Genomic DNA, 72,089 nt, shown 5'->3' with positions numbered 1-72,089 from the left:
CTAGTTTACGCCATTATAGAATCTGGGGGTGTCCCGCTCACATCCTGAGGAAAAAGGAGGGAAAGCTAGAACCGTGAACTGAAGTTTGCATGTTTGTTGGCTATCCTAAAGGTACTCGGGGTGGACTTTTCTATAGTCATTCAGAAAATAAAGTGTTTACTTCTACAAATGCTACTTTTCTGGAAAATGACTATGTCCAGAACTTTAAACCTCGCAGCAAAGTAGTTTAAGAGGAGATGGTTAAAGAATTGACTCCAACCAATGTTCCATCGTCATCAACGCGGGTTGATGATGAAATTCCCACTCTTCACGTCCAACCGACGCAAGTCGATTTAAATGAAGAAATTACCACTGTTCCTGAGCAAACAATCACGGAGCCTCGTCGTAGTGGGAGGGTTTCATCCTATGGCTTTAAACAAAATATTGATCAGCCCTGTGTTTTCCAACTGAAGGCAAATCAAATAGTTGTATTCCTGGTTCTTTATGTAGATGATATCTTACTCATTCTAAACAATGTTAAGAAATTATCGTATGTGAAGAATTGGCTGAGCACTCAATTCCAAATGAAGGATTTGGGTGAAGTGAGTTATGTTCTAGGTATCTAGATCATCAGGGATAGAAAGAATAGACTCTTAGCTCTATCTCAAGCAGCTTACATAAATAAAGTGCTTGAACGTTTCTCAATGACAAATTCCAAGAAAGGGTGTCTCGCGTCCCGCCATGGAATTCATCTTTCAAAGAAGCAGTCTCCCCAAACTCCTGAAGAGGAAGATGCAATAAGAAAATTTCCGTACACATCTGCAGTTGGAAGTCTGATGTATGCCATGTTGTGTACTATACCAGATATTTTCTATGCAATGGGAGTAGTGAGCAGGTATCAGTCAAACCCAGGACCGGAACATTGGATAGCAGTTAAGCATATCCTGAAGTATTTGAGACGGACTAGGGATTATATGTTAGTCTACAAGGGTGGTGTTCTGAACCCTGTAGGCTACACCAATTCAGATTTTCAGACTGATGTCGATGACAGGAAGACTACTTCTGGAATGGTGTTTACTCTTGGGGGTGGAGCTGTGATTTGGAGAAGCGTAAAGCAGTCTGCAATCTCATATTCCACTATGGAGCTGAGTACATAGTCGCGTCAGAAGCAGCTAAGGAAATAGTCTGGCTAAAGAAGTTTTATTCAGATCATGGTGTTATTCCAGAAATGGATAAACCGCTTGTGTTGTTTTGTGACAATACAAGAGCGATTGCAAACTCGAAAGAACTCGAAAGAACCTCAAAGTCACAAGAGGAGTAAGCATATAGAAAGAAAGTATCACATTATTTGAGAATATGTGGCCAGGGAAAATGTGAAGGTTATGAAGATTGCAACTGAAGACAATCTTGCAGATCCGTTTACAAAGACACTACCAGAAGCTACATTTGATAATCATATCAAGGAAATGGGATTAGTAGAATTAAGGCATTAGTTTCAATTAGTGCAAGTGGGAGTTTGTTGGAGTTTTATGGCCTAATTAAAACCCAAATTCTTTGTAATCTCATTTTATTATCAATAAAATAATAGAAATCATTTTTTGACTAGGTCAATCACTTTGCTCACATGTTTTATTTTCATGATTATTTGTTTAATATAAAATTCTATTAAATCCTGAGCATATAGCTAATCTTATTTATAGTGACGTAATCACAGTGGAATATAAATATGATTATATGTTCAAAATAAGTTAGTCCTAAGATTAGTTAGTGCAATGAATTTACACTGACTTGCCAATCTACGATATGATCTACTTACACATTACAGTGTTATGTTCTTTCCAGGATATTAGCAAAGTAGATAAGATCGGATGTATTTGTTACATCGGACAGAACCGATATTGACAGTTGATAAGATAAGTAAACATACCATTATTATCTATTCTAGTCATATCATATAGTTGACCATAGGTCAATTCAATCTCAATTCTGAGTGGTTAGTATTCTGACTGATTGTATTATTTGAGTTCTTTGACTTGTTCGTTACCAGCTTACCCTACGGACTAGCCCATACTTACATCTTGGGAACTCGGTAGAATAATTGAGTGGGAGTGTTAATCATAGTTATGAACATCTATAGATTCTGATGAAGACGTGAAACGATTGTTTACTTTTAGTTTGGTTCAAGGTGTTAAATGATAGAGAGCTCATTTCAATAATTAAATTAGTTTACTGAAATATCATTTACAAGGAATTAAGTGTTTTAAGGATAAAATACAATGAGGAGTAAAACGATATTTTATTCCTATCTCATTGTAGACCGTCTATAGAGGATTGAGTGACAACTATGGTTGTAACAATGGATAATTAATAGCGTATCTATATTTGTTATAGAGCGTTCTATGAATTCAAGAGTGCAATTCCGAGTCTATAGTGGAGTCACAAGGAATTAATAAGTTAGTAAATTTATTTGTTAGATTTATGATAACTTATTGGAGCTTCATTTCATAGGCCCATGGTACCCCTTGTACCTTGGATAATGTAGTGTACCAAATTTTTTTTTTTTTTAGATTATTAAAATTTTGTGATTTATTTTATTTAAGTGTTAAGTGTGATGAATTATTTTATTTAAATGTTGTTTATTTTATTTAGTTGTTGTTTGTTTTACTTGATTGTTTGTCATTTTATTTAATTGTTAGAATTATTGTAGAATATTTTTATGAAAATTACTTGTTAAATAATTTGTATTTTTTTTATTTTAAAAATGTAATTATGTGAGATTTGGTTGAATGCACTAAGGTGCATGGTAGATAGTGATGCACCCTAGTGATTTATTGTGTGCAAGTACATGGTCATAAGATGCACATGTGTGGATTTTTCTACACATTTTATAATTTCCATTTATTTGATATAATTGAGTAATTTAAATTAAATAAAAGAAAAAAATAAAAAAGAAAGGGGAAATGAGAAGAGTGGACGGTTTGGTGTAGGAAAAGGAAGTGATTTATTTCCTTTATATTTTTCAATCAATTAGACATGATTTTTGGGGAATTTTAGCTAATATTGGGTAAGGGAAAATTTGACCATTTTAATTCAAATAAATCAACCTTTATTATAAAGGATTTTAGGCTTAATTGAAGAATGAATTAGGGAAATTACCATCAATTTTGGTAATGGCTTTATGGGGAAAATAGGAATTAAAAAGGGATTATGGAGAAAAAGGGGCCATTTGGCCGTGGCATAGAGAGAGAATAGAGAGAGAGGGAGTGGCATGCTAAGAGGAGTGGCTGCCATTTCTAGAGAGAAGGAGAAGAAGAAGAAAAGGGTTCAAGCTAGGGTAAGGTTTTTGGTTGTTTTTCATTTTGATTAATCTAGTATTTTGGGTTGTCTCTAACTTTGTTCATCTTCTTCTCCATCTTGATTATTCAAAATATACAACCCCTAGGGTTTGAGCAAGGAGGTTATTGGATTCTTGATTGGATTGGATTCTTGATTTTCTATCAAGAAGAGGTATTGAAATCCCTCCCTAAATTTTGTGATTATTGGTTTTGATGAATAGATTATTAGAGGGGTTATGGTTAAAGGGGATTTATGTTTTGGGTAGGAAAAATGGGTACTTTGTGTTCTTGATATCTTGTTGATAATGAGTTGTTTGATTTGCATGAAGGGTATTATGGTTTGATGTATAAAAGGGTTTTGATGTTGATTTTCTATGTATAATGATTAGTGGTAATTTATGAATGCAAATATGGGGATTTCGGCCTAGGCATACCTAAGGATCATCTTTATATTTTGTTTGATGTTTTATGATTTTCAATATATTAGATCCATGTTTTAGGACCTATGTAATTTGGGTAAAATGATAATTGGCAATCTTGATATTAGGATCCATGAAATTTTGATAGGATGCATATGATATTGTGGAAGAATAAATTATAAGATGCATGAAAATAATGATAGAAACATGTTAGGTTTAATATAAAGGCATATATGAATAATGGTGTTTATGTATTAATGTATGTTGTTGTTATTGTTTTGTTGGATTCATGTATCAATTCATTGGTATAGAAAAAGGTTTTATAAGATTTCATATGAATATGTGTTAGTGATATTCTTAGAATTATTTGTATAATAAGAGCATGATAGGATTTTGGACACACGTATGATTTTATGTGAAATTTTTGAGATAAATGATGAATTTCGTGAGTAATTATGCTTGCTAATTTTTGTGAATAATTGGGTAAAAAGTTTGATGAAAAAGTGATTTGCATGCATAAGTAATGTCCATAATGCTATGTTGACTTTATGAAATTAAAAATGGTATTTTAAGTCACAAGAAAATGGTATTTTACTCAAATAAATACCTACAGAATTTTTATTATATTTTTAGAAATATATGAGGTTTTAAATTCAATATGGTGATTTTAATGATAAAAATGGTTGCTGGAATTTTTGTAAAAAAATGTGAAGTGTGTTTCAATAAAATGAATTTGATGAGTATTTGAAATAAAAATTAATACCCTAAATTATGGTAATATTAAAAATGGTATTTTAATATGGTATGAATGTATATTTTGATAGTTATGATTTTTCTTTATTTTGATTGAGAAAAATATTGAATTCAATTTATTTGTGATTTTTTAAAGAAATTAAATAGTGGCTGAAAGTTTGGTTTAAAAAGTTTTAAATGATTATTTAATTGCCACTTATGAATTTATGTTGCATAAAAACTAAGTCTTAAATAATTCAAATAAAATATTTTTTTTCCACACTTAAAATATATTTTTCTCATATCATTTATGTAACACAATTAACCAATATTAAAATTGATCTTTCTAAGGAAACATAGTAATCATAGGTATTTTAAATAAATTCCAAGCTTTTGTTAATTCATTGTAATTTGAGAATAATAAATGAAATTATTACATATTTTTTTTAGCAAAATAAAATAATATTTTGAGAGATTTAATCAACCTATAAATTTTAAGAAAATAAAGCATGTTACAAGTCTATTAATTTTAAAACGATGGAAGTAAGACGTGTAGATTTATCGTTTTTAAACGTCACAATTACGCAATGTTCCCACGTATGCATGTTACATGCAAATCCAATTTTACGTCCAAAATTATGTCTATTATTCAACCATGTGGTTTTTATAGATAAATCATGCATGCAAAGTAGGTAAAATGAGCATTATTATTTTATGGCCTTATGTGTAATTAAGTATATTTGCATGTTGTGTGTAACTCTTATTATGTGTGCATGACCCATGAACACATGAGTTGTATGAAAGGGAAAAATAGTAATTTTATGAAACTAAGAAATGTCGTTTTGATTATGGTATAGGCTCGTTGAGAGGTTGTGAAATTACTTAGCTCGGACCTGAGGTAAGGAAGTTAGATAGAATTTATGTTTGTTTATGCTATGAATGGTAAGACTGTTATGTGAATGAAATGTTATGAATTATGAATGCCATAGTATGATGATATGTTGGCTTGTATGAATATGGTATTGTTATGAATGGATGTTAGCGTGATGAACGCGACACATCAAAATGGGTTGCTAAGGATAAAGAAGATGTAACCTGAGTTACTAAGGATATGAAGACGTAACTCCATGGGCGGACGCGCCGAGGTTATTCAAGGACTAGAGACTCTTGTTTACCTCAAAAGGGTGGCATGGACAAGTTAGCAGACCATGTTCACAAGGAATTTTGTATGAATGTGCTATGGTGTTTATGTTATGATGATGTTATGATGCTACGTTATGATGATAATATGATGTTTGTTACGACGATGCTATGATGTATAAAGATGAACGATAGTGTGTGAATTTGTTGTATCTTACTTGCTTATTGTTTGTACTTCCTTATTGGGCTTTTAGCTCACCCCCTTACTTTCCCTTCCAAGTAGCAAATAGGTTTCTCTGTGGCACGTGTGGTGACGTGAGGAGTTCTATCGTCGTGGGGTATATGGCGTGGGGCATCCTATGGACGGAAAAACGATCACTTTAAGACGCCATTTTAATTATGTTATGTTTTAAGAGACTTTCTAAATTATCAGTGGGACTTAATTATTGGATTGGTTTTCTTTTGAACTTTGCATAAAAACTCATATTTTCTTTTAAAACTATTGGGCCCAACTTGCATTGTTTTAAGCATGTCCCCACTGAGACTTTTATAATAAGTGGATTTTCTTTTATGAACCAATGAATATGTGAACGTTTTATTAAGCACTAGTCTAGGGCATTCTTTACAGATAAAATCATCTAGATAATCTCACTTAATTGATTTAATTATCAATTAGAATTATCAAAGTTGACCAAGTCAATTTTGGATAGTTTCACAGAGTTGTGTAATTTTAAGAAGAAAAGAGAAATTATGGAAGATTTAATAATTAAGATAAATTTGTATCTAAATTAATAAATAAGTTTAAATCAAGGTTCAAATTATAAATAATTAATTTTGTAAAGGATTTAAATAATTATTTAATTAATTAAATCAATAGAAAATAATACAGGCCTTGTTTTTAAGTCCAATGGGCTTATAATCAAAATGAGAAATTTCACTGGCCTAAAGCCCACGATAATTTCGACCTAGGGCTTTAAAATGGCTATTATTTTAATACGTTACGACAGAGAGGATACAATAGTTAGAGAAACTGAAGGAATGACTCTTTAATTCTGCTGCATATACTGTAAGTATTCTATTCATTATTTCTCTTTGATTCAATTTTAGAAACATGTTTTAGGCTATCTCGTATTAATTTGTTTAATATTAGATATACATGAAAATAAATAAAGATCCTATATAAGTTTTCCTAATAGGCTGGCGCCTCTGGTTAGGGGGTGCGCCGCGACCCTCAGGACCAGGTCGTGGCCCGCCTAGGCAGCCTTAGGCAAATTAGGCTTTTGGGCTCGGGGATCTAAACCTAAGAGCTCAGGACTATTTATACTACCCAGTTTAGTAGAAATTGTTGTCTCGGAGGCTTGCATTTTATTCCAAAGCTTTTAATTGGTTTAGGATTTTAATGGTTACCCACTATCACTGTGTGTCTACATTTTATCGCAAGGGCTCAGGAATAAAGGGTTGTGCTCGAGGCCAATATACGTTTGCTGCTCAGTATCCTAGGTAAGAAAATTGCACCCATGTGGCTGATTTTGGGACTAAGGTTCCTTGTATCTGAATATATGTAATGTCTGACTATATTGATGATATGCTTTACATGAAAGTACAACCTAAGGGTGTCGAGGTTGTTGATAAGCGCACTGGACGCAGCTCGGCCAATGTGAGCTGGGGTCAGCTAAATAATTAGAGGACTCAGCCTAAGCGATTCGGAGTCCGCTAAATAGTCAGAGGACTCGACCAAAGTGAGCAGGGGTCAGCTGAATATACAGAGGGCTCGACCTAAGGGTGCCAACACCTAATCATTTGTATTACTTATTAAAATGTATGCTTGAGAATATATATATTTGTCGTAGCTTAGCTTAATGATTATACACTGTTTAATAAATGAATTGGTTGGGTTAAGGTAGATTAAATGCTATTGCTGCTCTTTTGTTGGGATTGTTGCCTATAATCTATTATCAGTTGAATCTGGTGTATGATATTTACTGTCTTATACTGTTGCCTAGTTTTGCATGTTGTTTTCAGTTTTCTTGCTGGGCCATGGCTCACGGGTGCTACGTGGTGTAGGTAAGGGAGTTGATAGTTGGACCAGCCATGAGTTGGAGAGCTTCAGGGGTGGTGTGTACATATGCAGCCTGCTCGATCGCCACGATCAGGGTAGCTTGGGAAGAACTAGGGTTAAACCTTGTTTTTGCCGCTTAGGATGGCTAAAGTGTATTTGTTTATCTTTTCAGTTTTCTTGCTGTAAACTGATTTTTGGGATCCTGTGTACGAACTTAATATTTTAATGAAAAATAATTATTTTGTTGACCAAATCTTTTATTACTTTACCTCGACTTAGTCTTTAGCTACACATTTAATTTTAAATGACTTGCTTAACAAGTTAAGCACTATTTTAAGCACAGAGTGTACTGGTCTTGGTTATCCAAGGCGTAACAACTTGGTATCAAAGCAGTCTAGGTTTAAGGGTTCCTGAAGACTTGCTGGGCGTTGTACACTCACCGCTAAAGATAAGCTCAACTCACGGTTAGGTACTTAATGACATGATTATGTGGTTAATTGTTTAAATTGAACATGTATTCCTTATCTGCGTGTTAGTATAGAGAAATCATGATGTGTATGAGTATATTTGGTAGGAATGGCATTTGATAATTAATGGATGAGTGATATAGATTGGTGTTTTGACATTTATATTATTCGTGAGAATGTTTGGACCTGTCCGTGGGATGATTCTGGATATGAATATCAGGGTTGAGGGGTTTAATCGGTGATTACGGACTGATTCAGAATGTATGTACTTGAGATAGTTATTGGACCTGGTATTGCTAGAATGGGGATTGTAGATGATAGTTAGGGTTGGAACCCTCCATCGTCCCTTGGAGTTCGCAGCAGATGTTTACTGTTATGTGAGTAAGGCTGCTAGATTAGGATAAGGAGATTAGATGGTTAAGATAGCAGATTCTGTTGGGGAAACGCAGCTTCGTATGTCTTGACAGTAAGGGCACTAGTGTTGGCTTAACCTGAGGATGGAAACAGATAAGAGTTATCGTATGAACGATGTTACAAGCATTATCCTCTAGTTTGCGAGGAAGGTTTGGGGTTTGTTTAGGAATTGATCAGTGGATGGGCGTGATTAACTCTGTCCTTGATGATATGAGAAAGGTAGGCCGTGATATAGTAGTTGTGCCATGCGCATGCGGTAGGAGGATGCCCGAATGTGGTGAGGAATAGTACCCCAGACCTGAAATGTTGTCATGATGGGTTGGGAGGAATTCAAATTGTGATTTGATAAAAGAGACTACTATGATGCAATTTGAACTACAAAGACTAATGAGTTTATGAACTCGGTTCAGAATGGTAAGATAACGACAGAGTATGTCAATGAATTTGGTGGGTTGGCTATATCTTCTTCTAGTTTGATGAGGATTGAACTCTAGGATGGCCCAGAGCATTAGGGTTGCTCGTGTGCATGGGACTTCTATCTATGCACAGGCAGTAGGGAGGGCCTTGTTATTAAATACATAAGAGATAAGATATGGAGTGTGAATGTCATAGGGAAAGAAGCGCAGGTAATGTTATTCCCATTAGCGGGATTAAGTAAGGGCAGATGCTCAGTAGCAAAAAAAGAAGGATCCCTGATAGTTCTACTACTCTTATGTTGAGAGGAAGGGTTATAATTTACAGGTTAGCCGCCAGGGCGGCAATGAGGCCTGGTAAAGCTATTTATTATGTGCCAGATGCGGGAGATGTCATCTGGGAGGTCGCTAAGTGAAGGCATGTTTTCTACATTGAATATTTAAGCACATTAGGACGGATTTCTCGAGATTAGAGAAAGGAGGACTGGTCTACCACGTTACAGTCAGAGCTTGAGGATAGTCTCTCGGAGGCGACCGATTGACTAGTTAGTCCTCGTTCTTTGTTATATAATGAGCTGGAAGAATTCGGTGTGGTGTATCTCCCAGAAAAGATTCATATATGAAGTACATGCCTCAAGGTTGTTATACAATGAGGCTTAAGATATTAGTGCCTGCTGGGGAAGAGTTGGTAACTTTCAATAGAAGAATTGGAATACAAGTGGTAAAAGGTTTATGGTAAAAGTGATTGAGCTTGTCATATGAGAGTTTTGATATGAGCCTGAGTAGGAGCTAATCGATTAAATAAGGGACAACCATGGAGTGTAGGAGATGGTAATGATGTCTAGGTTTGGAAGGGAAGGACCCGATTGCATTTACGGTATGCCTAGACATTGGGGTAGATATCACCTGGAATATATCAATTAGACAGAATGGAAATTGGATTTGCTAGTACGGTTTAAGATGGGTGTACAAAGAATTGTTGGGTACGCTACGAGCTTTGGGTATGGATAGACTCGGTATAAGGGACATCGTGAAGGATGATATTAGCCTAGCAGAAATAATTAATGGTTGATTTGAAGAGAGTATTTTATTTAAGGATGGATTAAATGGAGCATTGTATCGTGGGGCACATTGACATTGCCTGTTGAGAATGAAGGGTTCAATTAGCCAGTTGCAAGATAAGACAATGTTCTTAGGAATTGATCTTCGATCTGGTTATTACCAACTGAAGATTAAGGAAAGAGACATTCTAGGAATTACTTCTTGCACCAAGTAGGGTGTAATGGATTATCAGTGAAAGTTCTTAACTGACCAAAGCTTCAACGACACAGGTAAGTTTAACAAGTAGAGAATACAGGAACAACATGGATGAGTCATGTCCAGATTGGTTAGGAATGTGTTGGTCTACTATGTTGATAATACCAAGACTTATAACACAGGGTTTCAGGTAAGGCTCCAGAAAGTGTAAGCTTCGATTTCTCCAAACGTAATCAAGGTCACATTATAGGAAACGGGATTAAGTAGGAAGGAATTGAGTCAGAAGCCACAAAGAAATTGCTGATGAAAGCCTGAGGGGTGAGAAGTTCACTGAGATCAGTCGGACACGTCAGTCACTACTTGAAGCATCTTCGAGGACAGTTACACCCAAGATTAGGATGACACAAGAACCTAAAGTTGGACTGAATGGAAAGTTTTGTATCAGATTCTCATAATAGAGAATAAGGATTGGTTAGCACCCTATGGTATTAGAATCCTTATGCGATGGATGGATACGGAAGGGCAATATGAAGGATATTGTCTTTGTTTAAGACATGAAACTGTAAGGCGGTGTATCAAAGACTAAGATGCGCACAGGTATAAACGGAAGGGATGGTTGTTCGTGATTCACGGTAGATGAAAGAATAGGAATACGAATGATATACATGGATCATTAAGTTGACGGTAATGCTAGATAGCCACGGTTAAGATGCAGTGCTGACATCCACGGATTACAAGTAAATGCATTAGCGCAAAGGATTTGAGTGTTTGGCTATTTGTAAAGGAATATCCTTGAGACCAAGACCTAGTGAAAATTAATGGGTGATTCTCATTGGAAATCTTTGATTGCATAAAGGGAAAATTAATATGGAAGTTAACCTCCTATGTTGGTAAGAACTTTTCTAGTTGGATAGGATGCCACGAATTATAGTAAAGTCACACGAGGTGACGATTAAGATTAATATAGTACCTGTAGTTGGTAATGGATAAATATATCTCTATGGACAATGAAATTCAAAGAGAAGATCTTGTAGGAATGGTTCAGAATCCTACTATTTTAGCATGAATGAATTAAGATATAAAGATCGGATGAGTGCTTTGATGGAGCCTGGTGTTGAGGTGGAGATTCTAGATGAATATTGTAACTAAGATATTTAAATGGATGTTGGAATCTAAAAATTTGTATATTGGAAGGTAAAAAGGTATAATACAAGGAAGGCTGCGACTCAACAGGTTGAGCTAACACACCATGATTCGTGTAAACGAGTATCATAATAGTGGGTATGGGTGAAGAGAGACTGTATGTCTCCGTGGGACACTGAAGTTGATGGTGTTGGACTAAGATCCATTATTTTCCAAGTTCTAGAAAAGGGTGTAGAAAACAAAGAGTATAATAATGAAACCTAGAATTATTAGTTACCTTCAGATAGACTGGAAATCTGAAGAAGTGATTCAGATTTTGCAGAATTATGCATCAAATGTGCAAGTGTTTGGGGCATCAAGACAAGTATGGTCCCTTGATGGAATAGTCATAGTGGTGAATACCGGTCTACAGTTAGGGTGACTCGGCATAAGATGTAGTAAAGTAGAGAGCAAGAAGTACTTGTTCTATGTAATGAAATGAAAGATAGAGAATATTGTGATTCAGTACAGGTTCAGGGAAACCAATGAAGATATTAGAATTATTAGGGCAGAAGTATCTGCCTATCTGAAAGGACATAAGAATTCGCAAATTCCCAAATATGGGAACATGAAGTTCCAGGACGGGAGACTTTGTATTTCTCCGAATAATTTAGACAAGAAAGGATAAGATATTTTGGGAAAGAAAAAAGAGTTTTGACTCTCGATTTAATAAGGGTTCTGAGATCATACCAAGGACTAGGCCAGGGGCCTACAGATTAGCCTTACCCTAGTATGGATGGTGGCTTATCAATGTTACTTGTGCCAATGTCAAGGAAAGAAATGTATGATATCACCGCTGATGAGGCGAGGAGACCCAAGGATTTTAGCGGGAGTTGCGCAAGGAAAAGCTAATAGAATTATGATAAGAAGATAAGATCTTATGGAATGAGATTGTCACTCTGATGGGAGTGTTACTGAAGGATAAGAGGTAATGGATTGGACTCTGTAATTATAGCCAGATTCACGAGGTTTTGTATTCCAAAGTGTTTGAATAAATTTCGAGGATGAAATTTCAGTAAGGAGGGGATAGTTGTAACATCCCAACGCCTTATTTAGCGTCCCGGGAGGGCATAATTGGATATATGTGTGATTAACTGATTAAATGCATGACTATGTGGCATGCATGATATATATGATAATGTGAGTATGATTATATGCATGTGTTATGAGTATTAAATATGCATTTGGGGCCCATTATTTATAATTGGGCATATTTGTAATATTGGCCCGTTGTGGGTATAAATGTTAATATATGTGAGTAAATGATTGAGACCACATTATTATGTTGATATATTCGCAGTATACGGCTCGAGGCGATCCTAATGAGCAGTTTAACGAAATAGTCACAGCGGGTTTTAATACCTAGCTCAGGGGAGCCTAGGGGTATTTTGGGAATTTAAAGAATATATTTGGGATTTGTTTAATAATGAATAAGTATTTGGTAATTATTTGGACACGACGGGATTAATTGGTAAATGTTACGAACACTTGAGGAATTAGCGGGAATCAGGAAAATGACTGTTTTACCCTTAGAAGTAAGTAAAGGTCTGGGGTTGTAACAAGGTGCAGTTTGGTCTTTTGGGTAGAGGATAAGATCAATTACACTCTAGGCTTAACTAGACCTCACTAGAAAATCACTAGGAAGACTCTCAGCTCTCTCTCTCTCTCTCTCACTTACATTTTTTTCTCTCTCCCTCTTGTGGTTGGGGCTTTGAATTTCGTGAAGGAGAAGTCTTGGATTTAGAGCTTGGGGATTGAAGGGTTGAGGCTATAAGGCAACAAGGAACAACTAGGGGATTAAAACTTCAATTGAGGTAAAGATCATATTTCTGTTTTGCTAAAAATTGAGGTTATTAGGATGAATTTGTCTAGGTTTTGAGTAATGACTGATTGATGATTTAGGCTAATAAATTCAGTGGGATTTTGAGTTTTTTTATGCTTAAGATATGTAATTATGAGGCCTGGTCTAGTTACAAGACTTGGTTTGGGTTGGGAGTGTAATTGGGATATGAATTTGAGGTTATAGCTAGGAAAAAACACTAGAAAACCCAAGGAATTCTGGGTTCGCGGGGGCGCGTCGCGACCCAGTTCATGGGTGTCGCGGCCCACATGGCCTAGGAGCCTTGGGGGGGGGGGGGGGGGGGGCCTTCTGTTTCATAGGCTCGCCGCGACCCTCAGGGCCAGGTCGCGGCGCGCATGCTTGTAGAAGTTAGGGGCTGGCGCCTCTAGTCAGGGGGCACGTCGCGAACCTCAGGACTAGATCACGACCCGCCTAGCAGCCTTAGCCAAATTAGGCTTTTGGACTCGGGGATCTAAACCTAAGCACTCGGGACGACTTTTACTACTCGGTTTAGAAGAAATCGAGGTCCCGGAGGCTTGTATTTTATTCCAAAGCTTTTAATTGGTTTAGGATTTTAATGGTTATCCACTGTCGCTATGTGACTAGGTTTTACCACAAGGGCTTATGTATTAAGTATCATGCTTGAGGCCAATATACGCTTGCTGCTCGGGATCCAAGGTAAGAAAACTACAACCATGTGGTTGTGTTTGGGACTAAGGTCCCCTGTATCTAAATATATGTAATGTGTGACTGTATTGATTATATGCTTTATGTGAAATTACGACCTAAGGGTGCCGGGGCTGCTGATAAGTGCACTGGACGCAGTTCGACCATAGTGAGTCAGGGTCAGCTAAATAATCAGAGGACTTGGCCTAAGTGAGTCAGGATCAGCTAAATAGTCAGAGGACTCGGCCTAAGTGAGTCAGGGTCAGCTGAATAAACAGAGGGCTCGGCCTAAGGGCGCTGACACCTAATCGCTTGTACTGATTAAGATGTATGCTTGTAAATATATATTTGTCGTTGTTTAGCTTAATGCTTGTACCCTGTTGAATAAATGAATTGGTTGGGTCAAGGTTAATTAAATGCTATTGTTGCTCTTTTGTTGGGATTGTTGCCTATAATCTATTATCAGTTGAATCTGGTGTATGATATTTACTGTCTTATACTGTTGCCTAGTTTTGCATGTTGTTTTAAGTTTTCTTGCTGGGCCATGGCTCACGGGTGCTACGTGGTGTAGGTAAGGGAGTTGATAGTTGGACCAGCCATGAGTTGGAGAGCTTCAGGGGTGGTGTGTACATATGCAGCCTGCTCGATCGCCACGATCGGGGTAGCTTGGGAAGAACTAGGGTTAAACCTTGTTTTTGCCGCTTAGGATAGCTAAAGTGTATTTGTTTATCTTTTACCAATCTGTAAACTGATTTTTGGGATCCCATGTACAAACTTAATATTTTAATGAAAAATAATTATTTTGTTGACTGAATCTTTTTTTACTTGACCTTGACTTAGTCTTTAGCTACACATTTAAGTTCAAACGACTTGCTTAGCAGGTTAAGCACTATTTTAAACACACAATGTAACAGTCTTGGTTATCCAGGGCGTTACAAACTCGGTTCCTAGAAACCATCCAACTATGACGAGGCTCCGTGACTGTTTGCTCAGGAACAATGGTACTTTCTTCATTTAAATCGACTTGCGTTGGTTGGACATGAAGAGTGGGAATTTAATCATCAACTTGCATTAATGACGATGAAACATTGGTTGAAGTCAATTCTTCAACCATCTCCTCTAAAAATACTTTGATGTGTGGTTTGAAGTTTTTGACAGAGTCATTTTCCAAAAAAGTAGCATTCGTAGAAGTAAACACTTTCTTTTCTGAATGGCTATACAAAAGTCCACCCCGAGTACCTTTAGGATAGTCAACAAACATGCAAACTTCAGTTCGTGGTTCTAGCTTTCCCTCCTTTTTCCTTAGGACGTGGGTGGGACACCCTCAGATTCTATAATGGTGTTAACTAGGTTCACGACCATTCTTATGTTCTAAAGGTGTTTTGGGGAATTATTTGGACAACACGACATTGAGAATGTCATTCGCGATTTCAATTACATGCCCCCAGCTTGTACATTCAAAGGTCCACAAACATCTGAATGAACAAGTCCAAGTGGTTCCTTGGCCCTATCACCCTTTGCAGAGAATGGACACTTGGTCAGTTTGCCTTCTAGACAAGATTCATAGACAGGTAATTCTCCTAAGGTGAGTTCTCTAAAAGGCCCGTCCTTTGTAAGTCTTTGAATTCTATCATAGCCAATGTGACGTAGTCTCAAATGCCATAAATACATCAAGTTATCATTTTCGGTCTTTTGACGTTTATTGATCGTAGGTTTAGCTACTTTGAATAAATAATTATTGAGACCGACAAGTTCGTTCGGTTGTTGAATATAAAGCCTGTTTTCCAAACATGCAATACACAATTGTGATCCATTGAAAGAAATAGATATATTAGAACTTGTGAAAGCCATAACAAATTGTTCTAATTGCAACATGGAAACAGAAATTAAATTTCTACTAAAATCCATAATAAAAAAATACATCATTTAAAATTAAAAATTTATTTCCGAACTTCAGACGAGTTCTTTCTCTAGCTTGGACCGCAACGAACACTCTGTTCCCAACACTAAACTTTAAGCCGCCTTCGTCCACTTCCTCCCACGATTCAAGAAGCTGTAAAGAGTTACAAACATGGTTAGTAGATCTAGAATCAACAATCCATACAGATTTATCATTCTCTAAAACACATGTTTTTAAGATATATGAACTATAATCACTACATTTGCTTTTAGCTGCTAGAAACTTGGGGCAATCTCGTTTCCAATGCCCCTTCTCTTTGTAGTGAAAGCATTTATCTTTACCTTTCTTGTTCTTTTTCTTCCCCTTAGGCGTCTGTGCACTCGTCTTTACAGTCTTTGCAGGCTTGGGGTTGTCTTTTTGTCCACCTTTCCTCTTGTTTCCAACTTTCGAAGACAAAGCTTGGTTAGCTTCAGCCTTAGCTGGATCAGCAGCAACAACAGTAGTCTTCATGTTTCCTCCCTTACTAGGTCGACCCATGATAGACTCGAAAGTTTGAAGCTCGTTCTTGAATTACTTCAGACCATAGTTGAGTTGATCACGAACGTGTGGAGATGGTGCCATCCGAGCATTGGCATATTTCTTGGTGGCCTCAAAACGAGTCTGCACTAATTTGGTACCAAACATGTCTTGGAGCTAATCCATGATTTTGTAGGTCGTCTCGACATTCTCCACCTTAGTCTTGAGAGTGTCGACCATACTAGTTAACATGTAGTACCGCGCCTTATTGTTAGCCGCCTGCCAATGCTCATATATATCTCTTACAAACTTGGTAGCTCCTTCATCTGGAACTTCTGGGATTCCTCAGTCATGACGAACTCAGCGCTGTCACCAATCAACACTATGTTGATATTCTACTCCCACTTAAGGAAGTTTCTCCATCGAAAATTGAGAAAGGATGGTAGTAGACACAGTCATACTTAAAACTACTAATTATCAATAAAATATAAATCAATCATATTTGCTCAATAAAACTTCTATTCACACAAATTTTCAAGAAATAGCACAACATATACCAAAAAATGTAAGATATGAGAAAAAAAATACAAAAAACTATCATATCTCTATTTCTTTAGATTTTTAACTAATCTATGATATCCTTGTCCCGGTTGGCGAGATTAAAAAATACCACTAGTTAAATAAAGTTGTAAACTTATTTAATAATGGACAACATTATTAACAACCTATTATTCAATCAAAATAAGAAAACAAAAAATCTCTGATTTAGTCCTAGTAGTCACCGTAGGGGTGAGTCTAGTAGAATTTGACCTATAATTATCTATCTTTCGAAATCTAACCTTGTCAAAATAACTAATGAACATCTTCTGTAGGGGGACGAATCAAAGCGTCTCGATGCCCCATTAAGCTAGGAGATTGAATATAATTCTTAAAATAAGCTCATTCTAAAATTAAAATAGTATTTTATTATTTATTTTTTTAAAATTAATGACTATGGTTCTCTAAAAAAATTGAAAAGTTAATTTTTTAAAACCAAAGTTCTATAATTTTCTATTAATTATAAAGTGTCACATTGATACAAATTCAATTAAATTTGAATTTATTTATTGCTAAACAATATTTAGGTTTAGCTATTATAATTAACCTATATAAAATTGGGTTTGTATGGAGGAGGGCTGGGTTCGGTATGTCATTCCCACTACAAAAAGGCCCCCATACTTCCATTCAAGGTCAAAAAGATAGGAATTTAAACATTTGTTTTAGTAATTGTTATTAATTTATTAGGTCCACTATAGTCATGCAAAGCAAATGACCATTAACAAGTGGAACCACCCACAAGAGAGGAATTTAAACTTTACATTTTATAATGGGCTCAAATAAAACCTATCATTTTATGAATATTTTATTTGGCAAAAACCATATATCTAGCAAACATATGGGCCACTATATGCATCTAAGCCCAATTGCAAAAATACCACATATAGTGCAAAAAGACATGTTATAATTGGATGGGCCTAATCATATTACTATATGAGCAAGTCTATGAATTTATACAAAAATACCACAATTTATTTCATTTACAAAAATACCACAATTAATGTTCTAGAATTTATCAAAAAATTGAATTAATAAATTTTTTACAAAAAATAAGTCAATTTAAATGAAATTTATCAACAATTAACAATAGTTAATTTAAATTTTATTTATCAACAATCAACTTGATTTAGGTTAATTTGAAAAAAAAAATATTAATTTAATTTAAATAGGATTTATCAAAAATTAACCATAATTAAATAAATCTCATTTTAAAAAATACTATATTAATTGGTTGAAAAAATGATATTTTTCAAAATGTAACCAATTTTTAAATCAATATATTAACTATTTTTCAAAAAATATATTGTGTTATTACGACTATAAGCAAATATTTTAACCATTTAAAAAATAAAATATTAATAGTTGTAACGACCCTAAAATATCTCAAAACAATTAAACAAATTCAAATATCCATAAAAATATCTAACTAACAAACTTTAAATTTCAAATCATTTAAATATTAAAAACTATAGAATAAACAAATAATAATATTTTCAAATAAATATTTAATTAAAATAAAAATAATTTAAAAGAAAATATCTTTAATATCTGATATCTTAATTCTAATATTTTAATATATTAAAAGATTTAAAATTAAATTTTTAGCCTATTTTTAAATTTGAATTTGAATCTTTGTAGAAATTATCTAATTATTTAAATCTTAAACAACAAAAATATATTATATTAAAAAATATTTTTAAATGATAAAATAAATCTGATATTTTTGGCTTTGTTATAAATAATCAATTTCATATTTTATTTTCTTTAATTTAAAAAAATTTGATGAAACAGGTACTGTTCACCTAGCTGCAAGGTGGTGACCTGGGGCATCTGCCGAAGAATGCACGCAGGGGTGCTGTTGCACCAAAGCAACGCGCACGCGGGAGGGTGCGACGCCGAGGAATGATTGCACGGGCTACCAGGTGATGCACGCATGCGCGCGCGCGACTTGTAGCCAGAGAAAAAAAAATTTGAAAATTTTTTTTGTTCAATTTTTCAAACCAAAACCATTTATAATTAATTTTTATCATGTTTTACACAAAATAAAGCATATATAAAAATTAATGGCATAGAAAACGCAACAAAATAATCTAATAATCACATAAAATTCAATATGCTTCATAAAAACATGAAATTTATCCAATTACTCAACACATCAAATAATTCAATTTTTAACATATTCATTCATGAAAATAAAGATTACCGAAAGCTCTGAAGCTAGTTGTTGGGAAAACTTATACATGATCTTGTTTATTTTCATGTAGATCTTATATTAAACAAATTAATATAAGAAAACCTAAAACATGTTTCTAAAATAGAGTTCAAATAGAAATAATGATAAGAACACTTACATTATAAGCAGCGGAATAATAGAGTCATTTCTTCAGTTTCTCTAACATTTGTATCATTTCTGTCGCAGGGTATCACAAAGGAACTGAACCGTTCTTCTATTTTCTACAAAGCCTTCCAAAGTATCCTTAGAATCACCTAGACTAGGGTGGGTAATTCTCAAAACATGAGATAGATACAGAGAAAAGAGACTTAGAAAAGGACTTATGCTGTAAAGAGAATCTAAAACCTACTATATCTTCAGATTTTCAGTCAGATAGTCTTTTTGTAACCTATGTTCAACTCTCACTTAGCATTCCTTTTATAGACTCAATTAGGTCATTTTTTAATTAAAAAATCAATAAAATAATAGCCAATAATCAACTCTAGGTTGAAATTATCATGGGCCATAGGCCCGTGAAATTTCCCTTTTAATTATAAGCCTATTGGACTTAAAATCAAGGCATCTATTATTTTCTATTGATTTAATTATTTAAATCATTTGTCAAATTAATTATTTATAATTTGAACATTGATTTAAACTTATTTATTAATTTAGATACCAATTTATCTTAATTAATAAATCTGCTATAATTTCTCTTTTCTTCTCTAAATTACATAACTCTGCGAAACTATCCAAAATTGACCTAATCAACTTTGATAATTAAATAAATTAATTGAGACTATCTAGATTATTTTATCCAAGGTAGAGTGGGGACCATGGGCCCATGAAATCAAGCTCCAATAAGTTATCATAAATTTGACAAATAAATTTACTAACTTACTAATTCCTCGTGACTCCACTAAAGACTCAGAATTGCACTCTTGAATTCATAGAACGCTATATAAGAAATATAGATACGCTATTAATGATCCATTGTTACAACCATAATTGTCACTCAATCCTCTATAGACGGTCTATAATGAGATGGGACTAAAATACTCTTTTACCCATCATTGTACTTTATCCTCAAAACACTTAGTTCCTTGTAAATGATATTTCAGTAAACTAATATTAATTACTAAAATAAGATCACTATAATTTAGCACCTTGAACGAAACTAAAAGGAAATCATCGTTTCACTTCTTCATCAGAAGCTATACATGTTCATATCTATGATTAACAGTCCTAATCAATTATGCTACAGAGTTCCCAAGATGTATGTATGGGCTAGTCCGTATGGTAAGCTGGTAACGAACAAGTCAAAGAACTCAAATAATACAATCAGTTAGAATACTAACCACTCAAAAATGAGATTGAATTGACCTATGGTCAACTATATGATATGACTAGAATAGATAATAACGGTATGTTTACTTATCCTATCAACTATCAATATCGGTCCAGTCCGATGTAACAAATACATCCGATCTTATCTACTTTGCTAATGTTCTTGAAATAACATAACACTGCGATGTGTAAGTTGATCATATCGTAGATTGGAAAGTCAGTGTAAATACTGTGCACTGACTAATTTTAAGGCCAACTTATTTTTGAACATATAATCATATCTATATTCCTCTGTGATTACATCACTATAAATACGATTAGCTATATGCTCAGGATTTAATAGAAGTTTATATTAAACAAATAATCATGAAAATAAAATATGTGAGCAAAGTGATTGACTAAGTCAAAAAATGATTTCTATTCATTTATTGATAAAAATTAAGATTACAAAGAAATTGAGTTTTAATTAGGACATAAAACCCCAACAGAAAAGACGTCTACTGTCCCACCATGGAATTCATTTTTCAAAGAAGTAGTCTCCCTAGACTCCTGAAGAGGAAGGATGCAATGAGAAAAGCTCATTACGCATCTGTAGTTGGAAGTATGATGTATCCTATGTTGTGTACTAGACTAGATATCTGCTATGCAGTAGGAGTAGTGAGTAGGTATCAATCAAACCTAGGACCGGAACATTAGATAGCAGTTAAGCATATTCTGAAGTATTTAAGGGGGACTAGGGATTTTATGTTAGTCTACGAAGGTGGTGTTCTCAACCCTGTAGGTTACACGATCCAAATTTTCAAACTGATGTCGATGACAGGAAGTTTACTTCTGGAATGGCGTTTACTCTTGGGGGTGGAGTTGTGATATGGAGAAGCGTAAAGCAGTCTGCGATCTCAGATTCCACCACGAAGACTGAGTACATAGTTGTATCTAAAGCAGCTAAGGAAATAGTCTGGCTAAAGAAGTTTTATTCGGATATTGGTGTTATTCCATATATGGATAAATCACATCTGTTGTTTTGTAACAATACATGAGCGATAGCCAACTCGAAAGAACCTCGATGTCATAAGAGGAGTAAGCATATAGAAAGGAAGTATTACATAATCAAGAATATGTGGCCATGTGAGATGTGAAGGTTATGAAGATTGCATCATCAGACAATCTTGCAGATTCATTTACAAAGACACTACCAGAAGCTACATTTGATAAGCATATCAAGGAAATGGGACTAGTACTACAAGAAAAAATGCTTTTAATAACATCGAAAATGTGTTATCAAAACATACGATAACACTTTCTGATGTGCTAAGACCGACTATGTTATCGTAGGTCAGGGTACTTTACATAACACTTTATCAGTGTTATACAGATGTGTTATTGTACTGTCAACGATAACACAATTTCTGTGTTATTTTAATATATAGATAAGTGTTTAATTATGTCGATTATATAACACATTTTTTGTGTTATACTACACTTTAGTATAGCACATGTGTTATATTAGCTTAGAGAAACATAATCTTTTTTTACTTACACAAAACTTGGAATACAAATATGAAAGTTGAAGCCAAATAAGGTAACATAAATAGATTTTTATTAATTACTCAAATGTAATTACAATATTTAGTCTACTAGTCTAGGCTTTAAGAAATCATATTACAACATAATTTATGCCTAATTCAGCTCCTTTATCACTAAATACAAAACAAGAAATGTATACAAAAATTAGTGAAATACATTCTTCCATTCTAAAGGCCTCAACTACAAATGTTGTCAAGAATTGCTCCAAAGAAATCATCTCAATATACCTGCACATTGTAAAAAAAAAAGTCCTTTTATTATTAAGAACATAAGACTTAAGCTAGTTTCCACCTGTAAGCATATAAAGTTTAAATTAAATTTGTAATAACTCCAAAACTTGACGAAACAGCAGGGTATAGCAAGATGTACTACCATGCAAAACAACGACTGAAGCAACAAAACATGCAACTTAAAACAAGGCTTGTGAAATGTATCAAGATAACAAATATATCATTCTCAATGATCAAAAAGTATGTGAGAAAGAATTGATTCCAGAACTCTAAATTCTGTCAATATATCCCCAAAAAAATTAAAGAATAAAAACAGAATCACACTTTGACTTCTTATACAACAAAATCATAAAGAAAAACAATAAAATAAAAAATCAAACATGACAAGAATCGATGTTTTGAGGAGACAGTTTCTGGTATGTCTTAAATTTCTGTTTCCTGTTTGTGTTCTAAACTCTTGGCTTTAGTGTCAAGTTTATGATTTTTGAAAAAAGAAGGTCTATATATGAAATAGAAGAACTTAATCATACTTTATGCTTAATCATTCAACTTTAGTTGCAAACCAGAAGCAAAAGAAAATCTATTTCATTTTCTGCCATCTGTTTCTTGTATGCATAGCGTTATGTCCTATACTAATTTAGGCATATAAGGTCTAGTACTAAGCTCAAAATTACTCTCAATAACTTAATTAAACTAACTGATTTAACTAAATTATATATATATATAAGGTCTAGTGCTAAGATTAAAGTATGTGCTATACTTACTAATGGTGACTTTGTATTGTACAGGCATTATAGTCTCAGACCCCAAATGAAACTCTAAAAGCTCCAAGCCAGAGTATAAATAGTCAACTAGAAAAAATTGAAGAAAGACATTTTCCCAAGTTAACAGTTAGAAAAAGAATATTAATTACATACCAGCCAGTTATCCATTAAGCAAATGGTGACCATTTTGGGCCAGCAAGCTTGGTACTCCAATAGTAGAGACCCCCAGAAGTAGAAGCAGAATAGAAGCTAGATACTAAAAATCAAACACAAAATTTTGAGTTTACTAAACATTGTTTATAATTAGTCATCCAACATAAAAGTTGAAAATTGCAGCAGTGAAAGAAGCTATAAAAACAGAGGAAACAAAAGCACATGCATATCTAGAATTATCAAAGGAAGTACAACATCAGAAGCAAACCTAAATGTACCATCAGAAGCAAGAGAAATGGTAGATATAACAACATCAATAAAACTAGAAGCAGAATAGAACAAGTCTGGCTTTCCTTTTCTAGCTAATTACTGCAACAAGCTATGAATTCAATTGTTCACATGCTTAATAGCCACTCTATCAGTACTCTTGCAGTACCCTCAAAACCAAAGTGTAGGAAGTCATAAGACTAATAAAAAATCTAAAAAACAAAATCCACAAATTGAAAAATTGTACAGAAACCAAAAATAAAAAATCTTACTCAAGAAGTGATAATGAGAGGTTGGACTGTCCAAAAGAAGGTTGAATTATCTAAGTTTTATGATATTACTATGAAATGATTCTTAAAATATACATGGTTAAATTAACTAAAACTTATCATGGTTCTTATCATGCATTACTTTTATAGATAAAAAATATTTTTATTATATAAAATGCAGAGCACAATATACTGATTGGAATAAAAACCATGATAATATAAATGATTAGTGTCATTGCAGGCCTGTAGTGTAGTGCCAAAGAGATCCTCTAATATAAATAATATATGGTTCTTCTAGTATTATATATCTGTAGTGTAGTGCCAAAGAGATCCTTGGGAGTATATGACACACATCAAGACTAGGTCCACATCAAGTTAATATAATACATATTTGGTAAAAAAAAATATACACAAAGTACCCAATCTGCCTTGAATTTCTCATGATTGTTTAAAATACCTTTTTTAATCAAACATTCTCAAGTTAAAAATTGATATTGCTACTATAACCCACCAGATAATTGTTGCTAAAAAAAATTAGCATCTAATTCATTACATACCGAAAGAAATATCAAGTATGCAGCCAGAAAAAATGGGTGCATACAGGGTGGCATGCTTTACTAGACTATATGATCACAATTATCTTCTTCTGCATATCCATGGAATTTGAGATGGCCCAAATCAGCAATGCATATATACATACATGTAGCATTCATCTAATGAGGAAAAAAGATATAATTTCTAATATAAACAAGAAAAAAAAATCACAAAGAAAAGCAAAACAGAAAATTGAACGAAATGATACAAAACCCTAGTACCTTAACAGAGGAAACCTGATCAATATTCGCAAGTACATCAATGGAGCATTCAAAAAGTCTGTGCATCGAGTCCTGCTCAAGTTCTTCCGTCTACAACAACAATTATCTAGTTTTAGTTTTGTAGTGATAACTGGATGTATAAATTTATAGCCTGCTAGTACTAGGATAGATCACCAAATACCTTATAACCAACAAAAAGAGCATAAACAGCTCCAGGCAACAGCACAACCATGTGCTCATTTAAAATGGAAGACTCCTGCATGTAAACAAACCAGTTAATATAACAATGAAGTTAATATAAACCAGTCAATCTTAAGGTTTGTAACAACAAAATCTATCAGGATAAAAATCCAAATGTGTACCTTATTTAAAGAGGAAGAACGCTAGGAACTTCTGCCAATTCACTATCATAAAGAGACGAGAACCATTGATGAGTCAAGAAAATGTGTATAAAATGCAGCAGACTTGAAAATTTCATAAAAACAAAAACATATAATACATCAAGTAGTAGTCTTACGAAGCACCATTGCCTCCACCGTCACAAAGATTGACTCTTTTCCAATTGGATCAAAATTGTCTAATCTTACCAAACACACCATAAGTTATACTTACCTTGCTGGCCGTTAAAGCTTATTAAAAAGTACAAAAATTTAATGAGCTCGAAGAGAGGACCAAAATGAAAACTCAACTCAACTAACCCAAAAAATTTCTTGCAAGTATATTCTTCTTCATATAAATGCATAAAATTATGAATAATTTATTTTTTCCAGACTAAGAAAAGAAATTATTTAATTATGTAGAGTTCCTTTAATAAGAACTCCACTAATCCTATGTGTTGTTGTTACATACAAATACAATGCTAATCTACACTAGAAGCAAAATGGTGGTAAGGTTCAATTTTTGCACCTAATATCTGTTATTTTGTAGCTCAGTTGTCCTTGCAATTTCTTGCGTAGTTGGAAGAGGACAATCAGGACTGTGACTGAAAAAAACAAGAAAATGCATACCAAAACAGTGATAACGATTCCAAGAAAATGCATACGAAAACAGTGATAACGGTACCAAAAGAAGAAAAAAACAAGAACAACCAGTCTTTAAAATATTGACCTCTGATGTGTAGAACTATATTAAACTTGGCAAATCAAACTAAAGGCCTTACCTCAAGTAACCATTAGAGCTAGTATCAAGAATATTTGTATTTAAAGCCACATCAAATAAATTTGCCTTAACAGCTACTGCAGAAACATATCAAGGGCAACTGACCAAAAAAAAAAACAATGTAAAAGTCATCATAATCAGAAGCAAGGCTTCGGGCTAGAAAACAATTTAAAATGGTCTGGTGTGTTCCAGCAAACTGTCTAGGTGCTTTTTGTTTCAGGTGAGTGGCTCAAAGGCGAAGAAGACTCTTTGGCAGATTGTAGTAACAACTATCTGTTGAGTTATTTGACTAGAGAAGAATAAGAATATCTTTGAGGAAATGGAAAACAGGGTGGAGAAATTTGGCTTGATTTTTCATAGTGTTAATCCTGTTACTTTTTATTTCATTTCTATTTTTGAATGCATTCTTTTACTAGTTTGATTTGGAGCAAATGTGAATTCAAATTTTTGTTAGCTGAAATTAACAAAGTAGTGCAGTATTATAAATAACTAGCTTTAAAATAAAACAAAACAACATCCCAATCAAGATAACTAGCTTTCAATACTTATAAATATTAAGATTTTGAAGTTTTCGTTAGTCTCTAGCCAAATCAAAACTCATTCTAATAGCAAAACTTTCAATTAAAAGTGTACTTTCAATTATGAATTAACAATCATTTTTACTTATTTGTCTATATCATAGTTTTTATGTAATAACTATTTGGAATGGATTGGTTTCAAATTTTCATTTCTTATCATCATTTTCATTCTTTTTATTGTAGACTAACATGACTAACTGCAAGAATAATTTAATCAACAATTTACTCTAAAAATTACATATATTCCTAATTTTAAATATATAGTATATACCCAAGTAAAATACTTCATTGCAGATCATTAGCATGGTATACATATTCTTCAGTGATTAGGAATCTAGTCTTTTCATCACTATATATATATGGTATAAGTATAAATTAGGAGTTAATAAATATCAACACATAGTTTAATCAACAAAAAAATTACTTGCACTCTTTTTTCTTCTATTTTATTTCAATAGATAAACAATAATCTACTAGCAGAAATGATCAGCACAACATGAGTATTTATCATAAACCCAATAAAAAATAATAGCAAGTGACAAACTCACAATGAAAAGAAATCACTCCAAATCATGCAAATAAGAATCAAAGATTAATGAATCGAGTAAAACATACATCTAAGTCAAATTATACTGCTTTTTCTCCAATTTATATTTAATGTCTCGTTCTCTTTTTTACACAGGAAGCAAAATTAGATACAAACATGTAGGAAGAGAAAAAAGATACCAAGTTTGGTTAGGAAAACCCCATGGAAAATTTAAAGCCAGGAGTGGTCCAACAAGAAAACCCAAAACCTATTATCCCATATATATTAGGAAATCAAATCCTATTTTTTCCCCACCAAAAAAAGTCCAGAAAAAAGAAGAGAAACCCAAAACAACAAAATTTACAATAGTGCAGAAATGAATCTCAAGTGAAGCTTAATAACATATATGTTGTGTTGTACATATGTTGTACAAATAAAATGTGAAAACAAAGCCATAGAATCACTATATATATATATATACATCTTACAATCAAGTGACTTATCACCCCAAAACAACTAAGTCAATTTTCTTTTCTATTTTCAAGTAAAAGAAATTTGTACACATGTTGTTCTAATAAAATGTGAAAATTAATCAAGCAAAATACTTAAGAATTTATTTAGGATCCATAGATTAATGGTAGATAATATATACTACGGAAAAAATTTATTTAGGGATTTAAAAAAAATTAAAAAAAGAGAGATAGTGATTTGGGGATTTCGAAATACTCATTAACTAAACCAAATCAAAATTAAGAGAAGTGTGTGTTTCTGTTTTGGATTTTGAAATCATGAAATATACATATATAAATTGTAGACTAAAGATCCTAAAAAGAAAAAGCATCATTTCGAAAGCCATCTAAATTAGTTATTTGCAGCAGCATCAGAACCACTCAATATAATACCACCAACACAAGACATAATGATTATAAAAGAAAAACAAATACAATACCACCAACACTAGTTAATAATTAATACCTTGGCCAAGCTTAAACTTGAGAGGAATCCTCTATAATGGCTGGAATTGAACTTAGTCCCATCAAGCACAGTTCCAGTGTAATGAGGCGCTACACCAGTAGAAACCTAATAAAATTAGAAAAAATTACAATGCTACTAAATGCAATGCTACAGAGCACACACCACCAAAAAAAAAATAAAGAAACAAAACAGCAATAACAAAATCAATCAGCAATAGCAACATCAAATGTCAAAATAAAGTTACATATTGTATTGTACTAAGATAAATACACTTGAATAATAAAAAAATAGAAAAAAAAAGTATTAAGCATGCTTATGTGTCCAAGAATAAATCTGCTAAAGCACTGCGCTTGATATGTTCACCCTTCATGGCAACATCTGTGAAAATAATCTGATCTAGTTGTACACCTCTTTGAACAACATCTGGAACACCAATAGTTTATCAGTTACTAATTTATCTTTCCTTTGTAAGATAAATACCCATTACTACATTATGAAATATAAATAACAAAGAAGAATTCAAATATTATGCATGTAAATGATTTCTTTAAATGACATAACAGAAAGCTGATTCTCTAAATTTAGCAGAACCAAGACTCATTCTTCATTGTATAGAAACTTTGGTACTACATAAGAAAACAGACATCCCAGGTATGTTTTGGAATGATACTAAAAAACTATAACATAATTTGACATGTTTTTTTTTTCTTTTGGGGGAAAGTAGAGAACAGTGTGATAGCAAATTGCACACGGTATCTTGATTCTATATATTTATTTTGCATATAAATGGTTTATAGAGTCCAGTTACCACACCAAAAGGGGGACATAATATGATGTATAGTATATAAATGAATAAAGTAAGAATTATTACGTTCGTGCTCGCCCCATTTGCCATCAGAAGGAGCTTTGTACAGCATCCTCCCTAGTGGGGTAAATTGATCAACTGGCACATCTTCAGCAGAAATACCCAGTTCATCTAATAGCTTCCTCTGTGCGGCATTCCTTGCTCCTAGTGATTTAAAAAGATAATAATCAAATTTAGAAGACATAAGCTTTGAATGGATAGCCAAATATCTACTCTGCAGAAATATATTACCAAGGGCCTCCTCAGCGATAAGCTCAGATTCACGGTAGAGTGGATGGCTGCAACAGGTGTTTGTCCACACAAGGGGAAACGTTACCTTTGTTGCAGAACGTTGCTATACAGATAAACAGACAGAATATCATATCATGATACTTATGTTATCGAATAGATGTGCACAACAGATACGAATTGGCCTTCAATATAACTAGCCACACGCAAGACGTTTTGGGAAAAGGGAAAAAACATAGAAAATAAGAAAAGATATGTAGACATGGTCATGAGTGCATGAAATTTCAGTAATATAGAAAACTAAAATGGGAAATAGAATATGACACAATTATTCAATTTATGCCCTCCTAATAGATAGGTTAGATCTTGACTTGGTTCTTTACATGACACTTATTACTATAAATGTAAGCACCTAGGAGGGCAGTTCAAACAGTCAGGTCTGTTGTTTGCTCCCACAAGATCTAAGGTTCAGGTACCTAATTGGCAAATCATATAGCTTGATGTCCCTCAAATATTGTAAGCAATACCTAAAGAAGCAACTCGTATTTCGAGTTGAACAAAAACACACTGAAAGCCCTGTGTAGCAAATTTTCCTTTTCAATCTTTTCCATTAAGTGACCTACAGGGTACAAAAGCATTAGCAAACAACAGAGGTCCAGTTGATCCAACAGAATGAACATGATCTATATATAAAATATATGATTTGAACATGTAGTAGAATGCCCAGAACATGAATAAACAGTTCATTTCCATAACATGAAGGTATCCAAAATCAAAAGAGCATATAAGATTTAGGAAGGATAGAAAGCCTTGGAGTATGCAAAATGCAAAGTACCATAAAGACGTGACATAATACCCAAAAAGAATTGTGCAGATCAAATTTTACTTACAATTATATTTTGTATCATGACCAACAACCTGGTCATTCTCATCCACTAAAATGCATCTACAAAAAGTTCACATAAAGAAACATAATCAGCTCCAGTACAACACAAAGAAAGATATGTAGACCAATATACCAAACAGTAATGTTATTTTTGTAACAGTATACCAATATTTTAATCAAACTGATTTCTTGACTCTTCCTTTCGATAGAAAATTATACACAGGAACAATGTTAGAACAAACAAGTAAAAAGCCAAGGATTTCTGAGATGTGAGATTAGCTTATGGGACACAGTAACAATAAAAATGAGATAGTAATTATCATAATATTGTACAAATTAAAGGCACCAAAATCACATTTTTTGTGAGTCAAATTTTGTGATCAATATATGCAAGGATAGTGAAATAAAGAATTTGATCACTTGATTGTAGAGTGCAGAACAATAAAATAACAGATCTCATAAATTACTATAAAGTAAAAAACAGTTTAGAATCACAAAAGAATACAAGATTTTGATCCCTAGTAGAAACGTTTTTGGTCACAACAAACCAAGTATTAATGATACAATAAGAAATATTACTAACTATCCCTAATGAAAATAGAACATAGAAATTTCAAGGTAAAACCAAATCAATTAACAGCAAAACCCACATACAAATATCCAAAATAAAACAGAAGCTACAACAAAAGAGCTCCATACCGTTTCCTTCAAGGTCTCTAGGGGTTCACTCCGTTTGAAGCCAAAACATGGGGAAAAGTGGCATAAGAGGGAAGTCGAGTGGACTTCACTCCTTCAATTTGACTGCACAGAGCAAGATACGAGAACCATTTAAACAAAAAGAAATAAATAAATTGCTTTACAATAATAAAAAAAATACACAAACCAGGAATTGAACACCCATGGCACCCCATCGCACCACCATCTCCAGCCCATGCCACCCAGTCGACGTCGACTATAAAACAAAACGAGAGAGAGAGAGAGATCTTTACCTGCACCAACGAGTCTCCGGGTCCACATCGTCGAGCCTCCGGTAGTCCCGCTGAGCCTCTGTCAGCCCCGTCGACCTCCACCGTGGTTGAAGCCTCGTATATCCCCTCGCCGTCGTAGTTGAGGGAGTAGGAGAGAGAGAAAGAAGGAGAGGGATCGGGGAAGAGTGAGTGAGGAGACCGGCTTAGAGACAGGGTTTTGGGTTTAGGTCTAGAGAATAGAACGGGAAGAGGGAAAAGGAAAGTATAACACTACATTTCATTTTAGTTTGCCACTTAACAATTTCATAGCCCGCCTTTTTTTTAACTTTCATTTTATTTACCGCTTTTATTTTTACATTAGATATTATAATACTTTTTTAATAAACTTATATTTATGTGTTATGGAATGGGGTATTTGGTGTAGTGAGTAGAATAAAGGCACTAGTTTCAATTAGTGCAAGTGGGAGTTTGTTGGGGTTTTATGCCCTAATTATAACACAATTTCTTTGTAATCTCATTTTATTATCAATAAAAAAATAGAAATCATTTTTGACTTGGTCAATCACTTTGCTCACATGTGTTTATTTTCATGATTATTTGTTTAATATAAACTTCTATTAAATCCTGAATATATAGCTAATCATATTTACAGTGACATATTCACAGTGGAATATAAATATGATTACAGGTTCAAACATAAGTTAGTCCTAAGATTAGTCTGTGAACGAGATTTACACTGACTTGCCAATCTACGATATGATCTACTTACACATTGCAGTGTTATATTCTTTCCATAACTTCAGCAAAGTAGATAAGATCTGATGTATTTGTTACATCGGACTTGACTGATATTGACAGTATATAAGATAAGTAAACATACCATTATTATCTATTCTAGTCATATCATATAGTTGACCATAGGTCAATTCAATCTCAATTCTGGGTGGTTAGTAATTTAATTGATTGTATTATTTGAGTTCTTTGACTTGTTCGTTACCAGCTTACCCTACGGACTAGCCCATACTTACATCTTGGGAACTCAGTAGTATAATTGAGTGGGAGTGTTAATCATAGATATGAACATCTATAGCTTCTGATGAAGAAGTAAAATGATGGTTTCCTTTTAGTTTGGTTCAATGAGCTAAATGATAGAGATCTCATTTCAGTAATTAATATTAGTTTACTGAAATATCATTTACAAGGAACTAAGTGTTAGAAGGATAAAATACAATGATGGGTAAAACAGTATTTTAGTCTCATCTCATTATAGACCATCTATAGAGGATTGAGTGATAATTATGGTTGTAACAATGGTAACTAATAACGTATCTATATTGCTTATAGAGTGTTCTATGAAGTCAAGAGTGAAATTTTGAATATTTAGTGGAGTCACGAAGAATTAATAAGTTAGTAAATTTATTTGTAAATTTATGATAAGTTATTGGAGCTTGATTTCATAGGTCCATGGTTCCCACTGTACCTTGGATAAAATCATCTAGATTGTATCAATTAATTTATTTAATTATCAAAGTTGACTAGGTTAATTTTGGATAGTTTCAGAGAGTTATGCAATTTAGAGAGGAAAAGAGATTTTAGGGCTCATTTATTAATTAAGACAAATTAGTGTCTAAATTAATAAATAAGTTTAAATCAAGATTAAAATTATATATAATTAATTTGATAAAGGGTTTAATTAATTAATTAATTAATTAATCAATAGAAAATCATACAAGGCTTGATTTTAAGTCCAATGAGCTTATAATTAAATGGGAAATTTCACGAGCCTAAAGCCCATGATAATTTCGACCTAATGGCTGATATTACCTATTATTTTAATGATTTTTTAATTAAAATATGTGATCTAATTGAGCGTATAAAAGGAATCCTAAGTGAGAGTTGAAAACAGATTATCAGAAAATCTAATTTTGATGCTTTAGGGTTTTAGACTTTCTCTACAGCAAAAGTCCTTTTCTAAGCCTCTATATTATCTTCTCTTCTTCTCTTTGTATCTATCTCATGTGTTGAGAATTTCTCACTCTAGTATAGGTGATTCTAAGGATACTTTGGAAGACTGTGATGAAATTTGATGATCGGTTCAGTTTCTTGGTGATACCCTGCGACATAAAGGATTAAAGGGTTAGAGAAACTGAAGGATGGACTTGTTCATTCCACTGCGTATAATGAAAGTGTTCTTATCATTATCTCTATTTAATTCAATTATAGAAACATGCTCTAGGTTTTCTTATATTAATTTGTTTAGTATCTGATTCACATGAAAATAAATAAGATCCTGTATAAGTTTTTCCAACAAGGATCGTGCTCAGGATCGACATACGCTATTTGCTCGAGACTCAAGGTAAGAAAACTACACCTTGGTTGTGATTAGGGCTCGGGCCCCTTTTAATGAATATGAATGCGGTTATGACTGTGATTATTTTATTAGGCATGCTTGTATTTGCTGCATCTGATTATGTGTTATGCAATTTATATGTTTGATTATATCTAATTTGACAGCTTGGTCTAAGGGCACCGAGGACAGCAATAAGCATGTGGAACTCAGGCCATTTTGGCTAGGGCAACCTGGGAGTGTAATATGCACTTAGCTAGACCAAACATCACCTAAATAATTAGAAATGCAATCTGCACTTGTCTAACTCATTAGTTGTTTAAATTGAACTATGTGTTTGTTTGAGCAGGGTTGTTACTGCTAAACTTGTTGATTAATTGTATCTGTGGATTTAAGTTTTCTTATCGAACCTTGGCTCATAGGTGCTATGTGGTGCAGGTAAGGGAAAGGGAAAGCTGGACCATCCATGAGTTGGAGAGCTTTAGGGGCGGCGTGTACATTTCCAGCTGCTCGACTGCCACGGCCAAAGATTCAACAAGGACTAGAGCCAAACCTTAATTTTGCCGATTAGGCCGCCTTATGTTGTAATTACTTTTGGAGTTATAAATTCCTTGTAAACACTTATTTTGGGATTCCATGTATAGTCTCAAACATTTAAATTAAAATAACTATTCATATGATCAAAAGTTTTAAACCCTAATCCGTTAATTACCCTTAGTTACACATTTATATCCAAATGACTTGATTAGCAAGTCCAACACTATTTAAAATACATAGTGTAATGGTCTTGGCTATCCAGGGCATTACATCAACCCAAATGACATGACTAGAAACTCGTAATGCTCATACCTCGTGCGAAAAGCTATCTTCGAAATATCAATATCCTTGATCCTCAGCTGGTGATAACTAGATCGATAATCGATCTTCGAGAACACTATCTTACCCTGAAACTGATCAAACATGTCATATATCCTCGGTAGTGGGTACTTGTTCTTGATAGTCAGGTTCTTTAATTCCCTATAATCTATACACATCCTCTGGGTCCCATCCTTTTTCTTCACAAACAAAACTAGCACCCCACTGTGAGAGCTAGGTCTGATAAATCCCAAGTTCAGTAATTCCTGCAACTGTACCTTCAACTCCTTCAGTTCTGCCAGAGCCATTCTGTATGGTGTCCTCGACACTGGTTCTGTACCTGGTGCCAACTCAATGACAAAATCAATCTCCCGGTGCAGTGGCAATCCTGGTAAGTCCTTAGGAAACACAACTCACACACCAATTTGGTCTCCTCTGGTCCCACTGGCATGAGCTTAGTGGTACGAGGTCCATGCATAGTGCCAACAAAAACAAAGGGGTCCTCACCCTCAAGCTCAAAAGTCACCATCTTCTTCTTGCAGTCTATAGTCGCCCCATACCTGGCTAACCAATCCATTCCAAGAATCATGTCGAAATCATCCATACCTAACTCAATCAAATCTACTGATAGTTCTCTGTTGTCTATTATATTATTTCATATAATATATGTTAGATTAAATAATGTGACAAAATTTGATTTGTTACACATATGTGATTTGTCAAACCTTGTAACATATTATTGGGAGTCACAAAATTAAACACATGTGTGTGCCAAAATGTGACATATTTTGGAGTTACAAAATCAATTACAAATTTGTAACTCCCAAATATTACCCAATAATGTGTAGATTGTATGTTATACATTTGAGATTGGATTTCACAAAGCCATTATGAAATATGGCTGTTGGAGATCTTTTTTTAACTCCCATTAGGTGTTTGGAGGTTAAAAAATCATGTGGGAAAGGATTTGGGACGTTTTGGAACATTTTGGAAAAATGACATTTTGTGCTGAAAATAGCCTGTGGCCACGGCCACTGACATTCCCTAGCCGCGGCCTAGGGGACAGAAGCCAGTGGTTGTGGCCACTAATAGTCCTGGTCGTGGCCGGTGAGGCTGGCAACAAATTTGTTTTTTCAGTTTTTCCAATTTTAACGATTCTAACATCACAATAACTCCCAAATCTCCATTTTAATTCTATAAAAATCTAATTAAACATTGGTAACAACCATGGGGGCTAGTGGAATTTGAAATTCAAAGGGTATCTCGAAACTCTATAAATAGAAGTCTAATGCTCACTTGTAAGACAACTCTATTTCTATCCACTAAAGCACTTGGCTAGAAATACATCAAAATGCTTGATTATTCTAGAGAGCTACTTCCAATATTAAGATAGTCCCTTAGTGTTTGAGATAGGGGGAGATAAGCTGTTGGGCAAAGGTTGTAAACCTTGTTCAAGCTGGTGATTCTCAATGCTCTTCACTTTGGTTGTATGAGTGAGAGTATTTTACTTTTTTGTTCTAGTTATTTTTTCCACTATTTCTTTTGTCTTCTCTTCTTCTATTTTCTACTTACATATTTATTTGTATCCTTTGTTTTAGAGTTGTAGTTCTTATAATTTTCTTCTTCCTCTTATTTCTACAGTTACTTGTATTTTGATTATTTAGTTGTAATCTTATTTAATCAACTACCTTGTCTATTGTATTTTTTGCATAGAGTTGTAATAGTATTTCTTATTTTCCATTGAGACAATACAAATATCTCTAACAATTAAAAGCTTACAACCCTTGTTTGTTTCAATGGAAGGAGAAATCATAGAGATCTTGTGAAAAGATGGTAAGATAAGGTAATATTCTTCTTTGTTTCTCTTAGAAGATCTAGTGGCTCTCATGTGGTGATAGAAATAAGGAAACTTATATGAATAAGTGTGTAGTTGTTAACATTTAACACAATATTAGATACATTGTGAGATAGTTGACACAATGTTTTGTGAAAGTTAATGCGTGATCCTTAGAAGTGAACTTTTGACGTGATTTTCATAATACAGGGATTATAAAACTTATATGTATATGCTATAGGTGAGATAGTATTACATTGACATGAAAATTATGTTTTGAGATTTTATAAAGCATGATAATTTGGTAGTTTTGACATGATTATATATTGATGTTGTGAATCAATTGATTATATCAATATGTTGATATGAGAATTATTGTATGATATTTGTGATATACTTACAATTAATTATGTGATTCAAAAGGCATGTTAATATGATAGACATATGTTGACAAATTATGTGAATTTACATTGAGACATAATTATGTTATTATATAAAAATATATTGATGTGATTTTATAGTTTTCCATATAATATAATTATTAATGTGATTAGTAACAATTTATTTGGTAAATAAAAAAAATTATTCGAGAATTTTAATTTTCTCATTTGAAGAGATGAGCATCTCATTTTATGAAATAAGAAAGGATGAACCTAAGGGGTTACATCTTTTGGTTGAAAAATATCTTGCTCTATTGGATCTAGGTGGATCCAAAATTTTGAGATAATATACTGTCCAATAGACTTGCAGTCTAAAGTGTGGGAAAATAAAAATATATATATATTTGAGAATTATTTAGTAACAATAAATCTTAAATAATGTCTCAATGAGGAGACATTACTAAATTGGAGAAGCAATTTTGAATCTTTCCACCAATGGTGAATAAAAGAGAACTTTATTCGTTTTGGTTAAAGATGATGATATGTTTAAATTAAGAAATCAAAGTGTTTGAATAAATCAATGAAGGTTTATTTTCTTTGATTTAAAGTGTTTAAAAATTGACATCTTCATTTTAATTTGATGAGAAAATCAATGGATGTCAAATTGGTGTTTTCAAAAGAATCTCAAAGAGACTCTTAAGAAATACACAAAAGTTGTTTAAGTGATTTTGAGATTATTTAGACAACAAAAAGTGAAAATTAGTGATTATTTGTTTGAGAAATTTTCACATGACATTTGTGTTCACATATTTTATTTTGTGAAATATATGAAAGAAAGAAAATAAGTGAATGTTATTTTTAAAGGAGTGTGTTTTGCTTTAGCAAGTAAATAAATCAAGACAAACATTGAGGTTTTTATCTTGATCTATTGAGAGTTTATCAAGTGGCTTAGAGGACTCATGATAAACTTTGAGAATTATAAGTCTAGATTTATCTTGGAGGATAAAGGACTTAATAGAAATGAAGAGATTTCTATTTTAAAGTGGTATTTAATCAGCACTATGTGAAAAATGTGGATGTGATGCTCCAAAGTTAATCAATTTATTTTGTTGATAATAATTGATTAATTTGGTCATCCTATCAAATAGGTGATTTGGAATTCCACATACTAAATCACTTTGGCTATATGTGTATAGAATGGATAAATTTAGACATGCGTGGTGTTTAAAGTTATTGTTTGTAATATTTTGATTCAAGAAGGAATAAATTGAAAACATAAAGAAGAAATTTAGAAACAAAGAGGTTTCTAGAATTAATATTCAAATGTTTATCTTGGATATTGAACTTTAAAATAGTGGGGGTGTTGACTATGGTCAAAATCACTATTTTAAAGGGGTAACTATTTTAATCAAACTATGGCTAGCAACAAAGTTTGAATAAAATAATGAGAGTGTTTAAGTATGCATACATGAGCAAAGAAATGACTCAAATGGAATCATTTCTACATCTCAAGGGATGAGACTTAGACTCCCTAAAGAGATTCACAGTTGATGGTAACCTATCTTAATGCTAGTAACCAAACTAGTATTAGGTTTAATAGGTAATAACAAGTCAATCAAGTGAATAGTAGTAATACCCAAATTTTGTCCCATCTAAGATATGAGTACTAGTGTGTTACCAAAATGAGGGTTAAACCCCAAAGGTTTTTTTTAATAGAACTCGGTCTTGAAATGACAAGTATTTTAGGGTAACAAAATACTATAAGAGTTCTATCTATATAGACTTGGGGGTAGTTCCACCCCTCATGAGATTTAGGAGTCATTCTCAAGAAAAGTCTATGAATGGAATGTGCACATGGCCATTAGTGGTGCAAAAGCGAGACATTGAGGTCTCAAGTGAACATAGCAAATGTGTGTGTGTTATCATTGATTTGTTATCAAGGGATAGTGGTTTAATGCTTCGACAACCAAATTTTCAACAATCTTTGTGATAATTACACTAAGGTAAAATTCAAGTTGAAAGACATTTTACTTTATGCACTAATGCAAAGGTTCCATAGAGAGTGATTATTTAATCAAGTGGGAAAATATTATATTTTAATATAATGTTTGATTGATTAAATAAGTGTTACAAAAAGTGATTATTTAATCTAGTGGGGGAATGCTATATTATTTCATATAATATAATGTTAGATTAAATAATATGATTTTTTACACAAATGTGACTTGTCACACCTTGTAACATAATATTTAGAGTCACAAAATTGGACACATGTGTGTGCCAAAATGTGACATATTTTGGAGTTACAAAATTAGTTACAAATTTGTAACTCCCAAATATTACCCAATAATGTGTAGATTGTATGTTACACATTTGAGATTGGATTTCACAAAGCGGTTATGATATATGGGTGTTGGAGATATGTTTTTAACTCTCATTAGGTGTTTGGAGGTTACAAAATCATGTGGGAAAGGATTTGTGACGTTTTGGAATGTTTTGGAAAAATGACATTTTGTGCTGAAAATAGCCTATGGTTGCGGCCACTGACATTTCCTGGCTGCGGCCTGGGGGACACAGGCCAGTGGCCACGACCACTGATAGTCCTGGCCGCGGCCAGTGAGGCTAACAGCCAATTTGCTTTTTCAGTTTTTCCAATTTGAATGGTTCTAACATCCCAAGTAACTCCCAAATTTCCATTTTAATTCTATAAACATCTAATTAAACATTGGTAACAACTATGGGGGTTGGTGGAATTTGAAATTCAAAGGGTATCTCAAAACTCTATAAATAGAAGTCTAATGCTCACTTGTAAGACAACTCTATTTCTATCCACTAGAGCACTTGGCTAGAAATACACCAAAATGCTTGATTATTCTAGAGAGTTATTTCCAATATTGAGAGAATTCCTTAGTGCCTGAGATAGGGGGAAATAAACTTTTGGTCAAAGGTTGTAAACCTTGTTCAAGTTGGTGATTCCCAATGCTCTTCACTTTGGTTGTGTGAGTGAGAGTTTTTTACTTTTTTGCTCTTGTTACTTTTTCTACTATTGCTTTTTTATTCTCTTCTTCTATTTTCTATTTACATATTTATTTGTAACCTTTGTTTTAGAGTTATAGTTCTTATAATTTTATTCTTCCTCTTATTTCTACATTTACTAGTATTTTGATTATTAAGTTATAACCTTATTTAATCAATTACCTTGTCTATAGTATTTTTGCATAAAGTTGTAATAGTATTTCTTATTTTCAATTGAGACAATACAATTATCTCTAACATTGTTCACCACCACTGGTAATGACCTAACCGATCTCCTAGGGACTACTAGCTCCCCAGTAGGAAATAAAGTCTCAAACCCCGCAGTATAAGAATCACAAGGTCTACACAAACTATCAATGACTCTACTAGAAACAAATGACTGTGTAGCACTAAAATCAATCAATACAATATATGGAGTACTAGCACTAGAAAGTTGACTTGTCACTACTGAGGGACTAGTCTCAGCCTCTGCCCGACCAGGGGCGGGCCGTGACTTGGCCTAGTGGATTGCGGCGCATGTGCTTAATAGAGCCCAGGGGAGGCTCTGGAATGGTTTCAAGTCGCGACTTGATCCTGCGAACCTAACTCCCCCGCCTTTTTTCTCAATTCAAACCAGCCAAATCCTTCACCAATTCAATCCCAAAGTTAAAACCTCATCAAATTCCCAATTACACAATCCAAAATATAAACTATCAACCAACTGAAAAACAGAGCAAAAACCAGGAACTAAGGCTTAGAATTCTTACCCCAATTACAAATTAACCTCCTGTCAATTGCTGAACACAATTCCTAAGTCCCAAGTTTTAATCTTCCTATTTGGCTTCAAAAGTTCAACCCAAGAGAGAGAGAGAGTGAAAGAAGGAGCTCTATTTTGGCTGCCTAAACCTTCTACAACCAGCCATCTAAGTTTAAACATATCCCATGGTCAAAAGACCAAAATGCTCTTAAGCCCAATTAATTCCTACACAGCCACCCAAGGGCAAAACAACCATTTCTCACTTATCCCGCTAATCATAGTTAACGTCCTCTGATTCCCGTTATTCCCAATATTCTCAAATAATAATTAAATCATATCCCATTACCCATTCATTCTCGATAATGTACTAAACATCAAATTACCCCCAAACTTACCCCGAGCCTGAGAATTAATCCCTTTATGACCAAACCACTAACTTGCGTTCTAGGATCGTCTCATGACGAATAGCTCGAACATATCCACATTATAATGTGGTCTCATCCATAAATCATAAACATGCACATACATATACAGATATGCAATATCATCATGCATTTAATCACGTGATTGCATAATAAATCAATTGTGGCCCTCCTGGCCCCCTAATCCAAGCATAAACCACATTAGGGAATTTGGGACATTATAATTTTGACCTTGGTTATCATCTCTAACCTCGATCTCTGCGTTAGCTAGTCGAACTGATTGCCTTGGACGCATAGCTCTCCAAGTATATCTGCAGTCAATGACTCGATTGATCGATCAATGATAACAAGTTTTAGAAGTCACCCCACGATCTAACACCAACAATTAAGCAAATACATGCAACCACAATGCTTATAAACATTTCAACAACACTAACATACAATAGCAATGCTAATAATCATGCCTTTTCATGTACACATGCCAGTCAAGGGCCAGGCCCTATCAATATATTTCATGTTCCCTAATAAGACAAGAAGATAAGGAAGTTATTTCTTATTTAACTAGTTAAACACATAACCACATAAATAGTTACCAAAACCTGAGTCGATCTTGTCTTTAGCGACGAGTGTACATGCCCAGTTAGTCTTCAGGAACCCTTAAACCTAGACTGCTCTGATACTAATTTGTAACGCCCTATATAGCCAAGACCATTACACTGTGTATTTTAAATAGTGTTGGACTTGCTAATCAAGTCATATGGATATATACGTGTAACTAAGAGTAATTAATGGATTAGGGTTTAAAATTTTTGATCATGGAACAATTACTTTCATTTAAAATTTTAAGTCTATATATGGGATCCCAAAATAAATGTTTACAAGCATTACAACTCCAAAGGGTAGTTACAACACAAGCCTAAGCGGCAAAATTAGATTTTCACTCTAGACCCTCTTTGAATCCTTGGTTGTGGCGGTCAAGCAGCTGCATATGTACACGCCGCCCCTATAGCTCTCCAACTCATGGCTGGTCCAGCTTCGCCTTTCCCTTACCTGTACCACATATCATCCGTCAGCCAAGGCTTAGCAAGAAAACTTAAATCAATAGATTCAAATAAGAAACAGAATATAAATAACATGATTAGTATTAATAACCCTACTCAATCAAACACATAGTCCAATTTAAACAACCAATGAGTTACACAAGTGCAGACTGCACTTCCAATTATTTAGGTGGCATTCGAGCCAGACAAGTGCATACTGCACTCCCAGGTTGCCCTAGCCAAAACGGCCTGCGTTCCGCATGCTTATTGCCGACCTCAGCTTTTAGACCGAGCTTTCAGTTCAGATATAATCAGATACACAGTTTACCTAACACACAATCAAATATAGTGTATATACAAGCATGCCTAATCAAGTAATCACACGCATAATTATAGTCATATTCATTAACATGGGCCCGAGCCCTAATTACAACTAGGGTGTAGTTTTCTTACCTCGAGTCCCGAGCAGATAGCGTATGGCGACCCCGAGCGCGATCCTTACTCTCGAGCCTACCGGTATAACCTAGTCACAACATAATAACGAAAAATCATTCAGAACTAAACTAGTTAAAAGGTTCGAGATTAATTCCTAGCCTCTAGGACCTCAAATTCTACTAAACCAGGTAATAGAATCCTTCTTGAGCCTTTAGGTTTGAGTTCTTGTGATAAAAAACCCTATTTGCCCAAATTCCCCTATTTGAGTTGCGGTGCCCCTCACAAGCGTCGCGGCTCTCTACAAGTCAGAGAGCCCCCACCTTGTTTCAGTGAACACGCGTCGCGGTGCAACCCACCAAGCGCTGTAGTGCCAACGTAATTAAGAGAACCGCCCTATCCCCTAAGTTCATGCGGGCCGCAACTCTCCATGAATAGCGTCGCGGTGCAACCTTGTGAACGTAGAAAAGTTAGCAATTTCATAAATCTCAGTCTCTCCCAAATCCCCCTCTAAACTCAGTTTCCACTCCAACTTGGCCACCCAAATTATTCCAGCAACTTAGGTTCACAATAGATAACAAGCCATAACCTCTAAAACATCCCCAAACACCAAAATTGAAGAACTCCCCAAGAACTTAAAAAGGAAAGCTCAAAACTAACAGAAATTGATAGAGGAGAGCTCACCTCAACCACAACGAAATTACCAGCTGACTTCCCACACCAAGTAGCCTCTAATCCCTCCAAGAATTACTTCTAAGTTCAAAGTTCAAGAGCTCTCTTCAAGGATCAAAGGAACACCTTCAAAGAAGAAAAGAGAGAAAGAGAATGTGAGTTGAGTGTTTTGTTTTGGTTCTAATTTATGAAGGCTTCTATAGCCTAAGTCTATCTCAGGTTAGGGAAATGACCAAAATGCCTCTAGCCTTAATCTTAGTCCTTTAATGCCTCCAAGGGAAAAATCATCTTTCGCCACCCTTTTCCCGTTAAACCTAAAATTCCAATTAAGATTCCCAATTAATCTCACTTATCTTTCAAGCACTAATATTATCCCTCACTAATAATTCAAACTCTAATATCCCCGGTAACTCACCAAACTACTAAAATACTCCCTAAGCTCACCCCGTGCCGGGTATAACTCCCCGTTGTGACTTTTCTGCCAAATTGCTCACAAGGATCGCCTCGTGCCACACATCTCAAATATATCCACATAAGAATGTGGTCTCACTAACAAAGCACATATAATTTACAGTTATACCCTCAACAGGTCAAAATTACAAAAATGCCCTTATTAATGAAAAGGGGCCCACATGCATACTTAATACACACCAACATGCATAAGTATTCATATCAAAATATAACTCATATGTGCCACATAATCACACATACATTCAATTAAATTCACATATTAATCAATTTATGCTCTCCCAGCACAGTAATCGAGGCAGTGAGCCTTACTAGTGAATTTGGGACATTACAATGGACAATATGGGGTGCTAGGTAAAAACATGGACAATAGGGGTGCGATGGAAGTGACCAAAAGGAGAGTCACATGGGATGATTGGACAATAAGGGAGCCATTATCATATGTTTTGTGATTATGCTTATGTTTTATATAATTTTATGTTTATGACATATGTTATTATGGTTATATTTTCATATGACTTATGTTGATAATGATTTCTATAAGGAAAATATGTAATGAATTTATGTTGCTTATGCCTTATATTGTGTTTTATTTTCTTGTTTGTTCTGTATGAGGAGAACGTTGTAGCGGGACCAATCCATTGTGTAAGTGTGTACTACTATGAGGGGCCATACTACCAAAGAAAAGATCCTGGAACACCATATAGCTTTTATGTTTTCAGTTTTCAATTTCGTATTATACAAGAGAGTTGTAATTTGTTTCTTACAGTTTAATTTATTATCCAAAGTGTATTTTATTTATAAAAAAATAATCGGGATCCCGCCCAAACTTTATTTTAGAACTTGTATTTTAAGAATTTTTCAAGCACAATTTTTCCTAGATGTTGCAACACATTAATTCAAGAAGTTCAGGGCATTACATATCAATTGATACCATCTGTTTGCGAAAACTATATAGTTTGGTACCCTCCGTGCATTTATATTTTTAATATTCTCAAATTACCCATTATTTAAGTGATATTTTTCAATTATTTTATTATTTTTGATTGATTTAAATATATTTTCAGAATTCATAAAATAAAATAAGTATTTAATTAAAAATTTAATATAATTTCAATAAACAAAATAATTTTGAAAATAAATTTAATTAATTAAAAAAATTTGGAATGAAAAAATTAAAAAGCTAATAGATGTTTTATTAATTAACTTTAAATAAACCTAAATTTTAATTTAATTAATAAAAAAACATATATCATCCAATCTCAGCATCATCATTTTAGTTCCCCACCCTCCTAATCTCAACCTTATTTTAGTAATTTATTTGAATTTCCATTGTTTTATTAATGTTAAATGATTTAAATATATTTTCACAAATGATAAAATAAAATAAATGTTTAATTAAAAATTTAAAATAATTTTAATAAACAAGATTAAAATAAATTTAATTAATTAAAAACAAACAAAAATTGGAATTAAAATATTAAAAATCTCATTAAAATCTTATTTAAATAAACCTAAATTTTAAGGTGTCTAACACCATATGAAGTGGTATCTTAAGAGTGATTATCGATTTGTAATATTATTTATTAAATTTAAATATATGAGACTCAATATTAAATTGCACTAGAGGTATTCATCGAACTGCCCACACCGCATCACACGGCACCACAATTTGCGGTTTGGAACCTTTCGCGGTGCAGTTGCAATTTGTATTTTTTCCAAACTACGCAGTGCCATACCGTTTGCGATTTTGAATTTTATAAATACGGTTCAAACCACACTGCATATCGTTATATATATATATTTGTTTTTTCAATTTTATTACATTTAAACTTAATACATATATATACATTTATTGTATAATATACACAATATCTATAAAATTATTTTGTTTCATAAAATGTTAACACATATTCTACTTCAGCCTAAAGATATTCCTCCTTAATTAAAATCTTTACTTCTACATCACATTTTTATTTGTAATTAGTTTGTTGTATTTTTATTGTTTTGCTAAAAATTTATTAGTTTGTTGTATATTTATTATTTTGTTAAACACTTTTTAGTTATGAGTTTTATTATGAATCTTTATTAATTATAATGTTTAGTTGTTAAGTTATTTGGCGATACGTATAAACCGCCTATACTACACTGCCTCACATCGCATTTTCGCAGTGCAATTTATGCACTTTGTGGTTTATGTGGTGCAGATTGCAGTTTGAAAAAATACTCAAATTGCATATGCGATGTGGTCCAATAAATTAGCAAAAATCTGCATCGTCCATACCACCAACCCCCTATTTTGCACCAATATGAAATTTCATGTTGTGACAATACTTGTCATTGAATATTGGACGGTGACCTAACTTTTTCCAACTTATGAACAACGGCACAAAGATATGAATGGGCCGGTGCCAATATATTAATGTGACCTAAAATGGAGCACAAATTTCGGGTAGCCTAGAGCTTGCTAGGTCTAGCCAGAGATTGGATATATAAGACATAGGAGAGTGTATTTGTCATTTATGTATGTGGACCACAACCCACATCATTAATTAATCAATTAATGTATCAATATATTATTTTTCGAACGGTGTGTAGGCACACTGCCCAAAATCCCAAACGTCTTCGAATGAGAGAAATATCGTGATGAGAAAGATTATTGGCTTCCCATGCATGCATGCATGCATGCTTGCATATTTTACAGCAATTTCTCAAAAACCAATAACCACGATAAGAAACATACTGCTCAGTCTTCTGACGTAGTGACATGCATTTATGCATGCTTTATATCTGGTTTGAATAAATAGTTTAGCATTATTACTCCCTTGTAAAATATTATCGAAAAAGAGATAACTAGTTATGAATTCTATATTATTCTTAGTTATATGTGATCGGATTATAGTAATAAACCATATCATTGTGAAATTTTAGTAATATTTTTATGTGTATTTAGTGGTACTCATTTGATTAAATCCAACATTTTTACTCGAAATCTATCAATTCCAATTAAATATTGTTTATTGGGAATCATCATCAATTCTAATGCAATTTGCCCTAAAAATTCAATCCAATTCAATTATAATTGGATTTGTAATTAGCTTGGATCAATTATTTTATCTTTACACTTAAATTTTATTATTAAAAAAATTAACAAATAAAAAAAAGTATACAAAAGAAATCATGCAAAAAATTAAATACTATTTAGCAAAAATACTAAATGAAGTCTTTACAATGATCACATTAAGTCGTCGAAATATTAAGTTTACTACACAACCATTAAAATTTAAAAAGTGATGTGCCTGTCAAAATCAACTAATAACTAAAGTACTTAGATGGTAACAAAATATGAACACAATAACAACAACATCTTCAAAGTTCTAATATAGCATTAAAAAAACAACAACAATCCAATTAAATATATTTATATATAATATAATATATAGAATATATATATATTAATTGTAATTAGATTGGATCGGTTCCTAATTGGATTTTCACACTCTCATCCGCTAACCGATTCAATCCAATTAACATTAAACTTTTCAAATCCAGTCCAATCCAATTGTAATTGGATATCCAACTTTTTGTAATTTGATTGATTTGGATTGGTTTGAGGTAATTAGATTGATTTGGAACCTGAGTACCCCTCTAAGATTCAACCACAAATATGTTTATTGGTGGTACCAGGGCCGAGCCTGAGTGGTAGGGGCCCTCAACAAAATTTGTTATTTTTTTAAAAATTATGTTTTTCAAATTGTTGTGGCTTTTATATATGCAAAAAAGATTATATTTAAAAAAAAAAATGGGTCTCATTATGTGGGGGTTCTAGGCACAGATTTGTCCCACCTGTGCCCAGCCGGGCCTCGATGGTACCCACAGGATTTTGATCCTTAATTGATCTTTCTTTTGCTTGAAATTAATACTATAGTTTTCCTTATTGTAGTATCAATATTAACTATATTATTGAGTATTGGTAAGAGCAACTTCAATCATGCATTTTATATTTTAGTTAAATTTAGTAAAAAAAATATTTTAAGAGTCACTTGAATATTTTTTTTTTATGGAACACACTTTGTTTTAATAAATATACTTTTTATTAAAATAATACTAAAACAACAATAAAATATAGTTTAGCTAGCCATAGAAGCTCTCTATATTTGAAGAGCCAAAAAAATAAAAGTTAAAACGGCTAAAATATAGCTAGCCCCTTGGAGTCACTACTACAAAAACAGGCTTTTAGGAAACTTTTTTAGGGCACTCACCTAGATGCAAGTCCTAAAAATAGTTCCTGATCTTTTTAGGACACTCATTGAGAGTCCTTAATGAATTTTTTTTAGGACATGCGATGCCAGCCCTAAAAACTGATGTGTGTCCTAAAAGACTATGAGCAAATTTGAGTCAGTGGAGACTTTTAAGGGCACACATTGAGTGTCCTAAAAGAATATTTAGGGCTCTTAAAATGATTCCTAAAAAAATAATAAACAAATAAATAAATTAATTAAACTTTTATTAATAACTAAATTAAAAAAAAAAATCGCTCAGCTCATTTCTCTCTCTCTCTTTCTCTCTTCATGCGTCGTCTCTACCAAGGTCGAACGGCCTCACTCTCATCGTCGGCCACTGTCACACACCAGCCCAGTCAACGTGTTTTCCCCTCAAAACCCCCAACCCCCGAAGAATAGCATCTCATGTGCGGCCTAAGGCCCTCAAGAGGGCACTCGAAGTTCTGCGATTTTGGGTTTCTCCCAAACTTTCCGAGCACTTTCCGGCCACCTTAAGCCACCACGAGCTGAACCACTACCGCCACCACCACCATACTCCTTGTTTCTTGGGCTTCATAACCCACTAAAGAATCAGACTCAATGGTCACTGGAGTTGGAAGTCAATGTTCGTCGAAATCCATGGTGATTTCTGAACCTTCAAGCGTAGATCCGAGCTATCCTGAGCCATTTCAAACTAAACCACTGCCACCACGACATTTCCCTTGGCTTGGGCTTTAAAACCCAGTAGTTAGTTTTCCGAACCACCACCTTTGAATGGAGGCGGCGGCGTCGTCGCCTGAGCTTCGCCATGGGTCTTGGCCGGCGACCACCACCGTGCTTTAGGCTTCAAAACCCACCAATTAATTTTTTAAAAATTAAAAATAAAACTTTTCAGAACACGCAATGCAAGTCCTAAAAACATTCTCCGAGTCCTAAAAAAATCTCACTTTTTAAGACTCTTAAATAAAGAGCTTGCGTCCCGCAAGTCCTAAAAACTTTTTTGTTAGCCATAAAAAATCTTTTTTGTAGTAGTGAGTGATAAAAAATCTTTATCTTTTTTGTAGTAGTGAGTGATAACGATACAAAATAAGTTACCTTTTAGCTATTTTAGCTAAGAAGAGAAGATTTAGTTAGTATCATTGGAGATGTTCTAATGGGCAGCAATAATGTTTAACATCACCTAACATGAAATACCGTTTATTGGTACAATTTGGTACATGATCATGAATATATAAGACGTAGATGCCCAATATATAGCAATACTCTATTTTATTTTCCGGTTGTACATAATTAGTATCGCACACAACTAGTACCCTTAACAAATTAGTGAAATACATTTTGAAGACGCGTAGTATGATTTACTTTATTTATTTCTATATTTACTTTTGAGAATAGATACATATATTAGGCTATTCTGCCAAACTACAGCAGAAGCACAATTAGGAACAGTTCCAAACCAAGAGCAATCAAGAAAGTCTTCAAAAGTATAATTAGAAATAGCATGAGCAATTAATTAATCTGATATTTTTCTTTGGAATTCGGCGAACAAAAGTAACTCCAAATTATTATATAAATGTTAATTTAGGAAAGTGATAAATATTATTTTTTTGGTAAGTTCACTCTATATATATGTATGTTTTATCACTATATATATATGTATATATATCCTAATTAATTGCTAGCTAAATAGTTCGATTAGTCGAATTAATATTATGATGTAATTATATTTAATAGTTTTTAATCAATAATTCTTCAATGCTTCAATTCTGTCATGAACATGGATTTCGAGACTTCTGTTCTGACCAATCCTATCAGACCAGACACTCACATGGAGTAACTGTAGAATTGAAATGAAAAAAGTCAATTAAAAGCATTAAGATAGTTGACTAGCTATACCTAATTACTACCCAACTACTCCATCATTTACCGTTCATGGGAGCACATGCTGTGTTTATTTATTTTTCACCTTGTAAAGAACTCTATATTATATATATAAAATTATTAAGGTATTTCTCTTGAAATACTAATATAGGTTGCATCAATTTTCAAAGTCCAAAAAAATAATCGTACTCTTTGTCACAAGTCCCCACTGTTTTTTCTAGGAACTCTAGAATCTAGAATCAACACTTGGTTAATTGTAATTTCAACACTGTACAAAACGACACTATAAAAAATGTAGTCTGCAACAAAAAAATAATATTCATACTAACAAAAGATTTAAGAAAAGACATTATTATTATTGTTAGTTTGAGTAGTGTTATTGTACGTGGACAATTAATAAAGCTTCAAACTTTATTATTATGAATCCTATACAACAAAATCACTCATCCCATTTGATAAAAAGTATAATATATAGAGCATTGCTATAGGCACCTTAGATCATCTCTAATCTTATACAAAAAAGATTTTTTAGGACTCACTTTACAAGCCTTAAAAAAGTTTTTAGAACTTGTAGGGCGCGAGTCCTCTATTTGAGAACTTTAAAAAGTGAGGTTTTTTAAGATTCACGTTGCGTGCCCTAAAAGAATGTTTTTAGGGCTCGCATTGTGAGTCATGAAAAATTTTATTTTTAATTTTTAAAAATTAATTGGTACCCAAAGCTCTCGCCAGAGCTTCGATGATGACGGCGGCGCCACCACCCTACTGTGGTAGTTCGGTTCGATCCTTTAGTAGGTTTTGAAGCCCAAAGGACAATGAATGCAGTGGTGGTGGTCATTTGGCTCGTGGTAGCTCGAGCTTTTTGGAAAATACCCAAAAAGTTTCGGAAACCCACATAGTCATCGAACTGTGGAGGCTCCGTCAAGAGGGCTAGGGGGCGCGTGCGACTAGGGGCTCGCAGGGCTGGGGGTTTTGGGAGCCGGCGAAGATGCCTGGGCAGCGCGTGTAGGAGGGGGGCGGCCGGAGAGCCGCCGTACGTGGCTAGCAGCAAGTTGCAAGAGAGAGAGAGAGAAAGAGAAATGGGGTAAGAGAGACGGAATCCAAGGAAGAGAGAGAGAGAGAGAATGGGCTGAGTTTTTCTTTTCTTTTTTGATTTAATATATAATAAAACTTTTGTTAAAAGATATTATTCAGACTTTTAGGACACATAAATTTTTAGGGCTCGCAATGCGTATCCTAAAATAAATTATTTAAGGACTTTCAATGAGTGTCCTAAAATGTCCAGGAACTTTTTGTTAAAAAAACCAAACTCTTAGGACACACAATAGTTTTTAGGACTCGTATATATGTGTCCTAAGAGAAATTCTTTAAGGACACTAAATGATAAGTGTCCTAAAAAGTCCAGAAGCTATTTTTAGAGCACACATCTAGGTGATTGCCCTAAAAAAATGTCATAAAAACATGTTTTTGTTGTAATGAATGGAGTGCCAAATTGGTAATGCATTGTTAAAACATAGCTCACTTTACAAAATTTGCTACAATGGTGTGCCAAATTCCAAAAGTTGTGCCAAATTTGGCACATGCTAAAAGTTGAACCAAATTTGGCACACAATATATCATGGTGCATATGTTGCATCACCATAAATGCTACACATTTTCATTTACTTTTATATTATTTTTATTATTTTTATCTATTTGCATTAGATACTATATGTTTTACCTTATTATTTTATTATTATCTTATACTATCAACAATAAAATTTAAGGAAAAATTATTATTCTTTTGTATATTTTCAATAAATATCAAATTAACATTAATGAAATATTAGCATATTATCTTTTTGTGCCAAATATAGCACACTATTTACATTTCTCATTAGAGATGGTTTTAGGGTGTTCAACACCATAAGATGTGACATATTTTCATTTGTGCAATTTAATAGTGAATTTCACATATTAAAATCAAATATGTAGGACTCCATATTCGTTTGCACCAATAGCGATATAGAGTGTTGTACTTGCTAAGGTATACTCTTTAACAATTCTCTAATATATAACATGATCATCTGTATTACTATTTTTAACTTGAGAATTGCTAAGGGGCACTATTGGTGACCAATACTACAAGGATGTGACATATCGCTATTAGTGAAATCTAATATCGGGTCTCACACATTTTAATTTAATTATTATTATGTGTTAACTTTTATAATGCAATTCAATAATTCTTCCAACTCTTAACAATAATAACTCTAATGGAGTGTTTGTTTTGAGTAGTTGAGTTGCCTTGGAAAGTGTAGATGAGTTTAGGATGGAGGTAATATTAAACTCTTGTGTACAAAAGGTTTCACTTTACCTTTAAAATAGATGTGGGACCTATACAAATTAATCATTTTACCCCCTTAAAATTTGAACCAAACATAGGAATGGTTTTAGATTATCGTTCACTTATTTACTTTACCCATACCAAACACCCCTAATAATAATAAATTCTTTTAATTAAATATTAGGATTTGAAGTGAGGTATCATTATTATTATTATTATTTTTTAGGTGAACAACAAATGTATATACAGGATAGTTTTAATTATTTGACATTCTAAGATCTTGAAATTGGTGACACGTACAGATAAATATAAATAATATACATATATATTTATATATATATATATATAAATATATATATATAAAGGGGAATTCTCTTACAGAGGCTGTCAGTGTTTACAACCCGTGAACAGTTTTCGGCGGGATTTTTTTTATAACTGTGTATATTGTAGCTATTTAGAGCATCCTGCAAATTTTCAGAAAATTCCGAATAATTTACAGTACCGAAAATTAGGTTCAAACATGTTGTTGCACGCCTGACTAATTTTTTTTATGTGCGTGGAAAACAACATATTTGAACCTAGTTTTCGGTACTGTAAACTATTCAGAATTTTCTGAAAAGTTGCAAGATGCTCTAAATAGTTACAATATACACGTTCATAAAAAAAAGTCGCGCCGAAAACTGTTCACGGGTCGAGAAACACTGAAAGCCCTATCGATAGGGTTTAAAAAGAAGCCACTGTAGAATTGTCATATATATATATATATTATATAAATCGGCTATTTTTCCTTTCCCTATATAAACACACTTCGACCCTCCATATTTTCCACACAAGTCATCAACTCAGCTCTAATCTGAAGTAGTATACTCTCCCAAAAGTTCTCTTTCTTCTCAGTGACCAATCTTTCCTATTCCATCAAAATGGCCAATGCCAAGTTTGTTATTGTGTTAGCCATTGTGGCTCTTGTGGCTGCCGCTGTGCCAATGACCGAAGCCCTGACCTGCGGTCAGATCCAAGGCTCATTAGCACCTTGCTTGACGTACCTAAAGAGCGGTGGTGCACCAGCAACCGGCTGCTGCAAGGGGATCAAAGACTTAGTCGCCATGGCAAAGACCACCGCTGACCGCAAAAGTGCCTGCAATTGCTTGAAGAACGCCGCCTCAAAGGTCCCTGGAATTAATCCAACTTTCGCCTCTGCCCTCCCTTCCAAGTGCGGTGCCAACATTCCTTACAAGATCAGCACCTCCACCAACTGCAACAGGTATAAACAATAATGTTTTTATTAGGGGCTCGGGAATGAATCTTGTTCGGCCTAATTGAATGCTCGAACGATTTTTAATTATTAATCAAAAATTAAGTTTCATCCCCGAAGTACAAAATGCAAAGCTGTATGTTTTAGTAGTCAAGACAATGTTTTTAAATATTTCTATTTAAATTTGTTATTACTTGTATATTGGGACTAAAATATGTCCATATTCTATTTTCATAATTAATATTTAACAGGTTATGTAATAATTTTATGATATGTTTTATGTGACAGTACCAAGATAAAATTTATGTTTTTACTTAATTCTTTGTTATCAAATATATTGTCACCGAGTAATACATCTGTTGAGAATATTATTTCTTTGTTCTTAATAACTTGCCATGTTTGTCAATTTTTTTTGCAGTGTCCGCTGAAGTCATCATCAGTGGTAGAAGATGTTGATCTGTTGAGGCCATTTATAGGGATATAAGAGTGACAGTAGCATATATATTATGAAAATAAACAAAGTAATACGTATTTTTGTACTATGTTTGGATGTGTCTCCACTTTTTTGAGCATATCTCAGACAGATGTTGGTTTGTTTCTGATATTTTGATGAGTGTTTTCTTCGATGTTATATTTAAGAGTCAGTTTTGTGTTTGTCTGCAGCTTTCATTGTGCAAAGATCAGAAAAGTGTTCTAAATTTAAATTATTTAGATATATAAACGTGTGTGGTTCTTATTATCTATATACTAAGTTTATATTTCTTTTCAACTGTGACAATTAAGTTTATTAATCCTGCTAAAAATGTGTTAATGGATTTACAATCACAAATAAATAAACCAAAATAAAACCAAGCAATTATATCAAACTCATTTTTTTATTTAATTAATGAAACTGTGACGCCCCCCACCCACCCTAACTAGTGACTAACTGTAATTCTATCCATTATTTGAAAGGATTTATGAGAAATTTTACAAGGAAAATACTTATTTAGATCAAGTGTGATTTATTAATCTATTATTGACATAAATATATAAAAATACTCTACTTAAAATGTTAGCTATTGGTTCACATAACTAAGTTTCTAGCCTTTCTATTCTTGGTACACTACTACAAAAAATGTTTTTCTTTTCGGTTTTTTTTTCTTAATACACTGCAGTTTTTTGGAGTACCTCAGTGTTTGAGACCGCAGATAAAAGTAATAAACAAACCGCAGATAAAAGTGTTCTTTTTCTCTATGGTTCACTAAACCGCAGAAAAATCATTTTTTTTTTATTTTTGGACGTACTTCTTTATATATATTTTCTATTTTGTTTATATTACCTAATTTTATTAATAATTATTATCTACTCAAATATTACTATATTTTCAATTTCGTTTATATTACCTAATTTTATTAATAATTATTATCTACTCAAATATTACTATATTTTCAATTCCGTTTATATTACCTAATTTTCAATTCCATTTATATAGCTAAATTTTATATAATAATATAAAATACCTAATTTGATAAATTATTATCTAATTAAAAGATAACATATTATATATACATTCACATATCATACAAGTAGTTTGTATATACATAATAAGAACATACAAATATCATTTAACATATAAGTCAATAAGTCAGCAAGTTACATACATATGAAAAATTAGACTTTATAAATAAATGACATTAATCTTGCTAACCAATCACTTTGTAGTGGTAGTAGATCGTCTTTGACAATGTATTCATTTTGTCAAACCACTACAAAATTGAAAAGTTAATATAGATTAGATGATTAGATGTTCTCAACCTTCTGTTATCTCTGCAGTACACAATTTCATCTCAGAACCTACTTCACTACGAATGAATATCTAATATATTTAAACTCCTCTAATAGTTTGTTATGACATAACAGATTGAGTTCAATTTGAATTGATACATACCTTGTACCAAACAGCATAGCCGAGGATCCACTATTATCTATGGAGGCTGCTTGATAAACGTCTTCCAAAGTGATGAAGATAGCCTTGCAATCTCCTATAAACTCTAGGTCAACGGGAACTTGTACAACCCCATCTATTCCTTTAATGGAATAGTACTCCTTCACTATAAATTTTAGACTAAGATCAATTTTGTCTCATTGGTCATCAATTAACCAATTTGAAGGTTCTGATTGAGCTATTTTAGCAGGGATGACTACGAGAGATCCAACTGATGATAAATGTGGTCTTGGTGATAGAGATTTATGTTTAGATTTTGATGGACCCTACATAATAACATTTAACATATCAATATAGTGTACCAATTTAAAAATAAAATTTAAATATCTGAGCAAATAATTTTATACCTAACAAGTCACGATTAATTTTTTTGGATAAGGCAGGAATTTGTCTCGTGCATCCCCAACATATTTTATGTTACCAAAAGGAATATGGATCTCAGCTTCTTCTTGTAAGACATCTATAAGCCAAACCCTCGCAACTAAATCATCAAGTAAAATTCCATACACGGTAATTTGACTACCCATGTTTGGTACAATGATTACACCCTTAGCCACTACATTGTCAATATTATCACAACACAATTGCACTTCATAGCCCGACGGTGGTGGGGACTCATAAATTGATGATCGATCATCTTCATCAAAATGATTCATTATGGTTTGGTAGAATTCACCAATAGGATAGTCTTCGGTTTGATGAAAATGATCATCTGCGTAGGAGGCAGGTCGATAGACTTCATCATTTGGATTCTCATATCATTGCCACTAATCATTTGGATTCTCATAATATTGTCCTTCATCATATGGATTCTTAAATTGTCCTTCCTCATTGTATCTCCACTCATCATTTTCCTCGTTGTATTCCTCATTTTGAGGTAATTCCTCTTCTATGTTAGATTTATGTCTTTTTGGCTCTTCAATCTTAGCTTTTAGCCGAGCAATCTCCTCTTTTGCAGTCATTTTTTTTTTTCCAAACATTTTGGAAATGTATAGTCAAAGTGAACCTACAAATAATCAACCAAGTCAATCAATAAATCAAGTTAAATAATTCTTAAAAGAAAATAATTATTATAAAGTATCATACCCGCCAGCTCGAACACGACCTGGGTGTTGCGGTGTCCCTAATGCTTGAGTCAAGATGTCATCTTGACCCTGAGCTGTAATTTCGCCACGGCTCAATTTTTCTTTAACCTCCTCCTACTCAAGATATTTTTTGGTCAAATTAGTTTATATAAATAAAATCAATATGTTAATTATAAAAAAGTAAAAAAATTACTATCTTATTGGCAATCTGTCGGTCCAACTCTGTCACGAGAACTTTATTTTTTTTCACGTGTTCTAAGCCAAACTTGATACCTCTCTAGATTTTGAATATTTCGTTCTTTTTTCTACAACGTAGAAGATAATTATAGTTATATGTTGCAATAATATCAACCATTATTTAAACATTAATATCAATTATACTTACCAAATCTTCTCTTATATTAGTCATTCATCTACGAGATGTTCGATGCCATGACTTCATTTGTAATGCACGTGCTTTTTGTTCTTGATGCACTGTTTGAAACTCTGGACTTAGACGGCTAGATACAAATTTTAACCATTCTCTTTCGTCAAGTATATCGCTATACTTCTTTAGGGGAAATTTGAGTTCATCGATCATACCCATTTCAGCCAAAGGGTTGATGTACTCGGTAGTGAGTTCACTTTCAAAATCCCTCATTATATGAGCAACTTTTTTCAAAATCTCACGTTTGAAGGTTTGAGGAATATTGTGACCACCCTGAGAATATAATCAAGAAAAGTAATTATTAAATTTGGATATTACACAGAAATAAATAAATATCATAATGATAATTTCTTACAATGATATCCTCCCATAAATTATCTTTCAGATCTTGTTTGATCTTCCTCCAATCACCTGAATTGATAGAAATTGTGGCTCATACTCTAGATCCAAGATATGATATCATATTTGTATAAAAATCACCTATTGGTTGTCCCAAATCGTTCAATTCAAGATCTTTCTTGATTTCTTTGGCTTTTTGTTGGGTCATGTAACTCATTCTTGTTTTACCACGACCCTGTTGTTTCTCATTGTCATCTCTTTTATTTGCCATCTGCAACACATGCATCAATTTGTATTATTTTAAATTAATGCATTACACAAATAAATAATTACAAGTGTTAATGCATTATACAAATAACTAATCACATGTATTAATGAATTACACAATTAAATAAATACAAGTATCATATAACTTACTAAACATGTTTTTCTTTTTCTTTTTGGTCGATTCACAATCGACCCATATTCCTTCTTTGTTGTCGTTTCTAAGATAATCACCATCATCAGTGTCACTATCGCTATCATTATCATTATCATTATCCTGAATATTCTCAACTTGTTCATATATCGGTTGTCCAACAATGAAACAGTCTTGATATAAATCATAATTTTCATCGTCATCTTCTTTTTCTGAGAACTTCCTCTCGGGAACTGATAAAATGATTGACCGTTTATCATTAATTGGATCAGTTATAAAAAACACATGATTTTCTTGGGCAGTCATGATAAAAGGATCATTCTTGCTTCCCTTCTTACATAAATGAAAAAGAGTGAATCCAAGTTCGTCAGTTTTAACTTTAGCATTATTGTTTACCCAAGAACATTTAAGAAGAGGAATACGAAATAATGAATAATCTAGCTCCCATATTTCTTCAACAATCCTGTAGTATGTCATTGTGCCTGAAATTGGGTTATTATCTTTTGCACCAGCAAAATGTATAGCTTCTTCAACTATACTTACTCCACTATTTTGAACCAGTTGAGCATCATCTCTTGACTTAGTATGAAATCGTTTCCCTTCGAAAATGTAAGCTTGATGCTTTATTACATCAATGCTTACTCCAAGAGATATGTGCTTCAACTTAGTCGACACTCCATGATTTTGTTCTCCCAACTTCGTCAAAATTGTATTCTTCAACCACCGAAAAAATATTTTATTATGCTCATCTATAACCCATTTCTGTTTATTTTTATAACCTTGTTTGAAATCATCGACTGTAATAACTCCATTTGATCACTAAAACATAAAAAAAGTACAAAAAAATTTAAACAAAAAAAAGAAAATCACTACTCTAATATATATGATTGAAATATATTATCTACTTACATTATATATGATTGAATCTCAGAATTATTTTGCATCACAACTAATTGAGCCAGAACTAATTCTGCCCTAGATACTGTGATCACTGTTCCGTTCCCTCGTAGTCCTTTATCAACTCCATCTGAGTTATTTTGTGGTTTGCTGATTTCGATTGCCTCAACCCTTCTCATGTATTCCGAGCAAAATTCTACTGCCTCTTCAGATATATAACATTCAACCATAGTAGCTTCAGGACGATAATGATTATGCACATAACTTTTCAACATCTTCATACTCCTTTCAAATGGATTATTATTTTTCAATGATTCCCCATGTCATTATCATGTACGATAACTTCTATAAAATCCCTGACAAAATACATGATTCTTTATCATGGTAATATTTCCTTTTGATCAATTACCACAATCTATACATGGACAATGAATTCTTTTCGGATCCGTACAATTTGTTTGGAAAAATTCTAAAAATTGGTTGAATCCATCTTGAAATTGTTGTGTTTCTCTATTCTCAAGAATCCATGATTTATCCAAAATGATAATATCTACCTAATTCCTAAGTCATTAATGAAAAGAAAATTAATATTGTAATTGAACAAAATTATGTTAAGTTAATAAATTCTAAAATGAAATGGGCAGAGTTTCCTCTATTTATATAACATATCCAAAATTCATATGTATTTTCAATTTCAACATAAACAAACATAATTATTACATATATTAACCTATAAAACATGTTCAATTAATATATTAATCTTAAAAAAAAATTGGACAGAGTTTCCTCTTTTTTATAGCATATCCTAAGTTATCCACCTATAAATTCACATCAAACAAAACATATAACAAACAACGTGCATGTTATCTACAATAAGCCACCGCAACACACACATAATTTGCAGAACATACTTCACGAAGACACACATGTTCTCAGCCTTTTATTACCTCCATAGCACACAATTTTACCTTAGAACCTACTTCACTACGGATGAATATCTAATATATTCAAACTCCTCTAACAATAGTTTATAAATAACAAAAAAAAAATTAAGTAGTAATTATCACTCACCTTAAAAATTAATCTTCTACAAAATCAACACTCCTCAAATTCAAACAAATATTTCCTACAATAAAAGTTTAAACATTGGTTAGTAAATATATTGTAATTGAATTGATCCTAAAATAATATAATTAACAAAAATGAACTTTTAAAAAAATTATTATGTAAATAATATAAAAAATTATGTAAGAAATAATATTATAATATAACAAACCAATAAATTAGTTAGATATTATAAAAAATACGACAAAATCGAAATATATATTAAAAAAAATCATGTTTTAGTGATCAATACATGTTTTGAACAATGCAAATGTCTTCTAATCCTATATAAACATTAAAAAATGTTAGAACAAAACATGAAAATCACCCTATAAACATACATTGAGACCCCATTAAACTCACTCAATATTTCTTCATTTTTACCCTAAAACTTGAAAATAAATCAATATTAGGTATATTTACATGATTGAAAGCTTTGACATGCATGAAAATGATAAAAAAAAAAAAAACTAAAATGGTGAAAATGGGGCTTACCCGTGGCAGGGGACGAAGGTGGAGTCGTTGCTTTGTGTTCTGTCAAATGAGGGAAGTGGGAAGTTAGGGTCTCAGGATGTTTTTGGAGGGGGCAGGGTTTTTCTCCTTGGTTATATAGTCGCGAAAGAAAAGTGGTAAACTTTTCTCTGCAGTTCTTGCTAAAGAACCGCAAACAAAAGTCCCCACCTTCCCCAGCCTTAAACCTTACACTGCGTTTTTTAAAAAAAAAATCACAATAAAATAGGGCACGAGTTTTAAATGTTATATTGTAGACTCATTCAAACATTTTCTCTGCGCTTTTTCTTTAAGGTTGAAAAAAAAAGTGCATAGAAAGCCTATATTTGTAGTAGTGGTAGTTAGTTATTTCTGCTATTATTCTTTCAGTAAAACAGTTAGCACATTTAGCTATACAAAGACCACTCAGTCTTAGGCCTAGGCATCATGATTGTATTTCTCTTTAGTATTGACTTTAGCTGTAGCTATGGTACTAAGAGAGAGCACAGTGAGTCTTGTAACTAAGATTGATACATGATCAATAAAGTGACTATTCAAGAACTACTTCTGGTTTTGTGTATTCTTCAAGTTTGATTCTTTCTTGTTATATTGTTTAGTTTTGATTATAGTTTCATGTAACTAGTGTTCTTGTTTATGTTTTGTTTTTACTTTGCACTACAAACTGGTGCAATGAGCATGGACCGGTATCCACGGCGTCTGCAAAATATGAGGTGGAGAAGTTCACCTGATTGAACGATTTTGGTCTTTGTTGATTGAAGATGCAGGCTCTCCTTGTTCATCTGGGACTTGATGAAGCTTTGAAAGGTGAAACCAGTCTTGACAAGAAGATGGACGAAAAAGAGAGGAAGATTCTTCTCGACAAGGCTCATAGTGCGATCATATTGAGTCTTGGTGACAAAGTGCTTCGACAAGCTTCTAAGGAGAAAACTGTTGCTGGAATTTGGTCAAAGCTTGAATGGTTGTACATGACCAAATCTCCAGGAAACCACTGTTACCTTAACACAAGCTCTGTATTCATTTAAGATGTAAGAAAGTAAAACTGTAGAAGAACAGTTAGATGTCTTTAACAAGCTGATTCTTGATCTTGAGAACATTCATGTTACCATCAAGGATGAAGATCAAGCCCGACTACTTTTATGTGCTCTATCTAATTCCTTTTCTCATTTCAAGGAAACTCTTCTTTATGGAAGAGAGACTCTAACTCTAGACGAAGTGCAATCTGCCCTGAATTCAAAAGAATTGAATGAACGAAATGAGCCAAAGTCAACTGATCATGGTGAGGGCCTTATAGTTCATTGAAGACATACCAATAAGGATGATAAGCCAGAGAGAAAACGCTCAAAGTCACAATCAAAGAGTGGTAACAATGTGTCCAACATTAGATGCCACTACAAGAAAAAACAGTATTCATAACACTTAAAAACTGCTAACCGGGACTATTGATAGCACTTCTGAAAATGCTAACATAGCCCCTGTTATTAAAAGTCCAGTCTTTTCTATAACAGTTTTTGAATGTTATGTTCGGTGTTATCTTAAACTATTCAATAACACATTTTTAGGTGCCATAATATTCAAATAATAACATTTAGATAGAGTTTTTGGTTATAAATTTGAAGTTTAATCTTGTACTTTTTTCATAACACTTTTCAACTGTTACATTTGATTATTTTGATAACATTTTTAGTTTGTTATATTATATAAACCATAACGATTTTTTACGCTTATAATATGTTTTTAAATCATAACATATAGTAATAAAATTTTAAATTTTATTTTGATAAGTATACTTATATGGTTTTTTTTTTAATTAAAAGATTTTCATTATTGTATTTTGATAAAAAAAAATTCAAAATTAATCATAAAATGTAATTCTCAATAGATTGATAAACCATAAGTATTACATTAAACAATAACTAATTCAAACCATGAATGTGGCTACTTCATGAGATCTTAGTTCTAACTTAAGTTTGAAAGCATAACATAATAAAGTTTTATAATCTTGAACAATTTTTACTTCAAAAATGAAAAATAGAAACATTACAAGATACACAAAAGTAAACGAAACTTGCTTCAGCCTTCAATTCATCATCCTTTGTGCACTTGTCTTTGTTGTGAGTCCATTTTCTTAGCTACAAAAAAATTTAAATAATTAATGCTTCAACTTAAAGTTATAGTAAACTAAAAGAGTACATAAAAAAAGTTAATTACCTAATTATAACTTTATCAGTTGACCATGCAATTATATATTATAACTTTATTTTGCATCTATCTTGTGTTTAATATAAGAAAATAAAACCTAATAAGTACCAAGAATTTGAATAAATGTTTATGACAAACAAAAGTCAGTTGTCATCGAGACAGTACCTGAGGCCTGAAGCATCAGACTGTAAAAAGGCCTCAATAGCAGCATCATTTTATTCAGTAACAGGAGAAATTATTGGCTGGGTCTGGGGTGGAGTAAAGAATGGTACACTGCTCTCTTCTCGAGCTGGGAATTCAACTCCAGCAGCCTGTGATATATATTTATACATAGATTACTTAGAATACTTTATTATAAAAGTGAGTTAAGAAATCAAAATAGGTTCCTTTCCAAATACTGTAGTAGCACATTAGCTATAAAAACTCTAAACAGAAAAAGGAACACATAGAATTAATACAACCCATCCAAACACAGACGCAAAACATTCATCATAACTTAAGCATCAAGGACAACACTAAGGGATTCAATTTCAGCATATATATACCTTGTAGGCTAGTATAACCATGTATAACTAACATTCACATTCATCTACAACCCATGCTATTGCATATCTCACATAAAGCAAAAAGCAAAAAAAAAAGGTTGATCATATGATATTTACACTTTAATCAACTTAAATAAGCTTTTGCCCAAATGCCTTGGCTGATGAAGTAATTAACAAGAGAAAATTGTGTATCAAGCTTAACATGCTAAAATAACATTTAATAAACTAACAACCTTCAGTTCATTATATGCTGCATAGTATTGAGGATATCTCCCCTGAGGTCCCCCGAAGGCTTCTTGCCATGTGTCAATTAGGATTAATATCTTTTCCCTCACATTCAAATTTGGCTGCAAAATTTAAACAATTGCATCGGACAAGTTAGATTTACTAGGAATGCATAGGAGAGATTCACAGTGAAAGGACAAGTATAACTAAACCCAAATTCTCTTCTGAACTAGTCAGTAATGAGGTCAAAATTAGTAAAGAAGGTGAAAATCGCTTAAGGAGTTCAAATGGCTAAGAGCTTAAGGAGCTATTCTAATTCTTAACAGTCCTTACATTTTCATGGCCAATATGGCATAGGAGTTCAATATCTTCCCCAATTTAGTTGAAGCAACTGCTTATGAGCAAATAAAAAGAAAAGGCCAGTTAAGCTGTGGTTGGACAAATTTAAATATATGTAGGCAGCGAATGAAAATAATATGAAGTAACTCAATTTCTTAATTGAATGAAGGTGAAATAAAAAGCTCAACACCTTGAATTTGATCCAGACTAAGTGTTGCTAAGTTATAATATAGTGGCCAAAGTTATAAATAAAAAGTACAAGAATCTATACACACATGTTAATGAAATTAACACATGCCTACAACCAAAGAAGGTCAAAAGGCCACTAGAAGTACAGGAAGCATTGTGCCAGATCCATATATATGTAGTATTGAAAAAGAAAGATTCACTAATAATATTACTGAATGTGTTTTTATTAATTGTTGTACATAGTATTACTCACTATTATAAATATGCCTTAGTTTCTTGATCTTGTACTAGTTACCTGTTGGTGTCTATAGCCCTTGTTGTAACCCCAACTTTAAAGCCAACTTTAAAGCTAGATATAAGCCACAGAGAGGCCTTTAGTGCTATTGCAAAGAATGTGAGACACCATTCAGGATTCCTTAATTATAATATACTTAATAAGCTAGCAATAACAAATAAAAACACTTAGTGACACTATAATAAATAAGAGTTCAAGCAAATGTTTTGCAACTGTTAATGAGACAAGAAAACAACAACAGAACAAAAACCTGAACACCAGGATGTGTCTCATGCATGAACTCAAACAATTTGTTCACAACAGTTTTTAGGAACTTCCAGTGAGCTCTTAGAAACCTCGGGTACTGTCCAACAACATACCTGCAGAAAGAGAGGAGGATTATGTACAAGATTTCAAAAAAGTACTGGTTGTATACCTCCAACCAAGTTTCTCATAGTTCTCAAATTTACTCAAATTTACACATGTGACTATCTTTGATCAGAATAAACATTTTTTTGTAGTCAAAACAGAAATGCCAAGTAAACTATTATCACAACTAGGGAGGTGGGACGTAGACAATATCTCGAGAAGTAAATGATGAGTTTATAGTTGAATAAGAAAGTATAAGCAGTGACCACAAATAGAAAATGAGTAGAAATAACATTTATAAGGTAAGTTAAAAATGCACATGTTCTTCCATCATCGAACCAGATATAGACCCTATTGCCCAACATAATGTGTTTAAGTTGTTCCAATTCCAATCCTCGCCACTTAATTGTTTGCTTAGCTTCTTTAGCATCTGCATCATGCAAGAAGAATAGATAGCATAAGATAGAAATTATAATGAAAATAATATATAACACAATCAAATGAAACATTTTCTCTGCAAGTGTCTGACAAGATAGAAACAAGGTGTTCCATTATAATTATACATGCAGAAAATAATTTCAATTGAATGGCCAATAAAAGAAATTCCCCACTCATATTTTTCCTCAAACTATTCACTATCAGCAGCCCCCAAGTTGCAGCCACATGACTTGAAAGAAATTTCCACTCAAAATAGGTCACATCATAACAGAAATATTATTAGACATAAATATAAATAAAAACTATAGCTAACACAAGCTTGTACTAACTTTGGTACAAATAGAAAACATGAAAAATATTTCAATACATTGACTACTTTATTTTCCATAAACCCATACCAGCTTTTCCGTGTCCTCGTGATCAAGATGTGACAAATATATCAAAGTCTCCCTCATGATCTGCAACAATAATAGACCATAGAAATTTGGTTAAGGAAAGTTGCCATAATAAATAAGAGTTCAAGCAATTTTATACCTTAATTCCTTTTATTACATCCTCAAGAGTAATAACATGTTTTGAACTGGTTGCATTTGTTTGTTTTTGTGCAATATATTCCTTTTTTCATAAAAAAAAAAAAAACTTGACACATGATTTTTAACAACTTCAATTAGTGCCTGAACAAATCAATATATGGGAATGAGCATACATAAGATGCAAAATATAATTATATAAATATGACTCATTGAGATTCATCCATACTTATTAAGATATATAGTAGGGATTTTGATTCCAAACAAGAAGAAACAGTGACTATTTAAGAAAAATGCTCAACCTGAAGCTAAGAACACACATGTATGTATATATAAATCATCCAACTAATCCCCAACAACCCATAAATCATTTACTTGTATTAAAGCTGTTTGTTGAAGTAAGAACTAAATAAATTGATAAGATAAGTATATCTGTTCAAGTAAAACTGAAATAACCCCAAAAAAATCAAACACCAACTCTAATGAATGAAAGCCAAGGAAGAAAGAGCTTACCCCACAGCTTAACAACATTTTCCAATTTCTAAAAACAAAATCTGAAATAGAATTGAATAGAGAGAAGTTAGGGCAAGAGATTGAAATAAAATAGAAAGATTCAGATTTTACCCAAAATTGCAGAAAAAAAATGAGAGACTTGGATTTCTAAGAGAAAAATCTAAAATGACAGAGAGTAATCTATATTCATAATTCTACTTTGGTTAGGAGTACCCATCAAGAGTAATAGTTGCACACTTAATTGCTACATTGTACCTAAAGAGATGAAATGATAAAAGAAAAATTATGCCAGGCATAAAGAGTATAACCAAGGGAAAATGATTTCACAGCACAATAAGATTAAAACAAGAGGAATTATGTATATGTATAAGACAATGTACAGACATGGGTTTCACAAGTCTATTAAATGTAGGGATAAGTATATTGTTGGTTCAATAAAAACATAGAAAGCTAGATCAAGGTTATATGTACAGAGAAGATTCACTTCATCATGGTGAGCTCTATTAATAAATCAAGTTCAAACAAACACTCAATTGAAATTTGTAATGTGTCTTGACAAAAATTGATTGGCTCGGACAATATTCAATATTCAAATTTATTACTTACATAAACTATATTCAATTGTCTAAAATTCCCGGTCATGACGACATATATATTTATTTTATTCATCATTTATAATTTGTATGTTCATCCAAAATCATAAATCATAGAATTATAAAAGTAATGACAACCAAGGTGAACAAACAAGCATATACACAAAGGAAAACTGCCCAAACAGAACCAATACAATCCAATCAAGAACCCACCCTCACATTACATACATTTGAAGCTTTTCCAATTAATAGCAAACTTTTCCAATCCTCCGGGCTAATTCCATACACTAAAATATTAAATTATTTTAAAAAATATTAAGATACCAAAGTATAGCAAACAAATTTATTTGACACTTTCAAATTTTATGACTTTGATATAACTTGATATACATATTGCAGTAAATAATTGCATGTTGTAATAATGTAGTCTTTTGCTCAAATATGAATCTTTTTATTACATTGAGAGACTTATAAAGATAGATGGTAACACTCACTATGTATAGTTAGTATTATAGTAGTGAAGTCCCAGTTATGTGAGATATTCAAAGCCTGAAAAGATTAGTACTATTGTGATGACAACTAGATCCTTCTAAAAACAGATTCACATGCATGAGTGAAAGTCCAGTTGCTGATCATGCACTTTGTCAAGATGAGAAGCCTGGGGAATTTTGGATCTTGTCCTATTCCATGTTAGCATTAGTTTGCCTCTACAAAGTGCTTAGGTTAAGAGTCAGTATAGCATTTCTTTTTAATAATTGAAAATTAAAATATTTAGATTAACACTAATCTATTCATAACACAAAATAAGAGACAAAGAAATTCCACCTAACCAAATACTTGTGTCTACTACACTACAGAAAACATGTCAACCATAGAGGTACACTAGATAAAGAAAGAACTCTTTACAACATAAAATCCATATCGTCAACAAAGCCAAGTAAACCTAGTTTGCTATATATAGATTCTATTCACTCCAAATAAATTATTTTTTCTGATTTGAAGCCATACTCTTTATAAATCAAATAAATTTAAAGGAAAAAAAACAGAGAAAAATGATTGGAAAGGAAAAATCAGAGAAAGAAAATAATACTTTTTCCAGTTTCATGTTGATGAGTTGTAGAACAGGAATTATCTACCTGAACTTCAGAATCAATCCTGCAAATTAATACATTAACACGTTTGCATTATATCCATGAAGACAAGTAATTAAAAGAAGATTGGAATGAAGTGGAAAGAAAGATTGGAATGGAACGGCACAGAAACATAGAGACAAGCTAACAACCTATCAAGATCATAACCTCCCACTCCAAGAACAAAGTCCATGTCAACGGATCCAAACTTAGCTTGCTTCATTTGTGCCATCCCATTAATATGCTGGCACCAGTGCACATAAGAGTATAAGTTTTTAAATTTTTTTTATTATGAGAGTGAAACACAAAAGCTGAATAGGATACAAAAGTTGATTCTTTGGTTTCTGTTAGCGGAGAATATTCCATTTTGGAAGTATAAGCAGAGGAAGACACATATAGGAGCAATAAATTCTTATATGCTATTCGTTGAAACTGTATACAATTATTAATATCTCAGAAAGAACACCTTAATTCTCTTGGTCAATATCTCCAGCTCAACCTCAGTCACTAAATCTATCTGCTGAAATAGTTGGAATCCAATTAGCTTCAAAGCTCAGAATCACCTCACATTTTAAAAACAAATGTCAGATTCAATGAATACACTCTAACTTGTTTTCTGATTAAAAAAAAAAACTCTACCTTGTTAAAAAATAATACAATTAGCATAAGCAATTTGTTCTACAACCTCGGTAATCTTGGTTTTATTTCATTAAGGTGTTGCATTGCGTGCTTGGAATCAACAAAAGTAACAACTCCATCAAGTTTCACATGCTGCAAAACTAATTCATCGGTACAAAAAGTTTCTATAACAGGATCAGGTTTAGCAAGTCCTACAAAGCAAATATCACAATGATAATCAAGCACCAAAACCAGTTTGAGATAAAGTTTGAATAAAGAATTATGAGTCATTTGACATTCCCAAATGGTAGAACCATTTGTGAAATTAAATGTAAAATCTACTAAACAAATCAATTTTCTCTTGTATGGCAAATACTTGGAGGGTGTTTTACTGTGCAAATTTATTGGTTTCTTCTCAATACAATAAAATAATAAATGCAGTTTTCTAGAAATGCCAAACTGTTTGGTTTGTTTTGAGGTGAAACAGCTGATGCAAACAAACAACTCAATCTCTATGATTTGAGCCTTAGATTTGCGATAAAAATCTTTCTAGAGACATCACCCAAATCACTGATAATACCCCAAAACCAAAACAAAAATCAATACAAGTTTTACTTAACAAACTAAAACACTAAATATCAAAATCACAACAAACCCAGATCCCCATTTCTTATGTACCTCCACTAATTGTTGACAATGCTAATAGATATGAATAATCCCAATTGAGGAACCCACTTCAAAGTTGCATCTAACATTTTGTTTCTTGTTATAGAAAATGCCAATATTTGGATATGCGTAGACAAAGGAAGCTTCAAAACATATATAACCCCAAAAGGAAAAAACTTTGTTTAATCAGAAACTAAATCTCGCTACCTTGACCCTTACTTACTTCTATAGACGTTAAGAAAAAAATGGGAATTCACTCAATTTTCATTTCTAACTTTAGCTGGAAAACAAACAGATTGTTTCATCATATAACATCACATTAAGAATGGTAAATGCATACTCAAAATCAGAAAACTCAGGGGAAACAAAAATATAAAACTAAGATTTTAATGCAAGGCAACTCATTTAACTGGCCATGAATCAAATATGGCAACTATGAAACAAACCTTTGGCATTCGCAACACCAACCAAACACTTAATTCAAACAATCAATGTCCAATTCTTATGCAATTATCCTCTAACAGTGCTGTGAAAAGAATATCAAATTTGTATATAATGCAATACATACATAAATTGAGCTCGTTCAACCAAATGAGTCACTTGGGCTAATATATCACACTCAATACAAACCCATTACAACTTGAGCAATAAAAAACCAAACTTTCACACTTATTTTGCATTTTTTTCAGTAATTTTCTGGGAAACCAAACAAGAGGGTTACTTGGGAAAGTTAAAATAAATACATAAAAAGTTAAGAAATGAAAGTGTCAAAAGAATACAATACATACCCCGCTCGTCTTTTTCTTCTTCTTCTTCCTCTAATGAAGGAGAGTTTTGCACTAGAGATGGGTCCATGGAACGCTGATGATCATGGATATGAACGGCCAGGGGCGCTAAAGCCCTGAAAGTTTTCAATCAAACAGCGAAAACCCAATCAATCAACCCACCACACAAATCCCAATTCCCCAAAAATTGAGTGGAAAGAAAGTGTATGAAGCACTTTACTTGAGATGAAACACAAAATCGAGATGAAACACAAAATGCTACTATATATATGTATATGTGTTGTATGCACACAGGTTTTGTTATTTCTCTAGCTTTGAATATAATATAAAAAAAATGAAATTAGATTATAAATCACCCTAGAAGTTCACCCTATATTTATATATTGATTATATGAAATTTTTATAAAAAAAACTCACCTCGCAAAGATGTTCTTGCTTCCAGCAGGGGAGAATCATTATGTGAGGCAGAGATAGACGAGACAACCAGAAAAATGACCTCCGTTGTGTCCTCTGGAAGCTCTCACCGACGTCGTGTGCTTCAGAGACTCGCATGAGGCAGAGAATGACGAGACGAAACCAGAAATTAGTGAGTGAGTGGTTGGGTAGACGAGAGTGAGTGGAGGAGAATAACGTGATTGTGTAGAAGAAAAAAAAAGAGAAAGAAAGAGAAGCTGAGAAGCAAGAAAGAGACTAGGAAACCAGAAAGAAAGAGAAGCAGAGAGAAGCAAAGAGAGGCAAAGAGATGAAAGAAAGAAAGAAAGAAAGAGAGGCAAAGAGACGAAAGTAGAAATTAGGGATTCAATGGAGGCTAGGGGTTCGGAGGTTGAGACTAGTTTACTGTGTGCTTCCGTGTCTCTTATTTTCATTTGGCGCCTAGTTATATATTTCATATGGCGCCAAATGAAATTTCACATATGGGGCAATGTGTTTTTTTAATTGCTTATTAATAGCACTTTTAAATAAGTGTTATTTTTTAATGTAATATATACTAAAAATTGTTGTAGTGTGCTATCATTATAGAAAGGAAGGCCATACTCAGAATTTTTGCCCTGACAGACAAAAGGGAAACAATCAAGATCGTTTCAAAGGATCTGGGAATGTTGCATTAGTTGAAGATGAATACAAGTCAATTGAAGCTTTCATGGTGTCTTCTGAAATGTCAGAGATAGAATGGATCTTGGATTCCGGGTGTTCATTCCATATGATCCCAAACAATTCTTGTTTTGAGAAGCTTGATGATCAAGATGGTGGTTTAGTGCTACATGGGAACAACAAACCGTGCAAGATCACTGGAGTAGGATCTATGAAGTTCAAATTGCATGATGGAACTGAGAGAGTTATCAAGAATGTCAAATTAGTACCTGATCTAAGGAGGAATTTGATTTCTCTCATTGAATTTGACAAGCAAGGGTATGTGTTCAAAGGTGAGAATGGGATCTTGAAAGTGCTTAAAGGCTCTGTGGTGGTCATGAAGGGAATTCAAAAGAATGGTCTGTATTAATTAGTTGGGGATGTGATAATTGGCTCAGCTGCTATAGTCACTGTTGAAGGGCTATCTAAGACTGAGCTATGGCATAGGAGAATGGGACATGTGAGTCAATGGGGCTTAATTGAATTGGGCAAACAGACTCTACTTTGTGGTGACAAGGTGGAGAAGCTTGATTTCTGTGAACATTGTGTCTATGGCAAGGAAGGCATGCAAAGTGAGATTCAGTACAGGACAACAAAGGACAAAGGGTACACTTGACTACATCCATGCTGATCTGTGGGGGCCCTCTAGAACTCCCCTCCATTCTGGTACAGGGTACTTCCTATCCTTAGTTGATGATTATTCAAGAAAGCTTTGGATTTTTGTACTAAAAACAAAAGATGAGGTACATGAATACTTTAAGAATGGGAGAGTCTTGATTGAGAACCAAAATAGAAAGAAATTAAAGAGGTTTGGGACTGATAATGGGCTTGAGTTTTGTTCAGATTTCTTTGATGAATATTGTAAGAAGGCAGGCATTGCAAGGACAAGATAATACCCAGGACACCTCAACAAAATGGCTTGGCCGAGAGGTTCAATAGGACAATTCTTGAAAGGGTGAGATGTATTCTTCTTAGTGCAGGACTTCCAAAGATTTTTTGGGCTAAAGCAGTCATGACTGCTTGCTATTTGATAAATAGGTGTCCATCCACAACTTTAAACATGAAAACACCTGAGGAGATCTGGTCAGGTCATCCTCCAAATTATGATAAGTTGAAGGTGTTCGGGTGTGTTGCTTATGCACACATTATGAAAGACAAGTTGGAACAAGAGCAATCAAGTGCCTATTTTTGGGATACCCTAAAGTTGTAAAAGGGTTCAAATTGTGGTGCTTAGAACCTGGTTTCAAAAGGTGCATTGTGAGTCGAGATGTTGTCTTTAATTAGTCAGAAATGTCTTATAAGACTAAGAAAAAAAATGGGAAATGGTGTGCAACATGCTAGTTCAGATAAAAGTAATGTTGAGGTGGAGCTTAATGAAAAAGATGGAAAAGATAAAGCTGAGACTTGGATCAGAGAAGAGCAAACTGAAACTCAGATTCAAACTCTGATTAAGAAGAAGATCGAGACTACTTGTTGGCTAGGGACAGAGCCATATGAGAAATTAAAGCTCCTGAGAGGTATGGATATGCAAACTTAATGGCATTTTCTCTTGTTGTAGCTAGTAAAGTTTTGAAAGATGAACCAAACTGTTACAAAGATGCAATTGTTTGCAAAGATAAAGATGAATGGCTTAATGACATGAATGAAGAGATGAAGTCCTTGCATGATAATCATACCCGTGACTTGGTGAAGAGATCTGCAGGGTAAAAATTAGTCAGTTGTAAAGGGATCTCCAAGAGAAAAGAGGGCATTCCTAGTATTGAGAAAGGAAGGTGCAAAGCTAGGATTGTGGCCCGAGGCTTTACTTAGAGAGAAGGAATCGATTTTAATGATGTATTCTACCCAGTTGTGAAGCATAGGTCCATTCGAATTGTGTTGTCAATGGTAGCTAAATTCAATCTTGAGTTGGAGCAGATGGATGTTAAGACTGCATTCTTGTATGGAGAACTTGTGTAAAACGCCATAATCTAATACTTTGTAAAATATTTGCATACTCATAAGTTTATAGAAGAAAAACTACTTATTATAGAAATTCCAGTGGGGCCTTGCTAAAACATGCAAGTTGGGACCAATAGTTTAAAAAGAAAAAAAAATAAT

At 33.2% G+C, this 72,089-nt stretch overlaps 1 protein-coding gene, 5 long non-coding RNA genes and 1 pseudogene across 6 annotated transcripts; 1 reads left to right on the top strand and 6 right to left on the bottom strand.

Moving 5' to 3' along the window:
- Positions 1-22,055: 22,055 nt before the first annotated feature.
- On the bottom strand, positions 22,056-23,736 carry LOC133802209 (uncharacterized). Its single transcript, XR_009877190.1, has 2 exons — positions 23,207-23,736; positions 22,056-22,286 (listed from the first exon to the last, which is right to left on the bottom strand). It is a non-coding gene; the product is annotated as an uncharacterized LOC133802209 (long non-coding RNA).
- Positions 23,737-28,556: 4,820 nt separating this feature from the next.
- LOC133800192 (isopentenyl-diphosphate Delta-isomerase I-like) lies at positions 28,557-34,050 on the bottom strand (annotated as a pseudogene).
- A 7,129-nt stretch (positions 34,051-41,179) lies between these two features.
- Positions 41,180-42,647, bottom strand: LOC133802208 (uncharacterized). Its single transcript, XR_009877189.1, has 3 exons — positions 42,508-42,647; positions 41,845-41,914; positions 41,180-41,401 (listed from the first exon to the last, which is right to left on the bottom strand). It is a non-coding gene; the product is annotated as an uncharacterized LOC133802208 (long non-coding RNA).
- A 9,592-nt stretch (positions 42,648-52,239) lies between these two features.
- On the top strand, positions 52,240-53,420 carry LOC133800664 (non-specific lipid-transfer protein 1-like). Its single transcript, XM_062238694.1, has 2 exons — positions 52,240-52,690; positions 53,100-53,420. The coding sequence occupies exons 1-2, from the start codon at positions 52,350-52,352 to the stop codon at positions 53,107-53,109; spliced, it is 351 nt and encodes a 116-aa protein (XP_062094678.1). The 5' UTR covers positions 52,240-52,349; the 3' UTR covers positions 53,110-53,420.
- An 8,096-nt stretch (positions 53,421-61,516) lies between these two features.
- LOC133802207 (uncharacterized) lies at positions 61,517-62,531 on the bottom strand. The gene is made up of 3 exons (XR_009877188.1): positions 62,426-62,531; positions 61,813-61,958; positions 61,517-61,577 (listed from the first exon to the last, which is right to left on the bottom strand). It is a non-coding gene; the product is annotated as an uncharacterized LOC133802207 (long non-coding RNA).
- A 4,164-nt stretch (positions 62,532-66,695) lies between these two features.
- Positions 66,696-68,048, bottom strand: LOC133802206 (uncharacterized). Its single transcript, XR_009877187.1, has 3 exons — positions 67,259-68,048; positions 66,945-67,036; positions 66,696-66,817 (listed from the first exon to the last, which is right to left on the bottom strand). It is a non-coding gene; the product is annotated as an uncharacterized LOC133802206 (long non-coding RNA).
- An 878-nt stretch (positions 68,049-68,926) lies between these two features.
- Positions 68,927-69,830, bottom strand: LOC133802205 (uncharacterized). Its single transcript, XR_009877186.1, has 2 exons — positions 69,082-69,830; positions 68,927-68,977 (listed from the first exon to the last, which is right to left on the bottom strand). It is a non-coding gene; the product is annotated as an uncharacterized LOC133802205 (long non-coding RNA).
- Between the last annotated feature and the right edge of the window lie 2,259 nt (positions 69,831-72,089).

This window comes from Humulus lupulus, chromosome 9 (genome assembly GCF_963169125.1).
Source record: "Humulus lupulus chromosome 9, drHumLupu1.1, whole genome shotgun sequence".
Classification (NCBI taxonomy): Eukaryota; Viridiplantae; Streptophyta; class Magnoliopsida; order Rosales; family Cannabaceae; genus Humulus; species Humulus lupulus.
This window is presented reverse-complemented; position numbering and strand designations above follow the sequence as displayed.

What these genes read in the sequence shown, in the direction of transcription:
- LOC133800664 (XM_062238694.1), top strand. Translation starts at nt 52,350, where the DNA reads ATGGCCAATGCCAAGTTTGTTATTGTGTTAGCCATTGTGGCTCTTGTG.